This window comes from Crassostrea angulata, chromosome 9, assembly GCF_025612915.1.
Source record: "Crassostrea angulata isolate pt1a10 chromosome 9, ASM2561291v2, whole genome shotgun sequence".
NCBI classification, from domain to species: Eukaryota; Metazoa; Mollusca; class Bivalvia; order Ostreida; family Ostreidae; genus Magallana; species Magallana angulata.
This window is the reverse complement of record NC_069119.1, coordinates 24,385,046-24,436,889: the sequence shown is the minus strand read 5'-3', so window position 1 is coordinate 24,436,889 and position 51,844 is coordinate 24,385,046. Positions and strand designations below refer to the sequence as shown.

Sequence of the window (51,844 nt, the reverse complement as noted above, 5' to 3'; positions counted from 1 at the left end):
CTCGGTAATAGTCCAATTTAAATTTCATAGTGAACACTATTTAATTAGAATTCAGTAAGAAAACTCGGTAATAGTCCAATTTAAATTTCATAGTGAACACTATTTAATTAGAATTCATGTACAATACAGAAGACAAGTTAATTACTAAAATTAGGACATACGGTGACCGTTTATATATTAATTATGAAGTCGATGATGATCAAATGGTGTGTTCCTGTTTGTCCAATCGCTTTTCTGTGTTTGAAGATGATAAAGACTGTGTTGACGAGGACTGTGCTGACGAGGATGATGATGTAAAGGACACTCCAGTATTGAACCCACTCCCAAATAACCAATTCCTGAACATTGATGCCGCCTACCAACTAATAAAAGCGTCAACTCCGTCAAACATTGAAGACAAAATACCAACTGGGCCCAAAGAAAACATATACATTCTTGTTAAGACGACCACCAACAGCAAACAAGAATTTCCAGACGACTGTGGAGTGTGGGGGCGTGCTGGGACAACTGTGAATTCAACATTCATAGAAAAAGACGGCAAATTGAAGACAGTGGTTGTGAGGGATAGCCAAATCTGTGTCGAGAGGAAAGTGCAAAATGTACGGCAATACGTTCCGATAGTGCCCCAACCTGCCGATGACAGTGTAGTAAAGTGCCACCGATATTACTCTAAACTCAAGAGCTCGGATCAGTTTAAACGGAGAGTGACAATTTTTACAAAATTACCATCATCTAACAAAGACAAACAAGACATTGCAGTGGTGGAATACCAAGGTTCCTGGGAGTCACCAAAACTACCGCATGGCAACTGCACCAAGGCATCGGTCCCCTACCGCCGCACAGATCCAGCCATTCTCCGAGAAGCAGCCCACATCACAAAGCAACATCACCAAATGCCCATGACAACCTGTCAACAAATGATGCAAAATGATTCGATCAACGCTCCCCGTGCCAAACAAATAAGAGACAAAGTATACCGAGAAACCAAGAAGACAGACAGTGAAAATTTTCCACTTCATAATATTGCCGACGAAGTACTTTGCGTGATAAACATGTGCCAAAACGGGGAAAATAATGTGAGAGAAATATTTCTAACACCGAACAAACCTCCCAGCGTTATTGTGTATTCAGATGAGCAACTAGAAGATATGAAATCCAACTGCATAGGACCAAACGGGAGTGTCATCGGAATAGACAGAACTTTCAATCTTGGGCCATGTTTTGTGACAACAACAACATACAAAAATGTCAAAATTCTCAAACGCGAAACATTACAAAATCCAATTTTCCTGGGACCAATATTTCTTCACTGGGACGGCGAAACTGACAGTTATTTTAAGTTTTTGTGTCATATAAATTCAAAGTTAGGTTTTCCATCCGGACTTAAAGTGGGAAGTGACGAGGAAAAAGCCATCAAAAATGCCATAAATCAATCCTTTCACAAACCATGTCACCTTCTGTGCACCAAACATCTAAAAGACAATGTCAGGCGTTATCTCAAAGACAAGGATGGCTGCAGGGCGAAGGAAAGAGAGACTATAGTAAAATCAATTTTCGGCCACGATGGACTTTTAAATAGTGATGATTCGTTTTCTTTTGAATCGAAATTCGCGGATATGGATAGTGTTCTTGCCAAATTTCCAAATTTTCAAAACCATTTCCAGAACCGTTTGAAACCATTACTACACGACCATGTTTTCCTTCCTCTTCAAAATGGTACTGTGAACGAGCTCTGGACTAATAACAACTCCGAGTCTCTTAACAACAGAATAAAACAATCGACCAACTGGAAACCACAAAAGCTTCCTGATCTCATTCATAAATTAAATGAAATCAGCTCATATCAACTTAATGACCTTCGCCGAGCCATCCATGGTAATGGTAACTATATCTTGGATGACACAGTGAAACGCCATCATGTGTCTCCAGACGTATGGGTAAAAATGAGCAAGACCGAAAAACAGAAACGAACCTGGAAACTCCTGACACAGAAGCCGGTGGATCCTGATAGAAGAAACCACATCATTTCTACAAAGTGCAGTTTTAAGGTAAAATCCTATTACTACTTTAAATATTTCAAATCAATTTATTATCATTGAGCTTTACATCTCAATTGTGCAATGTGCAGTAAGTCAGTGGACATTTTGGAAGCGCTAGATAAATATACTTTAAATATAATGTAACGTAATGACGTCTCTTATATAATCATCTGTTTCAATCTAATCAATTATCGATCTTCTCTCATTGTGCAGGTCCCACCTACAGCCAAGATAGCCCAAAAGCCTCATCAGCGAAGAAGACCAAGAGCTGAGCGGACAAGGCGATAATGGGACAAAACTGTGATTAGTGATTGTGACTTCGAAATACCGATTATGACGATATCCCGGACTTGACGAAATTTTAAATTAATTGCCAATGACTAAAAACATTGCTGGAATGTGACAGTATCTCGGACTTGACAAAATGTGTATTGTGTTGTGGTTAAATGAGATATGTGGAGATTTTTAGAAGAATGCATTCTAAATGTACATATGTATATATTTATAGTATAGATATTTTAAGCTACTGTTACATATATTCGTAGTTGCTTTTGTTAGATTAGTGCTGGTTTTAGTAATTTTAAGTATGATTGTACGAGAAACTGAGTCTGGGCCCTGGTAGGGCGTCGGGTTTCACAAAACTCGATAAGAACAGTTTTCTCATTTCAATTATATTTTTTTTACTTGTAGTCGCTTTTGTTAGATTAGTGCTGGTTTTAGTAATTTTAAGTATGATTGTACGAGAAACTGAGTCTGGGCCCTGGTAGGGCGTCAGGTTTCACAAAACTCGATAAGAACAGTTTTCTCATTTCAATTATATTTTTTTTACTTGTAGTCGCTTTTGTTAGATTAGTGCTGGTTTTAGTAATTTTAAGTATGATTGTACGAGAAACTGAGTCTGGGCCCTGGTAGGGCGTCGGGTTTCACAAAACTCGATAAGAACAGTTTTCTCATTTCAATTATATTTTTTTTACTTGTAGTCGCTTTTGTTAGATTAGTGCTGGTTTTAGTAATTTTAAGTATGATTGTACGAGAAACTGAGTCTGGGCCCTGGTAGGGCGTCGGGTTTCACAAAACTCGATAAGAACAGTTTTCTCATTTCAATTATATTTTTTTACTTGTAGTCGCTTTTGTTAGATTAGTGCTGGTTTTAGTAATTTTAAGTATGATTGTAAATTGTGATACTTGGCTTCATATCATTAGTGCATGTTCAGTTTGGTCTTAAGTAAGATAATTTGTGTATATACCTAACGTGATATATGTTAGTTAAGTTAATTTAATTTTTTTATTCAACATGTGATTCAACTGTTATCTATTTTGGCAAAATGCGTTAGCAAACAATGAATATTTAATTTAATTGTTTTTCCGTTTAACACTTACTTTAATATTGGCCTTAGCAGTTGTTTTATTTTTATATAATATATTTATATTATTTGAATATAATTACATACACTATATACTTTTTCAAATCGAGATAAAATGCTCATCTTTAATTTTCAAAAACAATTTTAAAAGATATACTGAAATAATTATAATTATTGTTTTGGACCTTCGGCTTTTATTTTTCCAAATTTCCCTAAATTATGGCTCTTTATTGGGGTGGCCTCCTCGTGGCAAGAGCTGGGCAACGTTATTAAATAGACAAGTTAATCATGAATCATTTTTAACTTGTCTGAATAACGGCTAACAACCCCATGAAATGACTAAACAAGTAATAGAATTAGTATTGAGGATTTTTGTTTTCCGCTTAAATCGCCATTTGGGTCGCCATTTGGGTCTTTATTTTTCTTAATAACGGCTAACAACCCCATGAAATGACTAAAACATAGTAATAAGGATCTTATTATAATTGTTTTCCACTTTAATCGCCATTTGGATCGCCATTTGGGTCCATTTGGGTCGCCATTTGGGTCCATTTGGGTTCATTTGGGTCCATTTGGGTCCATTTGGGTAAATCGACGCACCCCAACCTCAGATACGATCGGGTTCGACATTCATAGAAATATTTCTGACTTTGTGAAAATATCATCATGTAGCAGCTGTTGACAAATTTTGAGGAAAAAGCAACACCAATTGTTTACCTTTTTTTTAGTGTAGAGATAAATTGATCAACAATATGACGGAGAAAATACTCCCAGTTGATAGTAACGTCCATGAACTGAAATTGGGGTCAAGTTTCGACCCAAGGTCCCGAGTTGCGTTTCACTCCTTTCGTTGTAAGTAAAATCTATCACTTCAAAATACCCACCTCTTTTCATATTGTATCTATATATATACGGTTTTATTTGTGCATGTTTTATAAGAAACAATAATTAATGTTTTTAGATTTCTGGAAATATGTATTTCTTTAAGCATAACCAGAACATATCAATGCTTTAACTTCAAAATGATATGAGAGTAATTTGATATCTTATTATGATGTCAAATTTCTGTTAACTTACATGTTAATTTTACAAAAATGTTAAATTATCAATTAATCACTACTATACAGATGATTTCATGCCGGCCTCGGTGGATACCACACAGCAAGGGATCGTAGATGTTGGTGAAGGGAACCAGGTTACTGTCAGCTTACCACACGTAGAGGTAAATATCACAAAAAAAAATAATTTTAACAAAGCAAGGGGTTTTATCATTTGTTTTTCAAACTAAGTCTAGCATGTCCAGTGACTGTGTCCATAGAATTTGGAAATCTGATGCTTCAAAATTGATGACAAATTTTCGAATTGTGAAACTTTTTAATTAGGAGTGGACTTCCTGGTGACAGTAGTTGAATTTGATTTTACTTTCATTGCTTTTTTTTTTTTTGAAAATTAAACCTGATGTTGGAATGGGAAATAAAGAGCAAAAATTGGAAAAAAGTAGTTGACTTTCAAATTAAACCTGGAATGAGTGATAAGAGGATGAAAAAGAAAGAAGAAGGTACAATATTTGCCCTGAAATTAAAAGTTGTTTAAATCTGATAAAAATACACATGTACCATCTTGAACATTTGTGTATATAAAGTACCAAGTTAATTACTTTTATCTTGTTTCAATAAATAGTTATGACTTAAACATTTTGGCATATTTGTAAGATTTGGTAAAAAAATGATGAAAAATGGCTTATTTTCTCATAGTTTTTTGAAGAGGAAAATGTGTCCGCAGCCGTCGCCCACAACGAAATTCATATATTTTATTTGATATCACATGATTAGTTATAGTGCGAGTTTTATTGTGGGTGACAGCTGCATCATATTTTTCTACTCAAAAAACTACTTAGGAATTGGTGTGTTCTGCTCAGTTTTATGAAAATTACGGGAAAATGCATTGTTTGTGACGTCACAATTAAACTTAAGGAAGTCCAATCGGGTAACTATATATAGATTCTTAATGTATTGGTATTCTTGTGTAAATAAACGTTAATACATTTCAATTTCTTGTGATATCTTTAAAAATCACTCTAAAACAGGGCAAAATATGATTGAAACGTGTACCTAGTTTTTTAGGAATTATGGCATAGTTTGGGACAGCTTTCTTTCCTTGGCAGCTAAATGTATCATTGTAAGAAGTTAAAACAAAGAGAACTGCAAATGGATTACAGCAAAGCTAAAATTACAAAATTGAGGAAGGGTTAATTAGATATAGTAAATAAGTTTATATGGAGACTTAATATAAACTTCATGATGGCAATTTAAAAGGTCTTTTTCGGCCACTCATATACAACCTAACATTATGATTTGGGAAGGGGAATTTCTGTTAAGTTTTAGCTAGTAATTTTAGGTTTTGGGAATAAAAAGCATACTTTAAACAATCAATGATATTTTCTCTTTTTATCAGGGCTCTGGCACATCCCATACAATGTACAAAGGCAACAAACGCCCCATCCCCAAAGAATGTGTCCTCATCATTGACCATCAGACTGGAACCTTCACCCTAGAGAGACTGGCCAACACTGTCAACTTGAAGAAAACAAGGTGTGGATCAAAGTTCTGTGTTTGCTAATAAATGCATAATCTAGCTTTAATTTAATATACAGTTATGATACGTTTGTAAATATGTGCTCAATGTTATTCTAATGTGTTACAGTACCCGCAACGGTATTTTTTACAATCCTATCCTATCGTATCGTGTATCAATCCTATCGTATCGTGCGTGTATACTGTTCTAACGTGTGTTAATCCTATCCTATCGTGCGTGTATACTGTTCTATCGTGCGTTAATGCTATCCTTTTCATAAGCAAGTAAATTTATTTCAAAGTTGCAAGTCGTTCAGTGCGCCAAATACGAAGATTTATTGAACAAGAATTGTAAAATCCTTTCCAGCATTCTATAATGATACTAATATCTTAATGTTTTAGATCAAACTTAACCAATATTACATGTAAATCATATCTGTAAGCATTGAAAATGAAAAATGTATGTAAACTATCGTAGTTCTTAGGAACAAGGTAACATATTTACCTGTATATCGAATGTATTAATTCGTACGCGGAGTGTATACTTGCTATTAATTTGTGTTTTTTGCCACATGTTTTACAGAAACAAATGTATTTATGATATAATTTTTATTTAATTAAAACAAGAGTTGTATATAAATTAAACCCGTTATTTTTTGTGTGATAGTTGAAATTGGGCTGATATGTTGTCGGCAATCAGCTAGGCTGTGTGGTAATATATGTAATATATGTGTATACTGTTCTATCGTGCGTTAATGCTATCCTATCGTGCGTGAATCTTATCCTATCATTTATCTTGTAAAAAATAACGTTGGGGGTACTGTATTGCTCATGATTTAAATTTTATCATTTTAAGCATAAATACGTACAAGTGTACATAGTAACGATAATTTGATAGCATATTATGAATTTGCTTACATGCTTTTAAGAAATAGGTTTTCATGATGCATTAAGTCTAACTTATTTTGTCAAAAGAATGGAAGGCAGTAGCAAGATCACACAAAACAGCCGACCTCTGACCCCTGTGGATATCAACAAGAGATCACCAGTCAAACAGAAGGCCTTGACCTCCACCACTCTCAATGTCAGCCCGCCCACTCCTCAGGTGGAATCTCCCACTGTGACTCCGGTCCATGACGAGCCAAAGGCCGAGGAAGCACAAAAAGAGCAAAGTAAGAACAAAACAAAAGAAGCCATTATAAAAGAAACTTTTTCTTAATTAGAACTTTTTTCCAATGGTTTCAATTTACATTTGATACATACTTACTTTCAATATGATTTAAACCATCTTTATCCTAATTATTAAAGCTTTCTAAAGAATTTCTATTTCTGGGGCGAGAAATGCACATTACCTCATCCAGTCCTTGAGGACAGATTGGGCATCAGTAATTCTAATTTAATAAGGAGTAAAAAGTTCCTCCTGTCTCCCTTTATTGAATGCTCTGCTGCATATAATTATGTCGTCTTTGTTTTTGCTCAATCCTTGTTATGTACATATCTTTCTTTCTGTATGTTTCTGTTTTTAATTGTGATATGACGTCTGAAATTCCTTCTAATTATAGGTTGGATCGGTTTTATAAGCGACTCATCATCTAGTGACTCAGATAACTCAGAAAGTGACTCAGAAGATGAGTCTAAGTCAAGTACTGGTAAGTTTCTTTGAAAAAAATCATCTATATATTTTCAGTAGCCATCTCATATTAAAGAGAGAAAACTGTTTCAGTTAAGAAACTATTTTTTTGGAAAAGTTGTCAAATGAGTCTTTATAGTCAGGTACATGCACTGGTAAACTTCGTAGGAAGAGCATTCTACCCATAGGCATATATGACATTAAGGAGGCTTGGTGGGTCAAGAAATTACCCATCTACAAGTCTAGCCTAAAATTTATGAAATGATTTCTTTAGCCATAAATTAGTTATTTGTAAAGAAAAAAATAAACATTTTTCAGGGTTGTCTCTAAAAATGGAAGAAGATGGAAGAAATAAAAAAGTAGAAGGGGGGGTCTAGGGGTCTTGTTTATAGCTACAATGCAATAGTAGCCGTGTAATTTAGGCCTTATAGGTGGGGGAATTCCCCGCCTTCCGGGTCTTAGAGACAACCCTGATTTTTGTTTTAAAATTTTAAACTCAGTAGTTTTCTCTATCTCTATTATATTCATAAACTTCTATATCTTTATCATACAGAACTCTTCTTCTTAAAGAGATTGATAAAGTCTGAAAAAGCCAAGACCATCCAGCACTCTTTAAAAAAAAAACAACTTTATAGACATATACATGTATACATTAATGATAATATTCTAACTTGATTTTCAATGGCCCTCTTATGTTATATATTGTTTTTTATTTCTTAGTTTGTAAAGGACAATTTCTGTTAAAATTTGCCACAAAGTGGTGGACATATTATATGATATATCTCTTGATTTCATCTCTTCTCAGCAGGAAAATCGAACCAGAGTCTTTTTGGATCTCAGAATCAGCTGCTGTTTCCCTCTGTTCAGTCCTCATCCAATATTCTGGGTAAGTATCTACTGTATATCTGTCTTAATAGAGTCGATCCATGATAAAAACTTTTCTATATTTGTGATCCTTTTAAAAAAAATTAAATAACGCAAATTCAGCTATTGCTTATTTCAAGAACTTTTAATAATTGAAAAGCAGTCTTGCATAAATCATATGTTAATGAAAAACAATAAACATGTTGAGATGAATTTCTTTTCTGTGAAATTTTTCACACTAAATGATATCCAGTATAGATGGTGTATGGTACTGTAGTTTTTCTGGTGATATTTTCATGGCACTCGTTTTATGAATGTAAAAATTGGAGAGATTTTGATATACCACATATATCTTAGTTAAGTTATAAAGTTATCACTCTGTTTCAAAAATAACAGGTTTGCATTGGGTACTTTTCAGCAGAAAATAAGAATTAAAACTAGACCTGATGTTGCATGTACTTGTCACAGTAATAAATTCTGCAAAATTCTTGTCATTGTAAATTGTTTAGAACTGTTTTATTTATTTTTACAGGTAACGACCTTGCTTTGAGTGACTCTGACTCTGATTAAGTGTGTCAGCTTGGTTTGAAATATTATTCTTACTTTATTTTGCGGGACACCAGGGCTTTGTTTTATATTTTAAAAAAACCCAGAGTGGTACATTTTTTCAGTCTCTTTTAATGAGTGTAAGTGAATATTTTTTTACATTTGTAATATAAATTATAATCATATCAAACAATTTCAATTCTAGTTAGTTAATTGTTATATAATTCCTTGATTATGTTTTACATTTGTAACATTTCGTGGCTTTTGAATAAGAAGCATTTGTAAATTTGGTCATAAGTTCTTTTGTAAAACCAAGTCCTGGCATAAGGGCCATAAAACTTAGACGGGCTTACTTTTGATTTCAGTCTCACTTTTAGTCAAGAAATATATGGTGGAAAAGTGAGACCGAGATCAAAAGTGAGCTTGTCTAAGTTTTATGGCATCAGGGCCAGGTCCTGGCATAAGGGCCATAAAACTTAGCTGGGCTCACTTTTGATCTAATTCTCACGTTTACTTAAGAAATACATGGTGGAAAAGTGAGACTGAGATCAAAAGTGAGCTCATTTTTAAATTAGTTTTATGGTCCCGGGGCCAGGCTCTAAGACCATTAAGCTTATATGAGCTCACTTCTGATTAAAGTCTTGTCTTTATATACAGAAAGGATAATTTTAATTTTGGGGGGAAAAGTGAGAATGGGATTAAAAGTTGGTTTAGCTCAGTTTTTTTGCCCCTGGGGCATTGACTGCTTTTAGCTCAAAAAAGTTAAAAGAATTTTATAGTGGACATTTTTTGATTTGTGTTGCTGTGCAACATACAATGTATTTGATTATGTGTGTAAATAATTACAACAAGGTCTCTTTGTGGTTCATGTTTAAAACAAATAAAATGTGTAATTAATGAATTAGTGGACTGTTATGTTATTTACATATTTTCAATGACATTTTTTTTCTATTTTTTATGGAAATTTGTGGATTGCAGTATCATTATTGTGTTGTCTCATTATGCTAGTCTAATTATGATAAAGCACTTTCGTGACTTTGTTAGCAAAATATTTCTAACATATGGGAATTGAAATACATTCATATGTACATGTATGTCTTATGGATTTACTTATTGTAAAAGTGAAGATGTTTGTGTATTGTATTTATTGTATAAATGTTTTTTTCTCACATAACATTTCGGACAATTTTACTATACAGTAAAATACGCTTATAACGAAGTTCCAGGGACGGGCAATTTTACTTTGTTATAAGCATAATTTGTTATATCCGTCAAGTTTACAACATGTTATAAAGATACGGGGAATGAAAATCACTTCGTTTTACTGTATTAACAATTTCATTCATTTTTGAAAACCATCAATTGCATTTTTAAACTAGAAAATCGAATGAATGATTCATTGATAAATAATTTTTCAATTATATAGATACAAATTGTACATGTACTATCCAAATGTTTATGTTTTTCTTTTGCACATTTTAAGTATTCTGTTTGGATTTTGTCATAAAATTTCTATCATTCTTAAATTGTTTTTAATCAACATTTAAATCTCTGTGATTTTAGTACACTATTTGATTAGGATTGAAGAGCAAAATTCTTTACAATCAAGAAATAATTTAATTTTTTTTTTTTAATTTTTGAAATTTTAAACCACTCAAGCTTTATAGAAATTTCATCTCAGATCTTTTGTATTCTTTACTTTTTTTTAAATGCATACATTGTTTCTAAGGCATGCTGCATATAAATTAGAAACACATAAAAATTAAACGTAAAATTACATGTAAGTTTTAAAATGATAATTGCAATTAAAAAAAAATCAAAGAGCATTAACAACTCAAATATACTAGTTACATTTTTCCTTTATTTTGTAAAGACTACAACCATTATGAGTTTGATTTATATTAAATTTACGTTGATATAATACATGTATATACCGATAAAGTTAGAAATGAATGTGTAAAAGTCTCCATTGTCTTTCATGTATCAGATGATGACATTTGATGCAGCATGTTTTCCATGTTTTCTGTTGTATAAAATAAACGAGTTTGAATTTGTTACATTGTTTATTTATTTCATGACTTGATTTTCTTTTCAGCACTTTCTCTTCATCTTGATTCATACAATCTCTATGCATCAAGCATCGAACGATGCTTTATATAATTTTATATATAATATTTTGTACAGGTTTGGCGAGTGAACGTGTGTTGATGGGTGTGAAGTAAGTTAAAATACTAGTGTATCCACAAGCTTGATACGTGTAGAATTTCATCGATTTACCCCTTTCTCAAATATATATTAGTATTAAATTGCAGTTTAAATGTTGTGTGTAGGATGTTTCACAGTCTGAGATCACCATGTACGCAAATCGTTAATATCTGCCTGCCATCTTTGAAAATATTACCATAAACACTTGCGTTGAGTGAATTAGGAGTATGTTCTTTAGTTAATTTTGAGTGTGAATCACAACGTATTTAAGTAAAATTACATGACTCTTGGCCTCAAATGCTTAATGACAATAGCATTAAGTACAGGTAGTACTAGTATAAACGATAGTGTTATACCGGTATATATATACATAATTATACTCAACAAGAAGGGCCAGCTATAGAAAATTTATTTTTTGCAAAACATTTTCTATTTCTTATTGAAGCAAATGATAAAATTACCGATAATACATTTAACATGATCAATAAAAATGTCCATGCAATAATAAACATATGAACAACATGCAGTTGAAAAAACAAAGAAAATGTATATCAATACAGGACATCAAAGGGAAAAAAAAACCTATTAATAAACATGATCAGTCCATACTGTTGTAGTTACTTTTGTTTTCAGCATCTTGTGTGACCAACACTAGTCCCAAAACTTCCCTGCTTGGATTTTGAAAACTTTTCATTAAATTTTAGCAGTTATCCTGGGGAATCCTTGACCATTCCTCAACAAGAGCAATCTCAAGCTCGTGGAGAGTGTTAGATTGGATTTACTTCAAGTTGGTATTTGTCTCTGGATGATGTCCCATACATGCTCTTTGGATTAAGGTCAGATGCTGGCCAATCCATCTTCTCGTTTGTTTTCTTTTCCAAATATTAATTGATCACCTTATCCATCCACAGGCTTTAAATCTCCCATTTGTCTTCCTCTATGCCTGAATCGCTCGTTCTTCTTGCTCCATACACACCTACGTCCATCATTGAAATCCAGACAACATCTGGATTCATCAGTCCAAAGCACTCCTTGGATATGATTGATGGTTCCAGTTGACACGACCTTTAGCAAACTGGAGGCGACGATTGCAATGTTCCAAGGTCAACGGTGGGCACAATGCAGGTTTCCTGGCACGCATACAGTCCCGCATCATGAAGTCGATTTCGTAAGGATTGTTAAGACACCAAGCTGCTTACCAACTGACGTTGAGAAGATCAGCTTTAATCATTTTAATGGCCCTTGCAGCTTTTTTGATGCATGGTTACATGTTAAAATGCAATAGTCTGCTAATATTATGCAAATCATAAATCATATTCATTTTGCAGTTTGCTAAACTGTATGCAAGACAACCAATACCACAGGAATGTGGAGACCGCCAAACTTTTAGTTATAAAAAATCTTTCTCGTTTGAGCTTCCAAAGTTTGTTTGAGTAACAACTCATAAACACATACGGACACCAAAATAAGGCAAATGTTTACAAAAATTATAGTTTTAATTTTAAAAAAAATATCAAGTGGGCCTAATTAACTGTCTTTTAATGTTAAGTAAATATTCCGAAAACTTATCGTCCATACACCTTAACCTCCTTTACCACCAAAGCGTTATTCCCCTCCCCCAGGTAATCGGTGCTCACGATTTTGAAGACGACATATTGACCCTCCAGACACTGATCACAATTAATATCAACCTTAATTAGGTAGGAATCGGGCCCCATGAAGTAATTACAATACTCCATGAACTCCCACTCATCCGTCATACCGACCCTCACTTCTACGTCGTGAAGCCTGGGCCAATGTTCTGGAAAAAAAATTTGTAGATTTATATATAGTAGCAATTAATATGTAATAAACACATTTATACTATATAACTGTTTTGGTCCCGCCCTAGAGTCAGAACTCCTACCTTGGGGGACATGAAATTTACAGTTTTTGCATCCTGGTCTATGTTCATTTAACTATAAATTCAGTTTTTCTTTCAGGAGTCCAGAAGTAGAGCAGAAGATGTTTGAAAAATGATCAATTTTTCCCCATTTTTCACCTGCACTCATGGCCCCTGTACCTAACTGTATTACACTGAGACATGAAATTTACAATTTATGTTACCCTAACCCTAAAATGCACCATACAAAATTTGAAAAGAATTTGCTAATTCGTTTTCAAGAAGTTTAAAATGTTCAATTGTTAACACAAGTTGCACGACGACGGACGAAAACCGATGGCAAAAAGATTAAGTAACCTAAAAACATGCACATCTTCATATAACTGAGACTTACGAAAATACGGTGCGTCCAAGATTCCAAATATCTCTACTCGGTCTATCGAAACATTCCGTCCAAAATCAAGGACAAGATAGGGAAAGTCTTCAAAGTTTGTCCGCGCGTGCGCATTGTCGTTGGTCGTGATGCCATCAACGGCGTATTCGAAGGGATAATCGACCATTGTAGAGCTTAGATACCCGGATGAGTGCAGGGCTATATTCTCGAATTCTTTCTCATCTAAAGACATAAAATTGGTGCACTTCTTATAATTTATATTTTATAAAGTTAAGTATTTTATCAAAATCATTACGAATCCTGTCCACAAAAACAAATCAATAATATGCAGTGTTATAGAGTATAGTGATTTAAACAGAACAAAGTTAAGTTTTATCCTTCTCCACGCCACGCAATTATGCATTAATGAATTGAATTGATATGAATATATTAATATTCAAATTAATTGACAGACAATGGGAAGACAACAGTTTCTGATTGGCTTAAGAACAATGAGGAATCGATGATTACTGGCTCGAAATTCAACTCCCTCTCTTGGTTTGATTGTTTCTCTTCCAGTATTTCGCACATATGTCTCCTTCTTAACTTCTTTGTATCAATGATTATAGAAAAATTCTACCCTGTCGTCCTTTCTCGTTCAGTTGTTTCCTATACCGTCCTAAATTGTATGATTGTACTGGCACAAAAGTGAGTTTTTGGATTCATGCAATTTTTCCGTTTTAAACGTTTTGAAGATACTCATTTCATAAGACTACTAGTCTAGATGATATCCCCAACCCGCGCAAGCGCAAGAAATAACATATTTAATAGTTTTTGTATGTCGATCCAGGTGTTTTTGTCTATTTTAGTGGTACTTCGTCCAATTTTGTTTTTCATTAAATTGTTTAACCTAATTTGTACAAGAGTTCAACAAATTCCTGGGGGGGGGGGGGGTGTCAGGAATATTATTGAATTTTTCATGGTTCACATATTGATACATAAATTAAGGTTTACAACCAATTTATTAGTGGTATAAAACAGGGACATGATAAGTATATGAATGCGAGTGCATGCATATTTTCGTATAATTTATTTAAAATCTAAATATCCAGTGAACCTATCCTACATATAACGTTAATATGTCTACCCGCGCTCTTGATAATTTCGCTCTGGAAAGTTCTTTCCATCAAAACTAAGTCAGTTTACTTTGTTTTTCATTAGTTATTTTGTCAGAAAAATAGGAATAAAGTATTACTTTACACTATTTTTAAGCAAATAATTTAACACAAAATTTTGGGCCATAACACTATTATTAGAAAAGAAAATTTCAAAATATTAGTTTTTTTTAAAAACTTGAACTTTTCCCTCTAATTTTAAAACTGTATATTAAAGCTTTTTTTTTTTTAACGGAAGCAAATATAGCATAGAAATTGCCAAGATCATCGATCTCTTTAAAATAAAAAAAACTTAACAAATTACAGCATATGATGTTTCCCGAGTGAAGAATAATTCTCTGCACAGGCCCAAAGCAAACAGTATTTCGTGGCGCCTGAAACAAGAAATTAAAAATTTCACATCAATGTTTAAATGAAATTTCCATTTACCTTTTTTTTTTGGGGGGGGGGGGGGGGCTGGAGCAGATCAACAGAAAAAAACGACCTTTAAATCAATCGTTTACTGTAGTACAATCAAACTTAACCCAAACAGCAATATGATATTACGTTTCATTGACCATTTCACCAAAAATGAATAATATAGAAAAGACTTGTAAGAAGAAAGCTATTTCCGAATTATCTCAGAAAATTTCAGGAAATATTTTCATCATAGTACTATACACATCCAATATTCTACAGACGATATTCTAATGATTACAAAATGCCATACTTTTTTTCTATTTTGGTTGCTTGTTAGGGATCGGAAGTTAATTTAAGTAAGGTAAAAGTTACGTAAGAAAATACTCTATATCCTTTTTTTTGCGTGTCACGGAAATTGCGAAAATACGGAAAATACCGGTATGAAGGATTTTTAATTTGCGTCAGTCATTTTTTTGCAATTTTAAAAGTGTCATATAGAAAATAATAAAGGATATAAATTCTGTATATTCAATTTTAAAGAGATCGCGAAAATGCGAAAATTAGATCATCACGAAAATTACCGGATGTACGGTAGAAGACAATAACAAATGATGACGATGACCGTTACTTGATGAGTCTTAGAAAAATTTAAATGATGAATAAATGTTCTCTCACCCAAAAGTAATAATCACAATCTTCCTCATCGAAATTGAGATAACCTTCATCCGATTCTAGAAGTTCACATGTAAGGTGTATGCTGTCATATCTGACGTAATGACAAATGTTTACGTCATAACAGGTCTGGTGACACTGTCTGCGTCCAATATTATTAAGAGTTTCAAGGACCGGAAATGAGGCACCGAACGCGTCGTCGACTTCCATGTACTCGTCGACATCCGGGTCACAGGTCTGCGACATTACGTCAGAAGGGTCAGACACTGTCATTATGAAAACTACCATGAGCGTGGCTTTCACATTCATTGTTTGTCATTCAAAGATATAACAATACTAAATTTCCGTTTTCGACCATCTTGTAGATATATTTGCTTGATATGTATGGCAACACTGAACACCCTTTTGATTTTTTTATTCCAGAAGATGAGACAGCAAACCATTTCAATTTATGTGAATATTAGATTGATAATTAGAAAATACTAAGTAGATAATCACGTCGAATTCGAAGAATTCATCATTAAAACATGCGCTTTATTTGGAATTAAAAAAACAAAATTCAGTTTTTAATGTGTTTGTACTGAAAGGAATCTCAATCGATGCAAACATGAAAGAATCAAATAGGTTTAGAATGATTAAATATTTAAAAACTGAGACTTTAATTTGATTTAGATCAATAAAGAGCGAATGCTTTAGTTAAGAAGTATAGGAAAGCATAACCAGGAAAGCATACCATGTAAGCTACTTTAGTGTTTTTTAATAGATAGACACCAAATACAAATTACTATTTGAACTGAAGCCTTTTTGAACCGGAAAATATGAAAATTTTCAGTTATGATAGTATGATAACAACTAATTTTAACTTCAGTTACCTTATTCACAAAGCCTACGTAACGTTACAGGACCCGTGAACATTGCGGAAACATTCCAGAATAAAGAAAATGATATTCACGACACTTCTGTAAATTCCGCACCCGTATACACTGTAGAACATCTACGTAAAACATGTGTTGTATTACAAGAGAATATGACAATCCGTAAACGGGCACTTGTTTTTTCAAAGTAACTTCTAGACCATAGACATACAAGAGAGCTGAATGCTGACATTATTAGATGTTAGTTTAAAGGTATAACATATTAGGAATGTTCCAAAATGGCCGCTTGATAACACCAGTATTTTTGTCAACCAAATATTTCCATTTATTAAAAGCATTTGCAAGAGAAACACCTTATCAAGTTTTGCCCAACTTCAAGCTTTGTTGCCAAAATTAATTTTACCCAAAACGAGTACATGAAACAAAAATATTCCAATGAGTCCAAATTAATTTTCAATGAAATATAACAAAAGATTGCGTTAAAGGTCTTTTATTCAATGAACCCAATTTGTATCAATTTGTTTAAATTAAAAACAATAAAGTACACAAGAAAGATAACACCTGCAGTTTTGCCCGTTAGTAAACATCTCTTGAAAACCTCAATATTGTTCAAATTCCGAGAACAGTTATTTAACTTAAAACGTTCATTAAAGCTTAATTATGTAGCTTATTTTCAAAACAGCATGACAGTCACTACTTGTGATAATTTAAATTACCTCATTGATATAAATAAAATATGTGTTTGACTTTTCTTCCCCTTTAATGCTCAATTTTAGGTTCCTCACTTCCCTGACCTGAATCAAATAGAGCAAGCATCAGACATCCTCGAAAGACAGTATTTACAAAGGCAAAACCAACCCAACACTTTTCGTGAACTTGGATTGCTCTTCTTGAGAAATGGTCAAGGACTCCCCAGGTTAACTCCCAAAATTTAAAAAGATAACTAACAGTTTTTCATATTGATGAAGGGAATTGATAAGGGCTAAAGAACTCTTAGTCACACAAAATACTTTAAAGAAAGTTTTGACTGTTATTCTATGCTTATTAAAACCTCAAAGTCCTAGTGTTTTCTTTGAACTCATGTACTGATTAATTTTCTATATGTTTTTCAAACTGAATGTTGTTTTGTTGCTTTTGTTTATTTTTGAACATTAATTAAATGTATATTATTTGTATCTTTTGTTTCCATCCCATTTACAAATTATTTTCGATCGTACAAGTAATAAAATAAAATATTATTTTTTTTTTGTTCAGTGTACAATGTTTACAATTTCCTTTGTGCCTAAAAATGCTTTGACCTTGTCTAGAATTTCGGGCGCGTTGCATTGTAGAATATCTATCAATAAATTGCTTTATTATAAATAATGATGAATTTGTACAGGTACACTTTGCCCTGTTTGAAACGTTTCCTTTATAAATTTCAATATTGTTTAATTACAGATAGCAAATATATTTTTTTTTTATAATTGATACTTGTATTTTTTAAAACCCTTGTATACGAGGGGCAACAGTTTGAAAAAAAAGATCAATGTAATTAGCAAACCGAAAAAACTTCTAATTGAGATTCAGAAAAAAAATTGAGACAATGTATCGACCGAGTATAATTGATATTTTTTTAAGAACGTGAGATATATAATGATCGAAATAAAAAAGAACAATAGCATATGACCCTTTTCAACCACAATAGTAGTCATTACTCGTTTGAGAAGTAGGACGTGACCAATTACAGGAATGTGCATAACACACTTGTTTTAACATCGGTGCCTTATTACAAAATGGCTGGACACTTCTTCTGAACTATGACATACAATTAAAAGTAAAATCAAAGTTGAATTTCCAAGACGATTTTTTTTGTCAACTTTCAACATGCATTCTGAACCATGCGTCGGGAGATGTCTGTTTGCGATCATGGCGATTCTGATGGTATCTAAAACTATTTCATCCGAAGTCGACTTCCGAATTATGACATATAGGAGAGTCGCCACCATCCCTCCAGAGATCGAGGTCTTTTACCTTATGACGTCACGAAGAAGGAGCCGAATCCAGTGTTTCTCACACTGTTTAGTCAAGCAATCTCAGTGCATTGGAATAATCTACTACAAGACGCAGTTGCTTTGTCGTCTGCTCACTGCTGACGTCACAGAAGATATTGTGTTAGAAGAAGAACTCGAACCAGGCATGGTGGCTCTAAAGAAGATCTATGGTAACTAAGTAGACAAATAATCTTAAATAATGCTTATAACTGTAATATCTAATCAATTAAAGGGGCATGGTCACGATTTTGGTCAATTTTATTTTTCTGTTTTAATTATTTACACTGCTTTATGAATGCATTTCTAATGATCAAATGAAATTTGGGTGTCCGTCGATGAGTTTTAAGCAAGATACAGGGCCCACAATTCTTCGTCATGTAAACAAGGCTCGTGCCCTGTTTTTTGATTACAAAGGTTCAATATACCAGTAAAAATCTTTCTTAAGCTGATTTGTCTATATTCTTATTCATTTAAAGCATAAATAAACAGTTCCTAACGATTAACACATTCATTTAAGGTCTAAAACTGGAATTTTCACTTCAACATTCAAAATGTAAACAAAAGCGAGGAATTGTAAGCTATGTAACTCTCTTATAACTCAACAAATGACACTAAAATTTTGGATGCCTATTAAAATATGCCTTACTGAAGCATTGTAAACATTAAAATCGAAAAAATAATTTTTGACCAAAATCATGACCATGCCCCTTCAAACTCCTTTTGTATTTCAAAAAGATTGTTGATAAAAATATACATTAAAACATCACAAACGCTTATTAATATGCGCCCGCCATACCAACCGTGTCAACGTCATTCATCTGCATATATATCATTTAAACAAACATTTTCTTTGAATTTCAATACACCACAATTTTCTTGATTCTAATTCCTCTGACAGTGCCACAGTGTTATGAAAAATTATTGTTTTCATAATATATTTGTGAACACTCTGATTTTTATTTGTAACTTTGTGACAACTTTGTGACACATACGGAAAATCTGCAGAGTTTTGATCCTCTACATGTAGTTGTGTTCATGATACAAGTCCTTGTAATTCTTATTTCACTATTACAGAAAAATTTAAAAGCATAAGGATATTTATTTGTTTTTACAACCTTTTGTTATATCATTTTAATTTCCTAGAATATTCGTTCTAGGTCAATTCAAAATGACAAATATGGAACATTGGTATAATTGCTCATTTATTATAATAATAGCATATCCAGGCCCCACCCTTACCAACATTCCTCAAGTCAAATCTTAGCCCTAAGTTAAAGTTTTGTCCCCAAATTTATGTACTTTTCTTTGAAGGATTAGTTTGAGTTAGAACCATTTTAACAAGACCTTGGACTTTCAGTAGGACGTAACTATCTATTTCGTGCGTGATAACAAGTTAAAAATGACGCGGTTTCAAGCGAAATTTGCACCGATTGCGTAGGCTTAGCTCAAAAGCCAGACAAAACTTGTTTATTTTAGAGAGCTATGGCTGAGTGGCTGATAAGGAAATAGACAGGCCTACGTCACATTGCTGTTTAACACAACTACCCAAAGTCCAAGCTCTTGTTGAAATGGTTCTAAGTGATTTAGAAAATGGTGACGCGAAGCCAGGTAAATTATTTTTAAAAAAATAAGTTAATGTTTTTATGTGTTTCTTAATGTTTGTGATTGATTTCTTTTCAGTCTGTGAGTACGGATTCCAATTTTACAATGGACATTGTTACGGCCTTGGGGAATTTAAAATGACCTGGACAGACTCTAAGGTGAAACAAATAAGCTATATAATCGAAAATGTTAACAAAATATTTTGTGACAGACCTGTTTAAAATTGATTTTAGTTTGAATGTTTGTTAACCATATTATATAAAGTCATTTTTCAAATTTTTTTGATATACTAAATGTTTTAATGATTTATAATACTATAAAAAAACTGATCCATTGTGCTGTATGTTGAACACATAATTATACGGTGACTGAAATATCTATATGATGACAAGTATGCTTGATATTGGTTGATTGTAGTTTGTTATGTTGCAGATTGAATGCCAGGAAATGGGTGCCTACTTGACGGAAGTTGAGACAAAAGATGAGAATACGTGGTTAACAACAACATTTCTCCCACCAGCGGCCGATACAGGTAAAGTTTTTTTCCAAAAGCATTACAAGAAAATGTATTTTGACAATGTTATCAGATCGATATAAAAAGTACAATGTTGCACTAGTTTGATTAGCAGACTTGGTAAGTGACAGGCAGAATAAAAATTTATCAAAATATTGAACTGTTGTGAAGAGATTTTGATATTCTGGAAAGAAAAACAGAAGAGACAATACAATTAACATGCACATAAATTGTCATTGCATTCACATCGACAAATTGGATTTTTTTTTGGAGGGGGGGGGGGTAATTTTCTTTCATGATTATTTTAGTGTATCTTAAATGAAACGATTGCGGTTCTTTTCTGCCAGAGGTTAGGTGAGGTTAGGTTAATTGAAATCATTAAAATCCCATATTTTAAAAGGACATTACAGCTAATTTTCCTTATCTTGGTTATTATCCGCTTTAATAAACACAGTTCGATAAAACAATAGAAGTTGTGCATGAACTAAAGCTCGCGAGATATGTTCACATTTTTCTTATAAAATGTAAAAGATGGCCGCACATCCCCTAAATGACACCTGCAGGTTCACACTACTTTCTCTCTTAAGATAAATAGTTTGCACTTGTGCTTTGTCTCTATCTCTTTTGAACATTTTCTTGCTAGATCTGTCGAAATTCAAGACTTTTCATCCTCTTGCTTACATGTAAAAGCCATTGTGAAATGTTTACAACTGATGCGCATGCGCAGTTGAACTAAAGGCTGAGCTTGGAGTACCGTCGGAAATCACACCTATAAATAGATTTTACAAAGCATAATTTTTGCAATGCCCATACTTTTAACTTTGCAAGAAAATAGATTTAAGTTTTGAAAAAAAATTGTCATTTCATGGTATTTGCTCTAGTGTCTTTTTAATATTTCTCTATCTGTTTTTCTCTAATACAGCGGAATGCCCAGATGTCTGGGCATGCTCTTCTTGGATTGGTGCTGAGCGTTTGAATGCAAGTGAGTTCTTTTGGAATCGCTATGGCAACATTGTGACCTATGCACCTTGGTATCCAGGGGAACCAGACACTCGGGAATGCGTTCACCTCCTGCGCTCTGCATTATGGGATGATGATTTTTGTGATATACCTAGACATTATATTTGTGAAAAAGACATAGATGAATTGTGAAGTTTTGCTTGTTAAATTTAAAAAGATTAAAACTTAATCTACGAGCGAATATCTCGAAAAATGCAATGCCATAATCAATTATAATTATAAGTATCGAGACTAAGACGAGGTTTCGAAAGTTCACGAAATGTTTTTGATACAACTTTTCCAAAAAACACTTTAATATAATAATATTTTTACCACTTAAATACAATCTTAGTTTTGGATAGAGAGGAAAATGGAACAGTCATGTAGTAAAGATATCCAGAATCATAATGCATGTTTTTACATGTTTATTAGTCTAATATTATACTTGATCACATGCTGTATTAGTACACATATAAATATTTAAAAGAAATCAAGATAATAAATATTAGATCGAGCATAGTTTCATTGTTTAAAAAGAAAGGCGCAAACAGATACATTTAAATAATCCACACTCTTATCACGCGGTTGTGGTATCCGATCCATGTTAGGACCTTGTTAAGATTAAATACAGGAAACGACAACAACTCTTAATCAGAGAAGCTGACTTGAGCTTGCTAATTGTTAAGTCTGTCCAAGTTTTATCTTTTTTCTCCATTTTATAAATATAAATTCAGTTCTTACAATTATTTTGGTACCAAAACTGATATTCATTTAATAAGATTAAAACTTACAAGTTTTGAAATATCGCCTCTACCGTCAAAAAAAAGACAACGCTAAATATAGTTGGTCAACTGAAATTTACATTACAAACGACTCATAATATTGAAAATTTGAACAAAGTATTTAGAAAAAGTCCAAACGAATTCCTGAAAAAAAAAATAGTTTTCATTTCTCTCAGATTCTCTGTGTCAAAAATCGAAATAGCAAACAAAAAAATCTAGGATTATTTACGTCATCGTAATATTTAACTTAGTTGTTCTTGTAACTGGTAAATGTGTGGGTTTTTTTTAAGAAAAAAAGAAAAGATAGCAAGGGACTGGAATAGAAGCCGTGACAGGGTGATGTGTAGGTATTTTTTAAAAATAAAAATACAAGTTCCAGGACTTTGATGTCGAAACTGCTGCTGGTGATGATGAGGTTGATGATTGATATTGTGGTTGTTTATTTTCATTCAGTGTGTTCCTTTGTTGTAACAACCATGGCCCTCCTGTGCATTGATAGAAAATATACTTCACAATAAGTTATTTATGGCATATGATGGAACCGATCATTACAAAAATAACTAGAGGTACTGTGAAGAAGCTTACAAATGATACCCCCGCTAAGAAAATATCAAAACTGAAGTATTTCCTGAGATTCCACAATTTTGATGTATATTCGTTGCGCCGCGTTGACGTTAGAATTCATAAAATCGTCGGGGTCAGATTTCTATTTCTTGATAAATTAATTCGTTATCTCTCCCTTATTCAATTAAAATACCAGTGAAACTTTACATATGTTAGTCTCAATAAATAGAAAAGTGAGCATGTAGATTATGTATAATTTGATTTTCTTTTATGATTTATTGTTGCTCTACCGGCACTAGGAGGTAAATGTTTAAGTTTTTAAATCTCCGCGTTAACGCCCGATCACTGACAAGTAAATGTGTCGTTGTAAACAGAACATTAATTTTTTTTTTTTTGCATTTCAAAATGCAATCTTTTGGAGGACTTTTTGCGATGTTTATCCACCACTTGTCACACACTGGTTTTCACCGTCGTGACTAATTGTTTGGGGAAATTAGCTCAAGGATCAACCTGTGTCTAATTGCAAGAAACTTGCTTCCACAGCACCTGAATGAATCAAAATAAAATCCGTAAATTTAAGTAAAACTGTCTTTATTGAATTGCCGCAAGATGGAAAGTGTCTTATAAAGAAAATGAATGAAATACACAAATTACAAAAGCATGTTATAAAATCAAAGAGATAACAAAAGTTCCGAAACACAATTAAAACAGATAAACAATAGACATTAAAAGAAATCAAAACAATATCGAGCATAGCGCTTACCTAAAACATGATTCGTAAGTCTGAACATTGTTGATTAATAATAAAATATCGAAAAATGTAATAAAATAAAGACTTAAACTTGTTTTGTAAATTTAGCGGAAAAAGTTTCTATTTTCGTTTTTGTTTACTCTAACTTATTTATCTCCTCGCGCAGAAGAGTTCTATCTAGTAAGGCGCGGTAAAGTTTAAATGGCCGAAAAGTTAAATCTTTAAGAGAATAAATTATAAAGTAGAAATTAATACGCAATAAGCATAATTTAGAGTGTAGGTTAAAAAGATTACAAAGTTATTTAATTAAGGCGGGCAATTTTTAGCGAATAACAATTTAACATTGAAGTCATGAAAGAAATTTAAAAACTATCTAATTAATTGGATTAAGGTATTAAAAACTATTTCAAAAATATCCTTAATTTAAAAATAAGTAATAAAAACCTTAAATGAAATTCAGCTTAAATAATAAAAAGAATAAAACAGTAATTTCAAGCTTACCTGAATGAATCAAAATAAAATCCGTAAATTTAAGTAAAACTGTCTTTATTGAATTGCCGCAAGATGGAAAGTGACTTTGTTAAAGTCACCTACCATTGCGGTCAATCTACGGACTTTAATTTTGACCAATCAGGTAACTTGTTTTAAAAAGGTTTACGCCCAATTTCGGCAAAATTTCTTTGATGCTTGACACTATTAGCTGAGCCAAAGAAGGTGTTATAACAATTACTCGTATTTCCGCGGAGAAGGCCTGTAACAAAGACAGGATTAACTCGAAGTCGAAACAAAGTAAATAAGTTTTTATATGAGGCCGAAATGAAATAAATAGGTTTATCTATGTGGAATTTCGAAGTGTCAAGCCAAAAGCGCAAAGGAATTTACCTCCAAAGAAACCGAATTAAGAATGTTTTTCTTAGTATCTAACAGCTGGGAATGTCATCCTAAGTTTACAAAAGATGTGCGAATGAATTCGCTAACAAAGAGAATTTCCGCAAAATACTTAAAGGAAATTGTGCGAAATAGTAGATATAATTAAACTAAAATAAAATAAAATTTACTCATACATGAGGAAAATCCAAACTGAATATTAGAATTAATCCAAAACATAAAATCAAAAATATCATGAATTATAAATTCATGTTAATCATAAATGTTACATTAAAAGTTTAAAATTTATCAATTTAAACTTAACTATAACAGTTTTCCCCCTAATTTTCATCAAAATTCGTCACTTAAAAGGGTAAATATTTGTGTTTTCTCAGTAACTCCCTAACAACCCTCGTTCTGTAAATAAAGGTACATAAAATATGCTTTATACACACTCAAATTCTCATTTTAACAAGTCTCAGATAATTTTTTTGGGGTTAACATTCACTCATCTTTAGCATCAGCGAGTAAAATATTTATCTTAGAATAGTGCATGTACCATTGTTCATATATATTGGAAGGTGTTGCTGAGGTGAGTGATAAGGCCCAATGGCCTCTATCCTTTGCCGTAAACTGTTCATTGCAATTTACGCATAAAAGTGGTCTTTATATAGTGTTCCTGATAATGTGTATTCCTAACGCAATACTTCGTAATATAAGAGTTTATGGAGTTTAGAGTCACTGTCCCACTTTTTTTACTTGTAAACAGCAATTATTATAATAGAGCTGTAACTGTAAAAGGTCTAGTTAGAGAAAAATTAATATACTTTAAAACTTGTTTGTTTAGCGCACTTGTGCCTAATATAGCTTTTCCTATATAGATATTGATAAAATACAATGTACTAGTATTGTATGTTTGGTAATTCAAAACACAAAGTTATCCAGTTCAGTTAATGCATAATTAGTTTATTCGTATCAATGGAACCTTTTTCCCTTTTTTCAAATCATTTAAAACTTGTCTAAAATCGGTATTAATTTTTATTAAATAGTAATTTATTACTTAGGAAGCGTGATTAATGTTTGTGTTTTTTATACAATTTTCTGTGACAAAAAGAAAGGTATCCTAGTTTAATTATGATAAAAAATTATTCATTTAAGACTTTTTAAATAAATTTTCACTACAGAAACAATAATTGTCTTTTATAAGTTATGTCAAACAATGTAAAGCGACAGTAGATATCTGTAAAAAAAACCCCAGATAGCTATTAAAGCTGAACACCGCTCGTAAATAGGCACCATCACACAGATACCTGGTACAGTTGTACATCGACCCTTCGATTTCGATTCACCCTATTGCACACCTGGCCGACATGTTGTATTCATTTCGTGGTCTTTGGATTTTATGCATTTATTTCTTATTCTATGTGCATATTCTGTTTGTAAATAATGCATTGATCAATTTATTTGATGTTAGTATTCTCCTGGCTTGCACAAAAGTGCGTAAAATTTGATAATACCATCGCGACAGAGTAACACGGCGAGACAAGATGTATGTCCACATAGGTGAGACCTCTAAAGCGAAGTACTTTGAACTGTTCACAGCTCTACCCCTTATACATGTAGGGGCAGCAGTGATGAAAAAGAAACATGCCTGACAGTGCCTATAACGAGCGATGTTCAGCTTAAAATAGTATAAGGCTGAATATTTTTAGATATGGGACGGTATATATACACGATCGGTAATTCTCTAAACCGAAAATAGATGTTATTCAAAATTCCCGGTTAGATTTTAAAATTCCAGGTTAGATTTTAGAATCGCTTATTTATAGCATAAGGCTGAACATTTTCAGATGTTTACGATCATTAGTTACGTGTATCTAAAGCGAAAGTACAAAGAATAATTCAGGTAAGATTTTAGTACCGCTATTTAAAAGCTGGAAATTTTCAGATAAGGGTATACGATCCGAAGTCAAGAACTGAGGTTAATATGACGGAGTAATACATGGACAGAGTAAAGAATTTCTGCTGAATATTATTAATGAAACATGAGAAAATTGATTGGGCAAATCTTAAAATCACGGAATGTCTGACAATTGCTGTGTGTCTAAGGCCCTGTACGTGGGTCTGTGTTGTTATATAGGGACACCGACAGACGTGACCGTCAGGAGGGAGGTGATGGACATGGTGGAGATGATAATGAAACCTGTACAGATAGATAATGGTATGAGAAGGATGGAGAGTGGTAGTTATAGGGAAGGTTTTAGGTTTAATTCTTCTGATTTCGACACGATGTTCTGGATTACCAAACATAAAGTGATAACTGACCTATCACAGTCCAGTGTTTATGATCTATCAAAACATTCAATTATTCTCATGGAGGACATTGAAACACCACCGGGGTTTGTCAGACTACAACTTCTGACGTCACCACTAGATAGAACCATTGAAAAGTCGGTTGTTCCATATAATGACGGCATGTACATATCATGTGTGAGGTGGAGACAAATAATGTTTACTATAGTTAGCGGAATGAAAAACTTTAACAATGCAAACGCCCATGGTCCTTGTGCAAACGCGTACATTGGTGATAAAGAAGCTGACTATGCTCTTTGTTTTCATTGTTCCCACTGGGCACGATTAACTTGTTATTGGAGAAAAAGATGTACCCTGCATAACTGGCCTCCAAACCACGTGTTTAGTGATATTTTTGAGAATGGTTGTCATTTTGTGCCTATCGGAAATAAAATATCGGCCGATGAAAATGAACTTGATTGGAGATTATCGTTTTCTCATGCAGAACAAAAACTAGTGTATTCCATGAATCATACGCAATTTCTGTGTTACGGACTTTTGAAAATTTTTCTCAAGGAAGTCATCAACCTCGACATAGAAGAACCATTCATGTGTTCATATTTTTTAAAGACAACGATGTTCTGGCTGATACAAGTAGGACATATCACATGGTGTCCAGATAACTTATTGGATTGTTTCTGGAAGTGTTTTAAATATCTGTTACAATGCGTTCATCGTGGTGTGTTTCCAAACTTTTTTGTCCCACAGAACAACATGTTTGCCAGTAAATTGTCTACAGTTAAAGGTGTGCGCGCATGCAAGTGTCTGTTAGAGCAGCTTAACATGTATTACGAAATGGGTGTGACCTGTTTGTTACACAGTCCGACGGTCAAAACAATGATTGAACCAGTTATATGTAACAGTCTTCTCAGAATAGAACCACTTCTAGGTCATATCAAGAGTGCTGCTGATACCGATTTTTGTATCAGATGGGAAATACATGAGAAAAGATTTTGTCCTCAAAACATAAGGAATAATTATCTCATACTGAGGTTTATAACAGTTTTGATAAATCAATCATTTACAGAATATGAGACATTAACATTACAGCAATGTATGGCAGATGTTTTAGTTGCAACAGCATTTATAAATCTCAGTACTAGTAGTTTATTAGATAGTACAAATAAGAAAGTTTACCGATCAGACAGACTTACTAGTAACTTGTTGAAGCTAGCAGGTAGAGTGGGTGGTGTGTCTTGTTTGTTGTATCTTGCTCTGTATTACTACAGAACATCTAGATATAGAGAGGGTCTTTATGTTACAGCTGTGGTTAAATCAAGACTCACTCAGCCCTACATCTTGTATCACACAGTAGACCGAGAAAGGTACAATGAATATGTGGCTGGTTGGTCTCTGACTAAACGTATGAAGAAAGCTTGGGTATTCGAAGTACGTCTTCAAAATAAGGTCTATTACATTCAAGAACTGGTTTTAGAACAAAGAGCAGGTAAAGACAATGATGAACCAATCTTGTATATTTCACCTTATGTAATGACAGACATGTTAAGCGTGTTATGTAACTACAGACTAGGTAACCGGTCCCAGTGTCTACAGTCACTGACAGACCTACAGACACTGCTGCTCTATGATGACGGGAGATATGTACCTTTAGATCTTAGAGATATCTCGTGGCAGATACTGGGGATCTGTCAACACGTTGTGGGGGACCTACACGGGGCGTTACAGTCTTATCAACAGTCAATGAGACAGAAACCATGGAACAAATTACAAAATGCCACAAAATATAGAATAGCATTAGTTTTAAATCAATTGAATTAAGTGAAACTGAACGTAACAAAATATTTCATAATATTAGTTGAAAAATAGAATTGCATTAATAAGACTGTTTATTAATCTACCAGCTAATCTTGCATTTGGATTGATACAAATGTTTTGGGTGGATGTCTTGAGTAAAAAAATATCAGGCAATGAAAATATGCAATTTGCTGATTGTGTGTAACATGTGAGAAACATAAACACACGCAGATTTACCAAATTTGATATGTATACTGTGGTAAATCGTTGAGTACCAATTTTCGTAGATTTCGTTGTTAAGTTTATCCATGAAATTAAATGCTCATTGAACTGCAATTTTTACTAACAATTTATTGATAGGGTAATTGATTACGAATTTACGTAATCTTGAAACTGTGATGTTCACTTTATCCACAAAATTGATGCCCTTTAATATAAATGAAACCACAGTAATATTACGATTATCAGGACTTTTTTAATAAGTAATTAGTAGTATTCTTGTAATTTTAAGAAAGAGTTACTTGGATGTGTTCTAAAATTCAATTCATCATTTATTCCATTTTTTTACTGTAACATGTACCTCTGCTGTTTGTATTAAATGTGCATTAATCAAACAGAAAGACAGACGATTTGATAGATAGATAGATTTAGATAGATAGATAGATAGATAGATAGATAGATAGATAGATAGATAGATAGATAGATAGATAGATAGATAGATAGATAGATAGATAGATTTGCAGGGAGTAATTTTCAGAATATAGATGTAAATTTTCTGTACAATGTTTTTAATTCCCGGCGGGAAATATTATCGACAACATTGCTCTCACGCACCTTGCATGCGAAAAGAAATTTCTTAACAGTATTTAGGGGAACTTAAATATTGCGTCCCGTTATATTTTTTACTCTTTGGGTTACACCTCTTTCATTACACTATTTTTCCATTGCTTTGAAATTAAGATGCCAGATTTGTTTGTCCGTTTTATTATAATATTAATTACTATGTCTTGACTGTATATTCTTCATGTACATGCTAATTGTATGTCAAAGCTGAATCAAATTGGATAAAATTGCCACTGTGCAATCATGTCAACTGCGTGTGGAATTGAGCTGTTGTATTTACAAACATATTTTAATTTTGCAGTTGTTTCGTAGATTTGTATATGTTAAATAAATTCTTGTTTTTAAACTCTTTTTTAGCTTATTCTCCAGAGGTATTATTTACCTATATACATGAACATACAATCCAATTAGAATTACTACTTTCATCCGCTTCCAGGTTTTCATTTTTAAATACGCGACATGTCGAAAGCTGGGGAGCTGGTGGAAGTTCTAATTTTTATTAGATTGATATAAATACTGTAAACCAAATTTTATTTGCATGCGAGAAATTTTCGCGAGGTTCGCGAGGGCCTTATTGTCGCGAATATTTCTCGTCACGGACAATTATTTACCGTATAATTACCAGCCTATCTCGGATAAATCGCGAAATAAAGTAGTCGCGAATTATATTTGGTTTACAGAATATTTATATTTAACTTCGAACCGACAGTATGAGTGTTAAAAACAAGGACGAACTGATAAATTCCAAAATACTTTTTTTCTGATTTATACAATGTAATGATTGGGAAATAGTTCTTCACTACTAGACCGCTTATTGTGAAATTTAAAAAAACCACTATTATTATACGGTTAAAAAATACAAACAGTTGCACATCTTTAATATAATACTACTTCAGGCGAATAAGCAAACCAATATAAATCAACTGTCGGCTGATTTTTTCCATACATAAATTCCGTTACCATAGATTCAAAGTACACTGTACAGGTTTAAGAGATACATATTTAGTAGAAAATGCGATTAAATAATCGAAGTCTAAATGTGATGACTTCAGTTAAAATAATGATAAACATTGTATCAATATCAAGTTAAGGTGGCAGGGGATAGTTTTTTTGGTAGAGGAAATGTGAGGCAGATAGTGCTCATATATGTGATTTGATTTTTCAGTGGATTTTTAAATTTGCTAATATTGGTTGGCATGCAGGGGACACATGGTCCCGACTCTTGAGAATTTTTAAACATTTCAGAATAAAAACAAGTACAACTTACAAATAGCACTTTATACAATAGCCAGGGACGGTCTAAAAAATTTGATTTTTTTTCCTTTTTTCACATTTTCACGGGTCCATCACCACGCTCCAATACCGAGCAACTGCCATAAACTACCATAGGATTGATAGCTTGATGTATACCCATGCAAATAATCACCAATCACCTTCTTTTCGAGTGACATTTCGTGTTCTGAACCCACCCTACTTTTCAAGCACAAAACCAAAAGTGGAAATTTTGGCCACAGTTTCGCATTTTCATTCCATATCTGATGAAAAGTGCTACCAGCATTAAAGTGTCATATATCAATGAAATTGACATGAGCTCCTCTATCCACAAAATGAATGCAATAAATATTCTAGCAATTTATACACCTCAAATAACCAGCCAAACCTCAGGTTCTCCCTTTATTTCAAAATTTTGACCGGGTCTTTCGTTCGAAATTATCCCCTGCCATCTAAAGAGAGTGAAGCCTGAAATAGCTTTAGATATTTTCTATACACAAGTGAGTATAAATCAGCACAAAGAAATACATTAACTATTTTTAAATCACTGCGATACAATCTCGTGATTGCTAATATTAATATATGCGTACGTAACCGAGCTTAAAGTATTAAACGGAATGGAAAGAGTTTCAGACAGTGCTTTCTTCACAATGTAACCCACATGTTTATCTATATCAGGGGGAGCCAGAAACCTATGTTATTTTTTATGGCCGGGGGGGGGGGGTTGCAATATCTTTTCTCCTTTAAGTTTACTAATTGTATTCAACATTTATACATTTTGGAGAATATAGTATATGAAAGATGGCTGTCAGGTCAGCGCAGTTCATTGGATCTCGTTTTTTTAAGAAGTTTGCAGTTCGTATTCATCAATTATATCGAGTAATTTAAAGGAAATCTCTATTTGTGTGGATGGTAAATTGGAGTTCATGAAAAATTTTGCGTTCATTATTTTTTTTTTAACCATAGGATGTGATTATTCCGAAGTATATCTTTACAATTTTGTGTGATTCATATTTTGACAAAGTTTTGATGGTATAAGTTTACTCCTAATTATTTGTTCGTTGACGCTACATTAAAATGTTTTTTTTGCATTTTTTTTTTATTAAAATGTATCATTTCAAAATCGCTTTGTGTAAAATTTTGCATATATATCAGTCTCAATTTAGATTAGATGATGATCCACAATACTAGATAAAAATTATGGACTCGATCTGTTGTGCTGTAATACCGTACCGGTAAATCAATGGGATGGTTTTGGATGTAACAAACATTCTGAGAGTATTGCATAAGCAATACACGTCCCCTACCGGTTTGTAGAAATTTGTGAAAACAATGCATTGTTATGCAGAATATCATTTCTTATCGTCTTCTGTACCCCGAATCAACAGACCAACCCGATAACGAATCCGATTGTAATGATATAAAAAAAAACCTGTCGATTAAATTTACAACACAATGCTTGACACTATTTTACAGAACTTATTTGTTTGTTAGAAACAATGAAAGGAATGGTCCAAGTAACGCACGATATTATTACTGACTACATACTTTCCTCGTTTATTCAAAACACACCGAACCCGATAACGAACCCAAACATTAAAAAATTGGAATATAAAAAATTAATTTTCTCGAAAATATGTCAACCAGACGCTACAAAAGTTTGAACTTGATCTGTAATTTGACATTTTGAAGCTGTTCAGCAAATTTCACATTATTCCTCAAACGCATAAAAAAACAAGTGTGGAAAAACTGAAGTGGGACAGACAGACGGACGGACGGACAGACAGACAGACGGACTGACGGACGCAGAGGAAAGCTATAGTCCCCTCCGGTGAAAACTGGTACGGGACTATTAAACACAATACTTACTGTACATATCTTAATTACACCAATCGGGACTTATTGTTTTCTATTAAGTGTTGATAAATTCATTTATTATCGACAAAATATTTGAACCCGAATGATTAAACTGGAACGTATTTTTAGTGAATAAACACTGCTACTTTATTCTTCCATATATAAAGCACAGGCCGCCATGGTGAAACATTTTATTTATTAAGACTCCTTTATGACACGAATTCTATAATCATTTAAATATAAAGAGTGTGAAAAGGAGCAGTTTCTTCATATTCTTGATAAACTTTAACACCACTTGCTTTTTTCATATCAAATATGTTATCTAAATCCTGCTTTATGAGATTATGATTATTGCTTGCAGTGTTCATGGTCCATGTGACTTTCAAAACAATATCATATTGTAACGAGTTTACCTTAACACCAAGTTTTGCGGGATCCCCCAGTTACTAAACTGAGTTTGATATTAATAAAAGAACTTATTTACAAAGTACAAGAAAAATTTAACTACGCAAAAATAATAATTCCGCCTGAATGTATAGAAGTTCGGCGGTTTCGATCAATTATTTCCTGAATTGTTTGAGTAACAAAAATCACCAAAAAAAATTCCTTACAATATATTAAAAACTATAAAAACTAAAATTCTAGCTGAACTTATGAACTAGAAAAAAACTATTCTCAACTAATAAGTACTTAACAAATGAGTTCTCAGCTACTCAATCTGTAGGACACCCCGCGAGAGTAAGGAAAGATCCAATTTCTCTACTGGGAATTTACCAGAATACAAACCTAATGGGACACGTCTGTTCTTCTCTGCAGTCAGAACAGTTCAACTATTCTGACCCGTGCGTTGATAATGGGACGCTGTTATACCCGGCCTGTTAACGCGGACGTCCGAGAAAACATCCTTTTATTTTTTTCAAATAAATCCATATACATTACAATATGATGAAGACGCCTTCTGGGCTCTGATGTTCAGCAGAATCACAACTTTTTAAAGATATTTAGTTATATTTCTTGATTACAATGTATACGCTGCCAACGAGAATCAGGTAACTGGAGTGTTCACAATGCTTGGATATGCATTATCTGAGCATTCTACAAAAATATTTTCTGGTCTTTGCTTACATTTAAAACCTCCTGCAAGGATAGACCGATGTACTCAAATCAGCAATTGACAGGCATCTATCTCACGTAGACAAACAGTTATCTAAATTTTAAAGGAAAATCACAATTTTCATGATTCTAATTCCTCTGACGGGGCAATGTTCTCAAACATTGTTTTTTAAATGTATTTGTGGACACTCTGGTTTTTTTTCTTACTTTATTTGAAACGTATACGGAAATGTTGAGAGCTTTTGAATTAATCATTAACATGTAGTCGTTTTTAAATACACATCCATAGTCTTTGTAATTCATATTCAATTAATTTTCTTTATCTGGCACTGAATGGCCGATGATTGATTTCTTTTCAGTTTGTGACTACGAATTCAACTTTTACAACGATCATTGTTACGGCATTGGAAAGTTTAAAATGGCCTGGAGAGACTCTTCTGTAAAGGAATTATGATTTAGTGAAAAAGTTTATAAAAAGATATTTTTTTAGACAAATCTGTTTAAAATTGATTTCAGTCTGAACATTTGTTGACCATTTTATGAAGTCATTAAACATAGTTATTTGATAAATTAAATCTTTAATGGTGTTTAATACTATAAAGGAAACTGACCACTTATGCTGTTAATTGAAAATAAAAATGATTACGGTGACTGGAATATTTATATGATGGCAAATCTGCTTATACTGTTATTTTAGCTGAGTCTGCAAATGATTAACAGTTTGCCCTTAATGAATTCTATAGATACTGTGATTGGTGAAAACTTACTGTAATATTTGTAAAAAAAAATATTATTGTATTTTCTAAAGGTCGTCAACCAAAGTATTCTTTTCTTACAATGGTTTACCTAATGAAATAGTTAAGGAATTTAATTATCTCGGTGTAATTTTCTCAAGAACAGGTTCATTTTACTTAATCTGAAAAGCTGTACACCTAGTTACATGGTATGTGGTGAAACTGGACGATTTCCTCTGTATATTACAATTTTTACAAGAATGATTTCATTCTGGCCCGACATATTCAATAGCAGGGAAAACAAGTTAAGCCAAATCACATATATGTACACATGTATGTACGTTTTCTTTTTAAAAAGGGACAAATATTAAATCCATGGCTATGCTCTTTAAAAATGTTTTAGATAAATGCAGGTTTTTAAATTTATGGTGTGATCATGAATCATACCATTGTAACTCCAGTTGGATTAAGACAACTATTAACCAAAGGTTAAGAGATCAATTTTTACAAAAATCTGTTGAAATAGGAAGATGGGGTACTGTTGAAAGAAGTAAACGTTATTGTAATTTGTGTAATTGTAACAAAATTGATGATGAATTTCATGTTATATTAGAATGCAAGGCATTAAGTAAATTACGAAGTCAGTTTTTAGATATATATAATTGTTCTTCTCCTAACACTAAAAAGTTCTATGAAATCATGTCTTCAGTTGATTACATTACATTAAGAAAATTGTGTTTCTTTATTTTAAAAATTAATCATACTGTTCGTTCACCCCACTTACCTTCTTGACCTTTACAACTATATTGTATATATGTAAATATGTTTGGTCATTTTATGTACCTCTTGTGCCATTAAATGGTGTTGAGTGACAATAAACTGAATCTGAAGCATATTGTATGATTGTAATGTGTTATGGTGCAGTTTGAATGTCAGGAAATAGGCGCCTACTTGACGGAAGTTGAGACAGAAGGTGAGAATACGTGGTTAACGACATTTCTCAAATCAGCGGCAATTACATGTAATTGAAGGTTTTTTTCCAAAAGCATTACAAGAAAATGTATTTAAGACAATGTAATTAGATCGATATAAATAGTACAATGTGGCACTGGCTTGATTAGCTGATTCCTTTAATCCCCCAAACTTTGTTTGCTAGGGCACAAATATACATGTAAACTAGACACGATCTCGTTGCGAGCAACAAGGAGGTCTTCCGTCCGATTTTTAGAATATGCAATGACCTTACTCTTGACCTTCATCAACGAAACGTAATCGGAAAAGGAGGCGGGATCTATGAGTAATGGGTGAAAGACTATCTATCCCTTTGGTGTCCCTTATTTGAGGGATCAGCTCCTTTTCATTCATTTTAGTCAAAAGGTATTTTTGTGTACCACTAATAAGTATTTAGAAATTGGTTACCGTTTTTGAGATATCTGGGAAAAATAGTTTTGATATCCGGTCCTAAAACTCCTTTTAGGGTCCAGAAAAAAACAATATATATGGTTGTACATGGTTAAGCTCAATATTTTGAGCATCTTTTGTTAAATATTGCTTTCCAAAGTTTTCCTCTATTTTGAGATATTAAACATCAAAGCTTTAGACCTCTGGTCCCTTAAAATCCCTAATTACGTAACATAAGTGTAAATGATTGCCATTAACAGGTACATAACATTAGAATGAACATAATTGCTTCTATAACGTATCACCAAATATTTAACAGTAAATAGTTATCATTAATAGACTTAAGAGCCCCCTCAGCCTCTTATTAGAAGGGCCAGCACCTTTTTCATGATTTCAAATGAAAGCTATTGTCAATTCTAACACTTTTTGTTCAACAAGTAATTACAAATTTTGTACCGTTCTCGAGATATCTTGAGAGGGTCGTGTTAGGGGTCAGCCCTGTATCTCCTTTTAGGGACCGCATAACAAAGAAATTATAGTTGATTATTGTTAAGCTCTATATTTTGAGCATCTTTTGTTAAATATTGCTTATCCAAATGTTTCTTCATTTTGAGATATTATGCATTAAAGTTTTGGACTTCTGGCCCCTTAAAAATTACTAATTACGTAACATAGGAGTAAATGATTGCCATGTATAGGTAAATAACCTTAGAATGAACATAATTGCTTCTATAACGCATCACAAAATATTTCACGGTAAAAGGTTATCATTAAAAGACTTCAGAGCTCCCTCAGCCCCTAATTTGAAGGGACAGCCCCTTTTTCTTGATTTCAAATGAAAGCTTTTGTCAATTCAACCACTTTTTGTTGAACAAGTAATTACAAATTTTGTACCGTTCTCGAGATATCTTGAGAGGGTCGTGTTAGGGGCCAGCCCTGTATCTCCTTTTAGGGACCGCATAACAAAGAAATTATAGTTGATTATTGTTAAGCTCTATATTTTGAGCATCTTTTGTTAAATATTGCTTATCCAAATGTTTCTTCATTTTGAGATATTATGCATTAAAGTTTTGGACTTCTGGCCCCTTAAAAATTACTAATTACGTAACATAGAAGTAAATGATTGCCATGTATAGGTAAATAACCTTAGAATGAACATAATTGCTTCTATAACGCATCACAAAATATTTCACGGTAAAAGGTTATCATTAAAAGACTTCAGAGCTCCCTCAGCCCCTAATTTGAAGGGCCAGCCCCTTTTTCTTGATTTCAAATGAAAGCTTTTGTCAATTCAAACACATTTTGTTCAAAAAGTGTTTACAAATTTTGTACCGTTCTCGAGATATCTTGAGAGGGTCGTGTTAGGGGCCAGCCCTGTATCTCCTTTTAGGGACCGCATAACAAAGAAATTATAGTTGATTATTGTTAAGCTCTATATTTTGAGCATCTTTTGTTAAATATTGCTTATCCAAATGTTTCTTCATTTTGAGATATTATGCATTAAAGTTTTGGACTTCTGGCCCCTTAAAAATTACTAATTACGTAACATAGAAGTAAATGATTGCCATGTATAGGTAAATAACCTTAGAATGAACATAATTGCTTCTATAACGCATCACAAAATATTTCACGGTAAAAGGTTATCATTAAAAGACTTCAGAGCTCCCTCAGCCCCTAATTTGAAGGGCCAGCCCCTTTTTCTTGATTTCAAATGAAAGCTTTTGTCAATTCAAACACATTTTGTTCAAAAAGTGTTTACAAATTATGTACCGTTTTCGAGATATCTTGAGAGGGTCGTTTTAGGGGCCGACCCTGTAACTCCTTTTAGGGACCGCATAACAAGGAAATTATGGTTTCAGGTTGTTAAGCTCTATATTTTGAGCATCTTTTGTAAAATATTGCTTATCCAAATGTTTCTTCATTTTGAGATATTGAGCATCAAAGTTTTGGACTTCTGGCCCCTTAAAATCCCTAATTACGTAACATAGAAGTAAATGATTGCCATGTATAGGTAAATAACCTAAGAATAAACATGATTGCTTCTATAATGCATCACAAAATATTTCACGGTAAAAAGTTATTATTAAAATACTTTAGAGCCCCCTCAGCCCCTTATTTGAAGGGCCAGCCCCTTTTTCATGATCTCAAATGAAAGCTCTTGATTTAATTAAGTTTTTTTGTTCTACATGTTTTAACAAAATGTTTTCATGAAAAGAGATATTCAAAGAAAACCAAGAAAAATCACGACGCCTTTTTTATCCTAATTTTCAAGCTCGGGCGAGCTTCGGCGCTCTTTGAGATAAAGATGATTAATGACCATTAGACACTATTTCAGTCTTTCGTCTATCAGCCCTGAAAAGTTCAACATCATATCTTAAATGGTAAAAGAGGAGTTCTCGTGACAAAATACCCCTATAAAAACCGATAAATCCATGATATCTCAAGACAGGAAGTGACGTCATCAACAAAAAAAATTTCCAACAAGGTTCAGATCAATACCTATCAGAACTGAAAATTTGACGTAAATCAGTTGAGCCGTTTCCGAGAAATCGCGTGCACAAAATCGGTAAGAAAAAAAAATAATAATAACTAGACACGATCTCGTTGCGAGCAACGAGGAGGTCTTCCGTCTGATTTTAGAATTTGAGATATATGTTAGATCTTGATTTTGCTAAACATGATTTAGAATAGAAAAACGGGGTCTACATTCTATTAGAAGGGCCAGATACTATTTTGTTTCAGGGATAAGAGCTTTGTTCAACAAGTGTTTAGAAATTCGTCACCGTTCTTGAGATATCTGAGAAAAAAAAAGTTTTAGGGGCCAGTCCCTTACCTCCTTATTGGAGCCGCTGAACCAAATTTTGAAGGTTGCATTTTGTAAAGTACATCATTTTGAGTATCTTTTCTTCTACACTGCATTTCAAAACATTTTCCTTTTTGAGATATAGCTGGTCATAGTTTATGGACCCTTGACCCCTGAAAAATCCTTATTCAATAACACATAAAAAAAATCATTACATTACTTGGATACAGAACTGTAAGATAAACATATTTGCTTCTATAGCCTTTCATTAAATTTCCCTCAGTAAAGAGCTACAGATGAAACATTTTAGAGCCGTTTAGTTTCCTAATTTTAGGGGCCAGCCCCTTTTTTGATATCAAATAAAAGGTCAATTGAATCTCAACACATTTTGTTCAACAACTGTTCAGATATTCGTTACCGTTCTTGAGATATATGGGAAAAAACGTTTAAGGGGCTGATCCCTTAACTCCTTATATTTTTCCTTTCTGAGATATTGGTGATCAAAATTCTATAATTTTGGCCCCTAAAAAACCCTTATTATGTAACACATGATAAAATCATTACTTTGCTTGGATACATAACTGTAAGATAAACATATTTGCTTCTATAACCGTTCACAAAAAATCCCTCAGTAAAGGGCTACAGATTAAAGACTTTAGAGGCCTTTGGTCCCCTAATTGAAGGGGCCAGCCCCTTTTTCTTGGTATCAAATAAAAGGTCATTTATTTCTACACAAATTTTGTTCAACAAGTGTTTAAAATATCGTTACCATTTTGGAGATATATGAGAAAGAAGGTTTTAAGGGCCGGTCCCTTAACTCCTTTTAGGGGCCGTTTAACGAAATTTTGACGGTTGCATTTTGTTGAGAACATCATTTGAAACAACTTTTCTTCTGTACTGCATTACAAAATATTTTTCCTTTCTGAGATATGGGTGATCAAAATTTTTGACTTTTGGCCCCTAAAACCCCTTATTACGTAACACATGATAAAATCATTACATTGCTTGAATACATAACTATAAAATAAACACATTTGCTTCAACATCATTTCACAAAATATCTCTCAGTAAAGGGCTACAGATTAAAGACTTTAGAGGCCTTTGGTCCCCTAATTTAAGGGGCCAGCCCCTTTTTCTTGATATCAAATAAAAGGTCATTTATTTCTACACAAATTTTGTTCAACAAGTGTTTAAAATATCGTTACCGTTTTGGAGATATATGAGAAACAAGGTTTTAGGGGCCGGTCCCTTAACTCCTTTTAGGGGCCGTTTAACGAAATTTTGACGGTTGCATTTTGTTGAGAACATCATTTGAAACAACTTCTCTTCTGTATTGCATTACAAAATATTTTTTCTTTCTGAGATATGGGTGATCAAAATTTTGGACTTTTGGCCCTTCAAAACCCTTAATTACGTAACATATGATAAAATCAATACATTACTTGGATACATTACTGTAAGATAAACATATTTGCTTCTATAACATTTCACAAAACATTTCTCAGTAAAGGGCTACAGATAAAAGACTTTAAAGCCCTTTGGTTCCCTAATTTGAGGGGCCAGCCCCTTTTTCTTGATATCAAATGAAAGGTCCTGTAAATATTAACCTTTCTTACATTACATGTTTTAACAAAATATTTTTCAGAAAAGAGATAAACAAAGAAAACGAGAAAAAAATACGACATTTTTTTAAACTCAATTTTCGGGTCCAGGCGAGCTTCGGCGCCTTTTAATCCAGTTCAAAATGAAAATAAAATTGCAAATCTACAATCTTTTGTCTACCATTCCATGAAAGTTTGAACTCAAAATCTGTTATAGTTTAGGAGAAGTTAGAGTAACAAGCCACCCCTCTAAAAATCGCTAAAACGTCAATATCCCTAAAACGGAAGTGATGTCATCAATATAATTAGAAACCTATAAGGTTTTGATCACTATCTATCATATCTAAAAGTTTCATGAAAATCGGTCGAGCCGTTTCTGAGAAATCGCGTGCACAAAATTTGTAAGAAAAAAAAAATAATAATAATAGGGAAAAAGAAACCGAACGAAAACAATAAGGTCTTCCGTTGGAAACGGAAGACCTTAATAATAGGGAAAAAGAAACCTAAGAAAAACAATAAGGTCTTCTGTTGGAAACGGAAGACCTTAAAAATCCTACCAGCTCGCACATGTACCCCTATACCAGCCAAATACCTACCAATATTTACATATTCTAACCGTTCTTGATTTTTTGAGGGAAAAAAATCGAGTGAGCTTTACCAATTAGTTCTCTTTCTGTGAAAAAAAATGAAAAATAAAATTTTAAAATGTAAATCTTGACCTCTTTACATTTTATAGTTTTTGTTTAAAATTGTTTGGCCAGAATATTTCTTTTCCTGAGATTCCACGATTTTGATGTATATTCGCTGCGCCGCGTTGACGTTATAATTCATAAAATCGTCGGGGTCAGATTTCTATTTCTTGATAAATTAATTCGTAATCTCTCCCTTATTCAATTCAAATACCAGTGAAACTTTACAAAAGTTAGTAACAATAAACAAAAAAAATGAACATACAGATTATGTATATTTTGATTTTCTTATATGTTTAATTTTTGCTCTACCGGCACTAGGAGGTAAATGTTTAAGTTTTTAAATCTCCGAGTTTACGCCCGATAACTGACAAGTAAATGTATCGTTGTAAACAGAACATTTATATTTTTTGCACTTTAAAATGCATTCATTTGGAGGACTTTTTGCGATGTTTATTCCAATTTTCAACAAAATTCGTCACTTAAAAGGTAAATATTTGTGTTTCGCAGTACAGTTAAGGCGGCCAAAAAATATCGGCAAATTTTGTGATGAAAACACATATACTTTAGTTCAACTGACATGTCCTTTTTAAATTAAATAACAGTCACTTTTCTAAAATATAAATTATATATAACAGTACAATATTTTATGTTCATAGTGGTCACGTGATATGGCAGTCGCATGGTACAAGCAGATGTATTTGTGGTTTTGAGGTCATTTAAAAAATTCAATATTGCAAGGGCATAATCATGTCAAAATTCACAACCGAATTATAAAATAACTTGATGTTATATCGTAGATTTCGAAAAACGTTGCGAATTTTGCGAAAGATAAGATTATTTGTTAGTAGAAATCGTAAGTTTTAATGCATATGTTGAATAATTTTGAAGGTCACATGCATTGGTTAATTTCATTTAAAAAATAATTAATTTGTAAGATTTTACAAGGATCGTAGAAGTTTTTAAGTTACATAGTATATTTCAAATATACATGTAAAAGTTTGTCAGGATCAGGTACACAGGAAAAATGTCCACATGTGTGCAACATGTGTTTAACATATATTTTACATATATATTTTACACGTGTAAAACACATAAAAAGAGCACACATATATAACGTGTTTAATTTCACACATGTTTAACATGTGTTTAATATGTGTCAAACATGTGTAAAATTAAACATAGCATATTTTATATGTGTAAAACACATATTCTATATGTGTAATATATGTGTTGCATTTTATATATGAAATTCATATATAATTTTTTATTAGCAATTTTCAGTAATTAAGCTTTCATTTAAAATATATTACGTACAGTGTGCTTCATATTGCAAACTATTCCTTGATATCAATGTATAGATCATCAGTATACTATTGCAGATGTATACCAGGCATATAAAAAAAATAATAACAAAAACTTCATTAATTTGTTCTCAGGAGTTTATTCTTCATTGCCATGTAACAATTCATTTCTCTCTTCATTGTTCCTGTAAATAAAAAGAAAAATTACTCATATATAATTATGTATTGATTCTATTTCATATTTAACACCATTAGTTATTATTTTCCATGTCTCTGTTTTACAGTATACATGTGCACTTGTTACACTATCCAATGATATTACATTATATAGATTCAATACCAGAATTCATACAGAAATATATTAGATAAATACCTGGTAATCTAGGTCAGAATATGTATTAATATTGTAAAAGAGTAATATCACAACAATTTTTTAACTTACCTCTTGGTAACCTTTAATTCCTCTTTCTTCTTTTTTCTGCAGAAGCTCCCAGATGTTTCGTCTGTTGTCTTTTTTATTAATACATAGAACTCTGGTGACAGAAAAAAATCTCAAGTTAATATATAGTCATGGTGTATTTCAAAGATTGAAGATATAAATTAAATTGTCATGTGAGAATCAAATTTTAATACATGTATTTCTCTAGCAGAACTTACATACATGTAGTTATTACTATACAATCATGTATATAATATAATTATAATTCTCACCTTTAAACTCTGGCCAGAACTTCTAACATTCGGTAAACTTTTTCTTTGTTAGGAATAACCTCTGAAAGAAATGAAGAAAAAAATAAGCAAAATTCTTTTATAAAGTATAATTCAATAAACAGTTATATATATTATACACATGTACATGATGCACTTTATTTGTACATAATTATGTCCAAAAGAAGCAACTGGTTGCATGTTAAGTTCAATCGTTTGAGTCGTTAGCCAATAGTATCTATACATTAGATCTGACACTTTTAAGATGCCTAGTATTGTTGATTTTTATCAATATATGAGTATATCATACACATGATATTACAAAATCAGACTTACAAGTGCTAATGTCATCTTCTTTCTCCTCATGTCCACAGGACTCTTTCCTGGTGGAGTGAATTGTCTGAATTAATTGCACAGGCCATCCAGGGGGAGAGGGTCTCAAATTAGTCCATTGTAGAGTGGAACAGCTAAGAAAAATAAACATCAGACTTTCAATATTAAAACTATAAAACAAATATTTGTTTAAATCAGTCACTGTATACACATGTAAGAAAAGCCATTGTTGTACATCCTAGAATTACCATTATTAAAACTATAAAAACTGAAATATCAAGATTTTCAGAATTATATTGCTGTTTTGCAAGTACATGTACATGTTATACAATAATTGTAACAATTGCTGTTGATTGCTAAAAACTAACAGCAATTTTAAGAAGTCTGAGATAATTAAATAAATAATTATACAAACATGCAGCCATCAGTGGATACCAAGCAGCTTTAACAGAATTCTGATACTACACATATTTTTGCAACAGAACTGGCAAACTAACCTAAAAAACTAGCCATCTCTATGTCGATCTAACTTCAACTTCCTTCTTTTCAGTGCATTGACCTTAGCAATTCATGTGTGGACTGGGTTCTGTCTAAAATAGTAATACCAACTTAATACAATCATCAGAGGTTTTTAAATCGACATAAAATAAATAGTTAATTTTGAGGAGGAAAACAGACATATTATGATAATATTATTTTAATTAAACCTGAAATATTTGTAAAAGTTAGATTTTCAACTCTTAAAAATTACGGTACAATATACAGAAATTCTTAATATTAACAATACGGTCAGAACTCTACGTATTCAGATTTAATTACCATAATTTGTCACTTTTATACCAGCTGCAGTGTAGAACTGTCTATGAACTCAAGAAGAATGTATGGATCTTGAAAAATTCATTACTCCATGTCTTCGGACTTCCTGACCGACCAAATATTGGTAGCCTTTGTACTATAGCCATTTTCTACAAAAAAAAAGAAATTTCACACAATAGTTGTTTATATACAATAAGTTGCATATCATAGTACATTGCAGGTATATTATTGCATGTTTAATAATAATAAAAACCACTTAAAACATGACATTTAGAATTAATATGAAAATTTCAATGATTTTCTTTTACAAAATTTAAATCATAAATACTTTAAAATGAAAGTCAAGCAACAGTTTTGAAGATAAAAAAACCCCTTAATTTTACTTATAATACTTACAACTGCATAAACAGTTTATAGAGACATATCCCTGCTATCCACTGGGTTAGTTTATGTCTTCTGTGACCTGTCTGAAAATAAAGTGTGTTAATTAGCATACTCACTTAATATATATTAAGTAACCGACTGAACATTTTAGCAACTTGTTGCATAATAAGTAACATTTTAAACAATCAATTTAATTTTCAGTTTTGATATATCAACAACAACAACAACAAAATTATATAAAACTTTCGACTTGCTGCTTTAAGTTTTATGGAATACCTGCTCGTTACTTTGCAACGAGCTTTACTCTAGTTTATTCTACTTTCACTTTTCAAGATTAAAATGTGTCTGATCTAAATAAAAATACATTTGATAAACATATAATTAATGTTCGCTTAATTTTCAAGCATTATTCTGTCTATAAATCTGCTTTTTTTTCAGCTACAACTGCTTAATTGAAGCTTTGTGGAAAACGTTTACCGACAGACGTTTACATATAGCAGATGTAGTATATATAACTTTATGTGTATATATACATTAAAAGACCGTATTTGCCTTTACATTTCATCTAAAAACTTTCATCAATTTCACCTAAGAAGATTGGATAAGCATCGATCGTTGACAATACAGGTTTCTTGTTTTCAACCCGAATTTTCCTGAAGAACACAAGCTCTGAGCTACTTCACGTGTTGTAAAATAACTAGGTGTGTAACCAGCAACATTTGTATAATTTTACAATACAAATAAATGAATAAGATGATGATTGACAAACCTTACCTTTAGCATCAAATCGAATATCTGTAAATGATTCAACATCTTCTGCTCCCGTGACGTAAAAAATGACGTATGATTGCAAACGACAAAATTAAAGCCAATCGCGATTTCAATCCGGAATTGGTTAACTAATAAATTTTTTGTAAGTTACTCGGTAAAAGTTTGTTAAATAAATTTTAATTTTACAAGTATTTACTAATAAATGCATAAATATAGGTGAAAGTCATGAAAATAAATGATAAATTAAACATTTTTTTTTTCGTGTATATGTTCTTTGAAACATGTATTGAACATATATTATTTTATATATGTGTTAAACATATGTAAAATGCATATGTTACACACGTGTATAATATATGTGTTCAACATATAAATTTTAAAACATGTGTTGTACACATGCATTATATGTGCAAAACATGTGTAAAATTATACACATATTTTACACATGTGGACATTTTTCCTGTGTAAGTGTATGCCCTTGCAATTAAGTGATTTATTTACAATATAAGATATTTTATACAAAGCCGAGTTTGCCTCTTTATACGATGCATACTTTTAACAAAATGAAAATAAAACTACATAGGTAGCATTCTACTAATGATATTGTTTATCAACATATTCATTTATAATTTTCCGTTAATCTATGACATTTATTTTTCTTCGCTATAAAACTGCATGATAGCCTTCAATGACTTAATGCGTTATTTTGAAGCATGTGACGTCATATTTTGTAGTACAGCGAGAACGACATCTCGCTTATTTTTCAATGTGTACGATGGACATCAAAATTGTAAGTAAAAGCATTTGTTGTTTTCAATTAAAAGATTAGTGTAAGTTAATTTTGCTAATAAATAGATTAATAAGCAATATCGAGGTTTGTAATATACTGTGATGTAATAATGCACATTTCCCTTCCTTTTTGTCTGAACGGAGTTTATTGAGAGCCTTAACTGTGCTGCGTTTCTCAGTAACTCCCGAACAACCCTCGTACTGTAAATAAAGATACGTAAAATATGCTCTATACACATTAAAATTCTCATTTTAACAAGTCTTAGATAATTTTTGGGGGGTTAATTTTCACTCATCTTTAGCACCAGAGAGTAAAATATTATCTTAGAATAGTGCATGTACCATTGTTCATTTTATATATGTTGGAAGGTGTTGCTGAGGTTACTGATAATGCCCAATGGCCTTTATCCTTTGCCGTTAACTGTTCATTGCAATTTACACATAAAAGTGGGCTTTATATATGGAGGGTAACCGTGTTCAAAAATCCAGACATGAAAATCTGAATATGTAATCTTGTTGGTGTTTGAGTCTGAGTATGAATATGTGGAATTCTGATCGTGTAACCTATAAAACTCAGGGATAAACACTTTGGAGTTGACCCCGCAGGCCTTCGATCTAATTTTTTCTACAGATGCCAATTGCAGCTGTAAAATGTTGTTTGTTACATGTATTTACATGTAACCTGCCACTATAATACAAACTTTCCATATGTAGTCTCCGTTTTCTGAAATATCACGGCTGACATGTTGCAAATCAACAAATGTAAAGTTTACAAGTTTGTCGAATTTTGAAATGACCATGTATAAAAACAGTGACGTCACCGCTATAAAAGACTAGCTGCAGGTAAAGGCATGCCGTAATCTCCGGAATAGGGACGGAATAAATATTAGTAAAATATTAGGTAGGTCTATAATCATATTACATGTATATCTGGATAATAACTTTTCTTAGAAAGTATTATATTTTGGAAAGTTATCAATAAGAAAAACAAAGATTTAAAGACATTGGTTTTGAGATTTTGATATTATTATGAGGCGTGGGAAACGACACCCCTAAATAAAAATTCCAAAGATAAGGTTAACTGTCGTGAAATTTAAATGTGTATAAATTATTTTTAAAAATATTTCATTTTGCATTGTCGGCAATGTATAGGGAAAAAGGCCCATCAAGCTTTTGAAAATTGGCATCTTTTAAAATTTCAAGCAATTATTACGGGATATGAGCATGGCTTCCTGAATGTCAGTTCAATACAGATTCACTTTGTGAAATTGGTTGAAAAAATTTCCAGAAGGCTATTAAAATATAGCTTTACAGCCACTTGTGAACATGTACTGTTTACCATAAAGCAACTACTTATTTTTGTAAAATTATCGTCTATACAGTATATATGTTTAAATAATTTATGATTTAAACCCAGTTCATAAAACCAGTTCATACACGATCAAATTCATCTCACCCACCCCGTTCCTTACTTTCAGAAATCTTTTTTATAACAGTCTATACTCTGTCACGAGTTTTTGCTTCCACCACTTTTTGTTGATTTTAAATAAAAATACACATAACTGTGAAAGAAGTACAGTTGAAATCGATGAAATTGAAAATATCCAAGATATCTTCATTAACAAATTATCCCTTTTCAATCATAAAAGTTTACAGTAACGAAAACAAATTTCTTACGGAGATTTATAATGGGAAATGTTACATCTTTTCTCAATTCGGAAGTATTCGGAACACCTCGCGCAATTTTCCAACGTTATCACCCGGGCTTTTTAATGGCTGATGCAATGCAACATCCATGTAGACTTTCTATTTTGGGATGGGTATTGAAACCTGAAGGGTAGAGGGGGCGTTTCAAAACAGATAATCTGGACATTTTTCATATTAATGGATGAACGAAGTTTGAGCTCAAACTTAAGGTATTTATGATTATCGAAATACCAAGCGAAAAGTGATGGAAGCAAAAACTCGGGACAGAGTATATTTTGTTTTATCATTTATCTTTCACTTGCACAACAAAATCATTTTGATATATAAAAGAGTATAAATACATGTATAGTTACATACATTTTTCTGCAAAATATTACCAAATCTTTGCAGGTCGTTTATTATAACTAATTCAGAAAAATACCAAAAATAACAAGAGAATGTGACAGCAAACCGGGTTTTCTTTTGTGTGAACAGAATCATAATCCATTTGTCAATTCTGAATTGATAAATACTACCTCAAATGAGCTTTTCTGATCACATTTTGTCTGTCGTCCATCTGTCCGTCCCTCTGTCTGTAAACTTTTCACATTTTCAACATCTTCTCAAGAACTCCTGGGCCAATTTCAACCAAACTTCGCACAAATCATTCTTAGGCAAAGGGGACTCAAAGTTGTGAAAATTAAGGGCCACGCCTATTTTTTAAGGGAGATAATGAGAAATTTATAAACATTTTGAGAAATTTTTAAAAATCTTCTCCTTAAGACCCATAAAGCCAGGAAAGCTGAAACTTGTGTGGAAGCATTCTCGGGTAGTTGTGATTGAAAGTTTTGAAAATCATGATCCCAAGGGGAAGGGTGGGGCAACAATGGGGGTCGAAGTTTTACATAGGGATACATGGAGTTAATTTTAAAAAATCTTCTTCTCAGAAATCAATCAGTCAGGAAAGCTGAAACCTGTGTGGAAGTATCCTCAGGTAGTGTAGATTCAAAGTTGTGAAAATCATGATCCCTGGGGGTAGGGTGGGGCCACAATGAGGGATGTTAAAGTTTTACATAGGAATAATTATATAGAGTAAATCTTTAAAAAATCTTCTCAGAAACTAATCAGCCAGATGATTCTTTATAAATGTTAAGACTTTGGCTCCAGGACAATTCTTTGGCCTCACAAGAAGGTTCAGAGTTTAATGTAGCTTTATATCCCATATATAAAAAATTGTTAAGAATCTTTGTGAAAACTGCAATACTTAACATGTGATATGACTTTAAAATCATCCTGTTAGAAAAGGGACTAATGATAATAAACATAAGAATATCCAGGAGAAAAATGGATTTTATTTATACAGGATCTACATGTATTATTATAAGTACATTGTCAAGATAGTTTGTATTATGACCCCATTAAGGTGATTTTATCATACCTATTGTTCCTCAGGTGAGCGATGTGGCCCATGGGCCTCTTGTTTAACTTGTAAACAGCAATTATTACAATAGAGCTGTAACTTTAAAAGGTCTAGTTAGAGACAAATTAGTAGACTTTAAAACGTGTTTGTTTAGCGCACCTGTGCCTATATAGATATTGATCAGATACAATGTACCAGTATCGTGTGTTTGGTAATTTAAACCACAAAGTTATCCAGTTCAGTTAATGCATGAATTGGTTTATTCGTATCAATGGAACCTTTTCCTTTTTTTCAAATCATTTAAAACTTGTCTAAAATCGTTATTAATTTTTATTAAATATTTATTACTTGGGAAGCTACCTGGTACAGTTGTATATAAACCCTTCGATTTCGATTCACCCGATTGCACACCTGGCCGACATGTTGTATTCATTTCGTGGTCTTTGGATATTGTGCATTTATTTCTTATTCTATGTGCATATTCTGTTTGTAAGAATGCATTGATCAATTTATTTGATGTTAGTATTCTCCTGGCTTGAAAAAAGTGCGTAAAATTTAATAATATCATCGCGACCGAGTAACAAGGCGAGACAAGATGTATGTTCACATAGGTGAGACCTCTAAAGCGAAGTACTTTGAACTGTTCAGAGGTCTACCCCTTATACAGGGGCAGCAGTGATGAAAGAGAAATATGCCTGACAGTGCCTATAACGAGCGGTGTTCAGCTTTAAATAGAATAAGGCTGAATATTTTTAGAAATGGGACGGTATATATACACGATCGGTAATTCTCTAAAGCGAAAATAGATGTGATTCAAAATTCCCAGTTAGATTTTAAATTTCCAGGTTAGATTTTAGAATCGCTTATTTATAGCATAAGGCTAAACATTTTCAGATGTTTACGACCATAAGGTACGTGTATTTAAAGAGAAAGAACAAAAATAATTCAGGTTAGATTTTAGTACCGCTATTTTAAAGCTGGAAATTTTCAGATACGGGTATACGATCGGAAGTCAAGAACTGGGGTAAATATGACGGAGTAATACATGGACAGAGTGAAGAATTTCTGCTGAATATTATTTATGAAACATGAGAAAATTGATTGGACAAAACTTAAAATCACGGAATGTCTGACAATTGCCGCGTGTCTGAGGCCCTGTATGTGGGTCTGTGTGATTATATAGGGACACCGACAGACGTGACCGTCAGGAGGGAGGTGACAGACATGTATGAGATGATAAACACACATGTACAGATAGATGGTGGTACATGTATGAGAAAGATGGAGAGTGGTAGTTATAGGGAAGGTTTTAGGTTTAATTCTTCTGATTTGGACACGATGTTCTGGAATACCAATAATAAAGTGATAACTGACCTATCACAGTCCAGTGTTAATGATCTGTCAAAACATTCAATTATTCTCATGGAGGACACTGAAACACCACCGGGGTTTGTCAGACTACAACTTCTGACGTTACCACGAGATAGATTCATTGAATCGTCAGTTGTTCCATATAATGACGGCATGTATATATCATGTATGAGATGGAGACAAAGAATGTTGTCTATGGTTAGAGGAAACAAAGTTTTTAACAATGCAAAAACCCATGGTCCTTGTGCAAACGCGTTCATTGATGAAATAGAAACTGACTGTGCTCTTTGTTTTCAATGTTCCTACTGGTCACGATTAACCTGTTATTGGAGAAAAAGATGTACCCTGCATAACTGGCCTCCAAATTACGTGTTTGATGATATTCTTGGGAATGGTTGTCATTTGGTGCCTGTCGGAAATAAAAATGCCGCCGATGAAAATGAACTTGATTGGAGATTATCGTTTTCTCAGGCAGAACAAAAACTAGTGTATTCTATGAATCATACGCAATTTCTGTGTTACGGACTTTTGAAAATATTTCTAAAGGAAGTCATCAATCTTGACATAGACGAACCATTCATGTGTTCATATTTTGTGAAGACAACGATGTTCTGGCTGATACAAATAGGACATATCACATGGTGTCCAAATAACGTATTGGATTGTTGCTGGAAATGTTTTAAATATTTGTTACAAAGCGTTCATCGTGGTGTGTTTCCAAACTTTTTTGTCCCACAGAACAACATGTTTGCCAGTAAATTGTCGACCGTTAATGGTGCGCGCGCACGCAGGTGTCTGTTAGAGCAGCTTAACATGTATTACGAAATGGGCGTGACCTGTTTGTTAAAAAGTACGACGGTCAGAACAATGATTGAACCAGTTATTTGTAACAATTTTGTCAGAATAGAACCACTTCTAGGTCATATCAAGAGTGCTGCTGATACCGATTATTGTATCAGTAGTGAAATATATTGGAAAAGTTTTTTACAACAAAACATAAGGAAATATTATCTAATGCTGAGGTTAATAACAGATTTGATAAATCAATCATTTACAGAATATGAGACATTAACGTTACAGAAATGCACGGCAGATGTTTTAAGTGTAACAGCATTTATAAATCTCAGTACTAG

At 32.7% G+C, this 51,844-nt stretch overlaps 6 protein-coding genes and 1 long non-coding RNA gene across 8 annotated transcripts in view; 5 read left to right on the top strand and 2 right to left on the bottom strand.

Moving 5' to 3' along the window:
* Positions 1–203: 203 nt before the first annotated feature.
* Positions 204–3,367, top strand: LOC128162213 (uncharacterized). The gene is made up of 2 exons (XM_052825392.1): positions 204–2,048; positions 2,253–3,367. Exons 1-2 carry the CDS (start codon positions 204–206, stop codon positions 2,325–2,327), a joined length of 1,920 nt encoding a protein of 639 aa, XP_052681352.1. The 3' UTR covers positions 2,328–3,367.
* A 657-nt stretch (positions 3,368–4,024) lies between these two features.
* LOC128163950 (ELL-associated factor 1-like) lies at positions 4,025–9,934 on the top strand. 2 transcript variants are annotated; one of them, XM_052827647.1, is made up of 7 exons: positions 4,025–4,255; positions 4,531–4,625; positions 5,858–5,994; positions 6,952–7,148; positions 7,539–7,625; positions 8,415–8,492; positions 9,003–9,934. In XM_052827647.1, the coding sequence occupies exons 1-7, from the start codon at positions 4,156–4,158 to the stop codon at positions 9,038–9,040; spliced, it is 732 nt and encodes a 243-aa protein (XP_052683607.1). In that variant the 5' UTR covers positions 4,025–4,155; the 3' UTR covers positions 9,041–9,934. The 2 variants fall into 2 exon arrangements, with proteins under 2 accessions (XP_052683607.1, XP_052683606.1); XM_052827646.1 differs by having other exon boundaries at positions 4,027–4,255; positions 8,412–8,492.
* Positions 9,935–11,768: 1,834 nt separating this feature from the next.
* On the bottom strand, positions 11,769–13,713 carry LOC128163953 (uncharacterized). The gene is made up of 2 exons (XM_052827649.1): positions 13,498–13,713; positions 11,769–13,022 (listed from the first exon to the last, which is right to left on the bottom strand). The coding sequence occupies exons 1-2, from the start codon at positions 13,661–13,663 to the stop codon at positions 12,787–12,789; spliced, it is 402 nt and encodes a 133-aa protein (XP_052683609.1). The 5' UTR covers positions 13,664–13,713; the 3' UTR covers positions 11,769–12,786.
* A 4,605-nt stretch (positions 13,714–18,318) lies between these two features.
* Positions 18,319–22,230, top strand: LOC128163949 (lithostathine-1-like). The gene is made up of 4 exons (XM_052827645.1): positions 18,319–18,800; positions 20,311–20,390; positions 20,665–20,764; positions 21,669–22,230. The coding sequence occupies exons 1-4, from the start codon at positions 18,464–18,466 to the stop codon at positions 21,896–21,898; spliced, it is 747 nt and encodes a 248-aa protein (XP_052683605.1). The 5' UTR covers positions 18,319–18,463; the 3' UTR covers positions 21,899–22,230.
* Positions 22,231–26,791: 4,561 nt separating this feature from the next.
* Positions 26,792–29,035, top strand: LOC128162212 (uncharacterized). Its single transcript, XM_052825391.1, has 3 exons — positions 26,792–27,159; positions 27,883–28,454; positions 28,560–29,035. The coding sequence occupies exons 1-3, from the start codon at positions 26,792–26,794 to the stop codon at positions 28,838–28,840; spliced, it is 1,221 nt and encodes a 406-aa protein (XP_052681351.1). The 3' UTR covers positions 28,841–29,035.
* Positions 29,036–42,553: 13,518 nt separating this feature from the next.
* LOC128163954 (uncharacterized) lies at positions 42,554–45,126 on the bottom strand. Its single transcript, XR_008240881.1, has 7 exons — positions 44,687–45,126; positions 44,294–44,439; positions 43,972–44,064; positions 43,478–43,608; positions 43,145–43,205; positions 42,876–42,966; positions 42,554–42,618 (listed from the first exon to the last, which is right to left on the bottom strand). It is a non-coding gene; the product is annotated as an uncharacterized LOC128163954 (long non-coding RNA).
* Positions 45,127–50,283: 5,157 nt separating this feature from the next.
* Positions 50,284–51,844, top strand: part of LOC128163940 (uncharacterized) — a 3,071-nt gene continuing 1,510 nt past the window's right edge. Inside the window, exon 1 of the mRNA XM_052827631.1 lies at positions 50,284–51,844. This exon is cut by the window's right edge and continues 1,510 nt beyond it. Within this exon, the coding sequence (XP_052683591.1) occupies positions 50,466–51,844 (1,379 nt within the window). The 5' untranslated portion in view covers positions 50,284–50,465.

Coding starts and splice junctions, on each gene's coding strand:
- LOC128162213 (XM_052825392.1), top strand. CDS start 204: ATGGTGTGTTCCTGTTTGTCCAATCGCTTTTCTGTGTTTGAAGATGAT. Junction 2,049..2,252: donor CTACAAAGTGCAGTTTTAAG/GTAAAATCCTAT, acceptor CTCATTGTGCAG/GTCCCACCTACAGCCAAGAT.
- LOC128163950 (XM_052827646.1), top strand. CDS start 4,156: ATGACGGAGAAAATACTCCCAGTTGATAGTAACGTCCATGAACTGAAA. Junction 7,149..7,538: donor GGAAGCACAAAAAGAGCAAA/GTAAGAACAAAA, acceptor TTCTAATTATAG/GTTGGATCGGTTTTATAAGC. Junction 7,626..8,411: donor TGAGTCTAAGTCAAGTACTG/GTAAGTTTCTTT, acceptor ATCTCTTCTCAG/CAGGAAAATCGAACCAGAGT.
- LOC128163949 (XM_052827645.1), top strand. CDS start 18,464: ATGCATTCTGAACCATGCGTCGGGAGATGTCTGTTTGCGATCATGGCG. Junction 18,801..20,310: donor GGCTCTAAAGAAGATCTATG/GTAACTAAGTAG, acceptor ATTTCTTTTCAG/TCTGTGAGTACGGATTCCAA. Junction 20,391..20,664: donor TGACCTGGACAGACTCTAAG/GTGAAACAAATA, acceptor GTTATGTTGCAG/ATTGAATGCCAGGAAATGGG.
- LOC128162212 (XM_052825391.1), top strand. CDS start 26,792: ATGTCTGACAATTGCTGTGTGTCTAAGGCCCTGTACGTGGGTCTGTGT. Junction 27,160..27,882: donor CTAGATAGAACCATTGAAAA/GTCGGTTGTTCC, acceptor TTTGTTACACAG/TCCGACGGTCAAAACAATGA. Junction 28,455..28,559: donor AGCTTGGGTATTCGAAGTAC/GTCTTCAAAATA, acceptor ATGTAATGACAG/ACATGTTAAGCGTGTTATGT.
- LOC128163953 (XM_052827649.1), bottom strand. CDS start 13,663: ATGGTCGATTATCCCTTCGAATACGCCGTTGATGGCATCACGACCAAC. Junction 13,023..13,497: donor CTTGGACGCACCGTATTTTC/GTAAGTCTCAGT, acceptor TTTTTTTTCCAG/AACATTGGCCCAGGCTTCAC.